Here is a 68,467-nt window from a genome sequence, read left to right as displayed (position 1 = left end):
GGGAATTGCCAATTACTGCTCAGGGTTTCTCCTGGGCAGGGCTTGGCAGGGAGAATTTAAAGATGCCCGTAGCGTTTTGAGGAGGTGGACAATGCCCAGTGTCCTACTTCTCTTTCTTCTGGCTCAGGGACTGCTGTCACATCTCTTTTTTTGTGCTTGAACATCACTGAACCGGCCTAACCTCAGTTCTAGGAGGTCTGGTGAGAGCCCTCAGATGCTCTGTCAAACTCCTGTTTCTAGCATAAAATCGGGAATGAATGGAAAATCTAAACCAAAAGCTTGGTTCAAGTGCTGAAGGCAGATTTGGTGAGATAATTCCTACATCTGCAGCAGTGGCAGATGATTGGCAGGAAGGTTACACAGCGTTTCCTGCCGAGAATGTCTGTGTCTGCCCTCAAAACCAGAATGTGGTAGGCCAGACCTCCGGAAAGTAGTAAAAAAAAAAGGAAGTGATGCCTTATGAAGGCTGACCAAGAGCAGAGACTGGACAGAGATAAAGAATAAAGGAGGAATTTATTAGAAGGCTTTAATGGATATGGCTTGGGCAGTACAAGAGCCCAGCCAGGACTACACCCAAGATAAACCCAAAATGGTCACAAAATGGACAACCGATCATGGGGTGTCACACTTCTATAAGTTCTGGTCTATTTGCATATTGGAGTTAATTGTCCAATTACAGCTTTAGATTATGAAGTCCCATCCTTCTTGTTTTTCTCTCTTTATTCTGCTGTTGTTTGTGCTCTTGGGCCTGAGATTTGGATCAGTTGTCCTTGGTCCCCAGCTAGAGCAGGAACTGTTTTGTCTCCCTACTCTGTGAAGAGAGCTCACCATCCCCTAATATGAAGCTCAGAATTACACACTAAAACAGCACAGAATCTGAAAAACATAAAAGCTAAAACCTGAGGCATCATAAGAAGAACAAAACCACCCCAAAATATGTGCAGAGCACTCCCCAACCAGGCAGATGGAAAGGTTTAGCAGTGGTGGTTGAGTTCAGAGCTTGTGAATCACCCAGAGCGAAGTGTGGGGTTTTGTGACTGAGTTCCTTTAAAAACAAAGCTAATTTTTGGAGGGAAACAAAGCCAAATGCTGGCTGAGTTCCTGCTGAGTCTGGGGCCAGTCTGTCACTTTGGAAAGGGCAAAAGCAACTAAAGGACACGTCCCTGTGGGCGCACTTTTGCCCGATAAGAAGTTGACAGTGAGAATGTGGAAGGACAGCAGAGGTCACACCATGAAACGAGAAGTTTCTGATAGGAAGGAAGGAAAAAGTCCCCAACTGTTGATCCTCTGCAGCTTTTTTTGCTTTTGTCACCTCTACAAGAAGTTGAATTTTCATGTGCAGAGTAGAGGAGATTCAAGGAGGTTTTAAGGAATTTTTGCAACAACTTTGAGTGATGTTGTTCTCGAGCTGCTGAAAATTCCAGGGAATGGGGGCAAAGCCAGTCGTGAAAACACCGTCAGAGGGTAATTCCCGAGGATTATTGGTCCAACCAACTGGAGCAATGAAGGAATTCTTCCCTGTGAGGGTGGTGAGGCCCTGGCACAGGTTTCTCAAAGAAGCTGTGGCTGCTCCATCCCTGGAAGTGTCCAAGGCCAGGTTGGATGGGGCTTGGAGCAACCTGGGCTAATGGAAGATTTCCCTGCCCATGGCAGGGGTTGGGATGAGATGATCTTAAATCTCCCTTTCAACCCAAACCATCCCTGTGATTTTAAGTGATTTTGACAGATGGATGCAATAAAAGAGTGAACAAGAAGATTGGATGCAGTTAAATCAAGATAAATAAATTACAGTAGATAAAACTTAGACACGTAAATGTAGGGTGACAAATAACTGGTTCAGTTACAATTCAGAACCACAGTGACAACAGCAGGAGTCCACAGTGTCACATTCCAGCCACGGAAACAGGCGTCACCCAAGGGGACACGGGCAGAAATGTCATGTGCAAGATACACAAAGTGGCCTTTCCACCCTGGCAAAGGCTCAGCTGAAGCCCTGGTGCCCAAATCTCTCTGCAGCGCTTCCAAAAATGCAGAGCGTTTGGAGAGGGACCAGAGGAGAGCGAGGAGAGAAGGTCAGAGATCCTGGAAATGTGACCTTCTCAGAAAGGTTGGAAGGGCTTTAGTTTGTTTGTTGAAAATGAGAATATGCTCAGGAAAGTCGCAGGAATCTTCTTCATGATGCAAGAAAAATGATGCAGCAAAGAAGAAAGTAATAAAATAATTTATGTGCCCTGTGATGGAAATATGGGAGAACAGAACAAAAACAGATGCTAAGAGATATTAAAATTAAATTCCTAAAGGGATCACAGTCTCTGAGCAATTCCAGGCTGAGGAATCTTCCTTGTTGGAAACTCTCAGGGACACCTTAAGCAAATATCTGCCTGGTCTTGTCCAGCATTGCAGCAAGGACTTAGAGGTCTTAGAGGTCTTTTCCACCCTTAATGTGATTCTGCAAAGAGGATCAAGACATTTTATGATTTTTGCTGGACACAAAACTCACAAAACAGTAAATTTATGGATTGAAAAGGCAAAAAACCCTCTTTGATCGGCTGAGAGATCAAGAGTTTTGACCAAAATTTGGTCATTAGGGTCTTGGATGAGATCCAGGGTACCCGAGAAGGATCAAATGCCAGTTTCCACATTTTCCTATGTCCCACTTTTAGGCCAGAAAGCTGAAATCTCTTATTCTGGGTCTAGGCTGGGCACAGAAATGTGCTGTCCTTAAATCCATTGGGAATCTGCTGCCAATATCAAATGTCAGTGGTGAGGAATCCCACCATGAACCTGTGATCCTGGATCTCTGTGAGCTTTCCAATTCATCCTGGGTCACACTGAGAACGTTGCCTTTGAAAATTCTACTCTTCTGCCCATGTTACTTTGCTTCAATCAGGAATTGTGGGCACTAAATCAAATTTTTTTTTCAAATAACGAATAGTCATTTTTCCACACCCAAAACCGGCCGAAGGTCCTGCTCTTCCAGGCACGCTGGAGAACCATTCCAAAGGATGTAGGAGTAGGGGGTTGATACATCAGTGATAATTTATTAATTAGATGCCTCTTTCTCAACCAGATTCGTATCGTGGTTTCTGGGAAACCATCATGTGTGGGGGAAATTTTGGCACTCTGGTCATCGTTCCCGCGTGCCAGGAGCGATGGAGCAACGCGTGTGTCTCACTCCCAGAAGGAGGACAACACTTGGGAGCAGGATGCCTTTAACATGAAAAGTTCTTTCACCTCTGCCGCTGATTTAATCTACAGAAATTCCCAGTGTTGCATTTTCTAGGAAGACACGTGGCAAACCACTACGAGGGAGGAAGAAGCAGGACAGAAAAGTCTCTAAAATACTCCAAAACTGAAATTATTAAGGGGAAAAAAAAAAGATTTTGTTATGCTTTCTATCACTTCCAACTTGCCTCCTTTTGGAAGATCCCAAGGACCACAGTGTGGATTTAATGGTTGGAGCACCACCAGAGCTCCAGCACTGGAAAAAAGAATCAATTAATCAGATTCTCATTTCTCAAATCATTGATTGAGGTGCAAAAGGACATTGGTGACACCATCACAACACTGCACAGATGGTGACAGCCCTCTAGAGTTCTGCCACGTGGAAAAATGTCACCACCTTCCCCCTAATCCTTGTCTTAAGTAGGAGCAGCAGGAGAGGCTCACCTTGTTCCACACAGAGCACAGCAGCCAGCAAGGTGACCAGAGGAGTCCTCATCTCCAGCAGATCCTCCCAGCAGCACTGGGAAGCTGCTTGGAGGGCAGGTTTTATACCCCAGCCCAACAGCAGCAGCAGTTTTACAGGTTCCAGGTGGACATGAAATCAACCCGAGGGTGTGGAATGTTCGTGTGTGGGAGTTTTCCACGCCAGGGCCCTTGGAAAAGGGCTGGCACCTTGGGGAAAAGCCCTCTCAGCCACACATTTCTTGCTCTTCTGGTCGTGTGAGTGATAAGAAGTCGGGATCTGCTCTCTCCTCCTCTGAATTTTTTCCTTTCCTCCCTTCCAGAGCCGCTGCTCTGATGAAAGCAGAGCCTGGAGGCACGGGGAGATTGTCCTAGGAATGAATTTTTCTGATCCCTTTGCATGGATAGCACGTGATGTTCCAGAGTTTGCACCGTTCATTGGCTTTAATTATTCAACAGCACCAGACTCAGCCTCTGAGCTGGTTTACCTCAAAATCAGTGTGTTTTACACTAAATTGAATTAGCTAATGGTTGGTTAAACAGAAGATTTTCCTCAAATTTTCACGTCAGTCTTCATTTCTTTATCAATTTTCCTCTGGTTAATCCCTCTGCTCGCTCTTTTTCCTGCTTGTAATCCTCCAATACCTTGTACAATTTTGATTTAATGAAGTTTTGCTGCTATCCAGGGATTCTGTAGAGGAGCTGCTTTTTTTCCACGCCCAACAGTTTCTCGAAATCAGGCTTCCAGTTCCAAGCCCACAAATTGGCACCCTGGAATTGCAGCTCTGCTCTGGAAAGAGCCATCCCTCAAAGTGTCATTTTTTCAAACTCTCCTCTTAAATCAACCCTTTTGCTTTTATTCCTCTGTGTTGTTCCTCTCCTCTGAATTCCTTAAAATGTGTTCATGACAGTCTGGGATAGAGACCCTCATTCAAGATGCATCTTACAAGAGCTCAAGCTGCAAAGTCCACAAAGCTTCTTCTACAACAAGATTAGTCCTGGACAGCAGAAAGAAAATATTGTCAAACCCCGCTTTTTCTGGCAATTATGGAATAACTTAACTGGCAATTCCCTGCACGTAGCCATCAGCAGGGCATTTTTGACTGTTTCTAACATGAATCATTCCAACCCTAGATGATTTACTGATCCATGTGATTTTCTGACACTTTTTCAGGCCCTCCTGATCCCGGAATGATGTCATTAGGTGGTGAATTCCAGAGTTGTCCAAGCCCTGTGTCCAAACAGACGTTCCCTGGGTTTTGGAGGTTGGTGAGGTCAGTGGTGATGATCAAATTGAGCCTTGTGCTTCACCCAGGACAGCTTGGTCCTTTGCCCCAGTGTTTTGTAAGCAGGTTTTTCTCCCTCATTAATGGGTGTGGCTCCTTGCTGGCATTTTGCAATGAGGCTGAAAGAACCATTTTTTTTCCCCTTATTTTTGGTCTTATTTATCCCATAAACTTGTTGTGTTTATTCCTTTCCCCTTCCATATCCCAGCTCCTGTTGTTTTCCAGAGAATCATAGACTGGGTTGGTAGGAAGGGACCTTAAAAACCACCTTGGACCTTAAAAATCACCTCATGCCATGGGCAGGGACACCTTCCACTATCCCAGGCTGCTCCAAGCCCCATCCAACCTGGCTTTGTTGACTTTTCCAACATCCATTTTATTCCCACATGAATCTTCTGGGAATAGGATCAGCACAAGTCAACTTTGACTTTGACACTTTGACTTTGACTTTGACTTTGACTTTGATTTTTACTTTGACTTTGACTTTGAAGGAGCAGTGAGACTGAAACATTCCCGGCACATCCAACAAATATGTACCAAGGAGAGAAATTTGGGTGGGAAATGGGAAAATTTGCTGAGTTTTCTGGGAGTTGTCTCCAGGACGTGAATGTCTTCCTTAGCACTGTGGTTCTGAGGTACCTCGGAATGCTGGAGCATTCCCTCTTCCCAGTGCACGGAGAGCATGGAAAAGAGATTTATTTCCCAACAGGGCAGATTACAAAACTCAAAAGCACTCAGAGGCTTCACTCAAGGATCCAGCATGGAGAGGGTGTCTCCTGCAGCCCAGGATCACAGCCTGGAGAAGGGCCTGGAGCAGGGACACCAAGTGAGGAGTAAATTGAGGAAGACTGGGGGGAAAAAATCCCCAAGGAAGCTGAGTCACCTCTCTGGAGTAATCTTATTATCCATAGAGGAAAATTAAAGTGGATCAAATTGGAGCCATGAGTTGGCAGTGGACTCAAATTGGAGCCATGGGTTGGCTCTGTGACAAGAAAGCAGCGGTCAGCTTTGGAAAAAGGGTTGGTTTTGTCCCTTTCCATGGCTTCCAGAAGATTTTTAGACCCACTGAGGGTGTTGCTTTGACCTCTTGCCTCCATCCTGTCTCATGCTTTGGCATTGAGGCACTGTGTTGGATCCGGGCAAATAAACAGGGAAAAGTGGGAGAAATTTCATGTTGTGGGGGAAGAGGCAGGGGAATTATTCAAGGAGAGCAGCAGGCAGCACAGATCCTTCAAAACCAATGGTGGGAAAGCCCCAAGGGAGGGAAAAGAAGGGCCAAAGTTAAAGCACCTTGTGCAGATGCCTCATTCAGGCAGGGAAAGGCCTCCTTGGCTGATCCAGGTCCTGGTGCAGTGACTCAGAGCTCTGAAAAATGACTTTTATATAATCCACAGGGAGAGAGAGGCAGTTACCTCCCAGGATCAATCCCAGCCACTGGAATGAGGCTCCCGTCTCCTTCCCAAAAGCCCTCCAGGCATCACAGATGTCTCTGCTCATGGGGCAGCTGAATGCTGCCATGTGAGGAGTGTGCAGCCATGGGAGGCACCAGAAACCCAGGGTGATGGGAAGATTTGGAATTAGGGAGCAGCGCCCGCGTGGGAGGTGCCAATCAGGATTTCTCGGGAAGGCTGGCAGAGTCTCCTCTTACACAACAATCCAAGGGGAGGGTTCACCACAGGAGCTCTCATGATTTTAGGTCCTCCCGTGCCTCAGGGAAGTTGCTGCTCCCGCCTCCAGATAAGGGCTTTGGGACATGGGTCAGCTTTGGAGCACGTGGATGCGTTTTGTTGGGCACCAGGGAAAAACCTGTGGGGTCAGGGGGAAATTAGGCAAGAAGGAGGCAGCCAGGATGGAGCTGCTCCCTTAGGGATGGCACTTCTGGATATATATATATATAACTTTTCCATGCAACAGCTCCAGGGGGTGTCCCACGTGCTTCCATCCCCTTTGCCATGCCAGGATCCTTCCCATCCCAAAACAGAGGCATCTGCCAAGTTCAGGCAGCTCAAGACATGACCTTAATTTTAAACCTGGCTGCCAAGGGCAGGTCTGCACTCCCAAGCTTAGCAGAACAAGACCCGAGGCCGTACCAGCCCCGTCTTGGCCTTTCCCTGTGCCAGCCATTGTCCCTAAGGAATCCTGAACTTGTGGATGGCACGGGATGAAGATTGTTCCAAATAGTTCAGTTGTCACCATGTTAGGAGCGGGGTATGGGGCAGAATATGGCCAGCCAAGGTCACAGAATTGGCTTGTTTGGGGTTTTTGGATCCCTAAGTTTGACAGGAAGGGACGCAAGGTGAGGAGAATAAATCGGGCAGATGGATGGAGCCAGCTAAGCTGGGAAAGGCAATAAAATCCTTATTGGATTTTATTGGGGAGAATGGGAAGACTCATGCCCAAAATCAAAGTATCCTTGGCCAATTTTCCATTTAGACCGAGGAGGAAACAATGTGTTGAGGCAAGGATATAGAGTTTTGATGGAAAAACCCAGAGTAAGACTGGAGGAAGAAGGCAATGAAGAAATCTGGGAGAGAAAACAACGAGGGAATGCAGAGCTGGGATTGGACGTGGATGGGAGGAAGGTGAAGAGGAAGGGATAAGGGAAGATTGGGATGAGCTGGAGCCATGAGCCCAGGTTTCCTCAGCACAGCTATTGTAAAGAACAAAGATGTGGCTGTTCTTGAGTGTTGTTCCTCTAATCCCAGAAAATGCCTGTCAAATGAAGCTGTGCAAGGAACTTAGGGAGAGAAAACCAGCTGGGTGAGCTGCACCCAACTGATATCCCTGGGAGATCTCCCTCAGGATGATCCTTGTGGAGAGCTCCTTGCTCCCAGGAGAAAGCAGATCAGCCTCCCTGGAAGGGTCGGAGGGAGCAAACCTCTCATTCCTAAGATTATCCACAGGGAAGGTCAGAGCAGGGTAATGAGTCCCTTCAATTTTACCTTGATGAGCAAACATAAAAGGTTTATTTGCAGTGTGAATATTTTTTCACAGATGAGTCTGAAAAATTCCAGGTTTCTTTCCAGAAACCATCTGTCTTTTCCTATGATTTTCCTTTAAGCATGGTACATTTCTCCCTTTTCTAAATAATCCTAATGCTTGTAAAGGAACTTCCACTGAGAGACCTTAAATCAGTTTAAAGTAAATGCTCCATATCCCTTCCCTGCCTTGTCCCCTCTGTTTCCAAGAGAACTCAAGCGCTGTTTCCTTCCAGGCAGCTGACCCAGGAGAGGAATTGAAAGGAAGTTAAATAGAATTCAGTTTATTCCGAAATGGAGTCACAAAAATGCCATTTCTGTCAGTGCAGAAAAAATAAAATCTGGGGAGAGGCTTCCTGAAGTGAATGCAGAGTAATTTTAATATATTTCAGCATTATTCCCATTCAACTTGCAGGCGAAAACGCCTCCGCTTTTATCCCAAAACATGGATACATCCAGCAGCTACACCCAGCGTGCCACACCACGCAGTCACACAATAGAATAAAATAACACTTTATTGTGCCCAGTTTCTGTTTAACAACTGGAATATTAAAGGCTTTCTCAGAGCAAAATGATACAGGGTGGAAAATGGGGGAAAAAAATATTGGCACAAGAGAATGGCGGGGATGGAATGAAAGGCAAAAAATGCACGGAGTTATAAATGCCAGGAGTAGGAGAGATGGTGGCCACATGGGGCCATTCTGCACGTGCAGGGCTTCATTTTACCCCTTTCTCTCACAAACATCATTTTATGTTGTCATCAGAGCGTGGAAAGAGCAAAAAAAGCCCCTCCTGATGGGAGGTGACCTTCCAGGTGGGAGGCACAGGGCAGCATTCCCACCTGATGGATCGCAGCTTGAACCATGCCATGCAAAGCCAAGCAGCTCATTTTTCCCCCCAAAAAACAACCCTCAAAAACCCATCCTGAGGATGCAGGCGAGACTGGCCAGGACGCCCAGGGTGAGGAGGGTGGAACTGGTTTTCACACTGTTGGCCCCACTCATGTTGCACAAGGAGCTCTCGCAGCAGCTGGTGGCGACTCCAGCTACGCCGATGTTCAGGTCAATTGTTGGGCAAAATGCAGAACATTTCTTGGTGATTCGCTGGCTCCGGTCACTGCCTGGAGTGGGAGGGAGAGAAAACAGCAGGAAAAGTTCAGTTTTTCATCTCAATTTTTTTTTTTTTTTTTTTTTTTAGGCAGGTTTCAGTCATAGCCTGGCCGTGCAATCCCGTGGGGAATTTGTTGTTCTGCCCTCGATGCCGTTGGGTTTTCCCTTGGGTTTCATCACATTCCATCATTATTTGTGTATGTGTGACCTATGGACACCCTCTCCAGGCCTTACAAGTCCTTTGCTGGTTTCGGGGCCAGCTGAGGGCAAGAATTTGGGACTTATTTGTACAATGTGAGATTGCAAGAGTTTGGCACCGTGCCTCGGGATTGCTTCTTCCATAGCACCCGGCACTTTCCATTTCCACCATCTCATGGGCATAAACTTGAGCTTGGAGTTGAGACAAGGAATTTGTGCAGGGATAATAAAAAATAATTACTTTTATTCCAGCATCTCTCTTTCCTCAAAATGTTTAATCAGCAGTATTTTAATTTTGAGTTTAATCAGAAGTATTTTTACAATATGTCGCAACAGGCGCGGGCCAAGTTCCCACCTTCCCAAGATTTGTTCTCTGCATGCTAAAATCCTCATTAATTCCTCCATTGTACTGCCTGGTGGGAGGAGGATGAGTGTCAGCCCCACCTGAGCCCCACCTTGTCCTCAGGGCCTTGGGAAATCTCCGCACTCACCAGTTCCTGAGGTGGAATAGGTTGTCAGACAATACTTCTCGTGATCCGAGCATTTGGTGGTGCTGAGACAGTGGATGTTGGAAGTAGCATCCTTGCAGGTGAAGCAGGTCAGGGAGAAAGCTGCAAAAGAAGCACAAGAACATCCATCAGGCACCTCTGGGAATGTCCTCAGGAGCACAAAACGGAGGGTGGATGGATGGAGGATCCATCAAGCCCAGTGGCCACAGGCAAAAAATTCCTGCATGGGTTAAACTTGGCTCCAAGGACTCTCCAGAAGCCAGATTAAGCTCAAATTGCTGCCACAGCTGTGGTTTGCTCATTTAGGAACCTTCAGGGATCTTCCCTTTGAATGTTTGGTTGACTCTCCCTTGAATCCATTAAAACATCTGGCATCTCCACTGTGTTTTTGGGAAGAGCAGCCCAGTCTCCCATCACTTGTAGTGTGAAGCTCTTGGGTTTTCTCTGCAACCTGGCCCCTCCAAGCCTCAGTTTCTGGCCACTGGTTCCTGTATGGAGACACTGGACCAGGGAATCTGTGGCTGGCCCATCCCTGGAAGTGTCCAAGGTCAGGCTGGATGAGGCTTGGAGCAACCTGGGATAGTGGAAGGTGTCCCTGCTATGGGCAGAGGTGGAACTGGATGATCTTTGAGGTCCCTTCCAACCCAAACCATTTCAGGATTCTATGATTTATTCTATGTGGGCATCAGAATGGTTCTTTCTCTCAGTCATCCAGCAAAACGCCGGAAAAATTTGAGTTAGGATTTCTGTCACTGTCTAAACTCTGTCTTAAATGGGGTGCAGACATGTGCCATGCAAAAAACAAAAAACAAAACAAAAACAAAAAACAAACAAACAAACAAAAAAGTACAAACATTCAAAGGCAGCAGCTGTCCAGGACTTGCCCTGAAGCTCTGAATATGAATACCAAACACTAAAATGAGACTTTTTTAAGATCCCCTCCAACCCAAACCTTTCTATGATTTGGGTTGATTTTCAGAGCTCTCCTGTGCCAGGAGGAAAATCTTGGATCTGCAGAAGTCCAGGCTCAGCAAATGCCTGCCTTGGCTGCAGCAGATTCCCTTTCCCAGCCATCCATGGGGAATAACTTCCTTGCTCCACAAAACGTGCACATCTGGAACACCCAGCATCTGCAAAGTGCTTTGCTGAAATCAGTGAATGAGAACAGCTGGCACTCGACGAGGCTGAAGCATCATTGAGAGCAAAGAGATCCTTGGGGAAGGATTCTTTGCATGATAAGGGGAATTTCCTCCTCATCTGTTTATCTGGCTGCAATGTCACCCTCCAGGGATTAAACTCATCCTCATTTCAAGAATATCCCTGGCTACTGGAAGTTAATGCCGCGCTAATTCTTGCGGCAGCTTTGTCCTTTAGCTTTGCCTTCCTTGCTCCTCATCTTCCTCACTCCTCACCCAAGTTTCTTTGTGCATTTGTCAGTGATGTCCCAACCTCACCACTGCCCTCATTTGACCTTGGACAAGTCCTTCTGGCCCAAACAGGCTCCTTGAGTGTCCTGCTAGCCCAGATCTGGCTCCTTGAGTGTCCTGCTGGTGCAGCTCTGGCTCCAGCTCAGCCATGACCACAGGATCACTGTTTTGCTTTTAGCTCTCTATTCTTCCTCTGCCTGTGTGGAAATTCTGCCTTCTTCTCCCACTCCTGCCAACATCCCCATGGCCTTTCCTCTTGTGGCCCACAGCCCTCACATTCCCTGCTCTTCCTCTGTTGTCCCTCACTGACTGGCCCTGAGCAGAGGCCACCAGATAACTCAGATCCCACCTCCCACCATTCCTGTGGTCATTCCAAAAGCCTCAGACTTGGCACCCGGCTCTCTTTGACTTCATATCCAGACTTTTTCAATTTGCTTCCTGTCGTGGTCGTACCCATCTCCAGAAGCTCCATTTGTCCTGCCTGGCTCTTGCCTTGTCCTGACCTTTCAGGCACAAATTTATTTTTATCAAGTCTGGGACCCTCCTTTAAATTGTCCAAAGTGTTTGGTTTCATTCTCTTTTCTCATGCAAAATTCTCTTATATGGAATATGATATGGGATATTTCACCTCCACCCCACTGGGAACCACCCTTTCCTCACAGAAACGCTCAGTTCCCAAACTGGATTTTCCAGACACAGAGCTCACTTTAATCCTTAATAAATGCAGCATCTTTAATCCAGGCCAATTCCCAGGAAAACTTCCTGAATCAGTGCAGGAAACGGTGGAGCTGGTTCCACGCCCAAATCCTAATTCCACCTCCCAAAACTCCCAATTTCAGACTCCAGTCGCCCTGGGAGCCTCCTTGGCAGGAGAAGGAGGAAGCACCACTCAAGGATGGATTTTTCCACCTCTCTCTGTGCTCCAGAGATTTCTGACTCACCAATTAATCCAGAACTCTGGGATTGGCTCCTAAACTGGCACACCCTGAAGTCAGGGAGGACAATTTTGGTCAAGCTAGAGAAAAACACTATAATTTTATTTCTTGAGGTATCTGTTGCAACAAGGGCTGAGAGGGGAAGGAAGTTTTATTTCTTCCAGATGCAAACCTTGAGTTAATCCAGGCTGCCTTGGGATGTCTCCACACTCACCAAGAGCTGTGCTCTAACTGAAGAGAAAATATTCCTCAAGGAATTTGCTGTCTCATTCCTTGATCTTTTAAAAAAATGGGAGTAAAGCTGCAGGAAAAGATCCTTTTATTTGCCTTAACATCCTGAGCTTGAGCACAATTCCAAGTTTCAAGTGAAATCCATCAATAGGAACATTTCCCTCCTCAAATTGAGTGGGAGCCAAAAAAATCTGTTAGTCCAGGACCAGAACGCCCAGGAATTTGCAGGTCAAATCCTATAGTGAAAAAATTCAGTTTGCAAAAAGGCAAAAGCCCCCCTAGCTGAGGAAATCAACCATTCCCCTAAAACAGAGGGATATTCCAGGCTGCACCTTCTGTTCCCTGCCTGTCCCAGAGCACGAGGTGTGGTCACTGGCAGAGTCCAGCCAGGAAAATTGAGGCGCAGCTTCCCAGTGCTCTCCCAAAAAATCCCCCAGGCAATTATCAGAGTGAGAATGGGACTCTGTGTCTCCATCCCAAACCTGGGATCAGCTGGGAATCCTGGAATCATTAAGGCTGGGAAAGATCTCCAATCCAGGTTCAGCACTAAACCCTGGCTCTGAGCACCACATCCTTGGATTTTCAGAACACTCCCATGGATGTGATCCCAACATTTCCCTGGGCAGCCTGGATGCTCTATCACTCTTTCCATGATGGAATTTTTTCCTAATAGATCAGATTCCATGATCTTAGTGATCTTTTAAAACCTTAGGGACTCTGTGATCAGCAAAGTTGCACCTGGAAGCAACAAGGAAGGGCTGGGAGCCAGAATTGCACCTTCGTGTGGCTCAACCATGTCATCACTTTAGGAAATGATGGTTTGAGGTGCAACCAATTAAAAAAAAAAAAAATTAAAAAATCAGGCTTTAGTGCCAAATCCAGAGATTTACTGCACATATTACCCTGGATATCCCTCATGGATATCCCTATTCCCATGGAGCCATCCCAGGGGCTGGGCTGGGTCTGTGGAATTGTCTGAGGTGGGAATCTCACCCCCCACTCCTCATCACACCTCCAACTCCAGGTGGGGTTAAACCCCCTGTCCCCTTCCTCCTGGAATAACTCCTTCCTGACCCTCCAGCTTCACCATCCACACTGCAAAAATCCTGGAATACCAAAGACATGCCCCAAAGTTTTGGGATGATTCCCCAATTCTTTCGGGACTCACCACTTTCCGTGCACAGGGCGACGCCAAGCACGACCAGGAGGAAAAGCTTCATCCTTTAGAGGTCTGGGAGCCTCCAAAATAAGCAGGGCTCAGGCAGGGCAGGTTTTATACCTCTGCAGTGCTCGCTTTGATCCAGAGATAATAACCAGAGGCTGCTGTGTCAGATGATGGATAATTGGGAGCAGCGTGTCCGGGCTTGTATGGAGAAGGGCGTTTTTTTGGAAATCGTGAGGGGGGTGTGTTTTCCACCACAACTTCTCCTTTTCCTGGTTGTTTCACAACGCAGCTGCTCCAGCTGACGTTGAACTCTGCAACAGTTTCTAATTCTGGAGAAGTGAGGGAAAAGCAAAACAGGAAAACAAAGCAATTTTCCCTGCAAAAGAATAAGGGTTTCATTTCCAGGTCTCGGAGCGGGCTGCATCCTCCAAGATCGTGTCCTTGCACATATGGAAATTGAGGGAATTTAAATTTAAAATTGAATTTGGGATGGGAACTTCTCCCAAATGTCTCACAGAATTGTCAAGACAGTGAGATCAGAAGAGCAGAATCCTTCCACTCCTTTTCATAGGGGGCCAGGCATCATTTTCTGTCTCCTTTTTAAGTTCAAAATCAGAAATATTTCTGAGATATTTTTTATGAGGAGAAAATGTTATCTTATTAAAAAATAAATTCTACAGAGCAAAGGAAAATGTCCATGTAAGTTAAAAAATAGAAATAACACCCACTCCCATGGCATGGAACAAGCTGGGAATTTTTTCACAAATTCATTTAAAAAAAAAAGTCAGTGAGAAAAACACAAACTAATTAAAGCATGGAGAAGGAGGGGCTGGCTGATCAATGATCTTAACTCATTAAGTCTTCAGAAGAAGAAAATGTGTGAAATGCCAAACAGGATTATTCCATTGGATTCCCAGATTGTGCTCTTTACTACTCCTTTTTTTTTCCCCCCTTTAAGTCGCGTTTCATCCAATCTCCATGAATAAAACCAGAACCTTTCCCACCTTCTTGGGGATTGTCGTTGTTTTTCCCTCCCACTGTTGCCTTTCTGCCATCGAGTCGCAGAACAGAGGCACAATCCCAGGAAAAGTCGAGCTGGATCCTCTCACGTGGCCCTCGGAGCTGCAGGAGCTGCCCCAAATCCTCTGCCAGCGCCCTTGCTGCTCTCCATCTGCTTTATCCCCTCTCTCCTTCTCTCCAACTCGCCCAGACCCCCATCTCCCATGGAATATTTTGGGATTCTGACATGCCCCACCTCCAGCCCTCCTCTCACCGGGAAAACACGCCAGGTTTCCTGAAGTGATGTCAGTTTTTCCAGCACCTCCAAGCTGGACTTATAAACACTGTCCCTCTGCAGCCCTGCACGAGTAAGGGAATTTTGGCTTTCCCAATAGGCAGAGCGCGAAACTAATTTGGAGCAGGGGTGGCAATTAGCCAGAAAAGCTCCAAGGAAAGGCGAGGTTTGGCTCTGTCGGCCTCCTCGTGGCAGCCAGCAGGAGGAAAACAAAGCTCCCTCCATGCCAGTGCAAAACATTGCAAAATATTTTATTTTCTCCAAGCCAGGATAGATTTAATGAGGTTTTACTGGTAAATCCATGTTTTCTGGGGCCTATCTGGAAGGCTCCAATCCCGAGGGGGTGCTGTTCCATCCCAGAGCCAGCCCACGTTGGGGTTTATCTCCAGCAGCATCCCCTGACAGGTTCAGAAATAGCAGCTCAGGCACTGCTTATTTTTTTTTTTTTCCCTTCCCTCAAAATCTCATCCATGCCAAACCCTAAAATATCTCCTGTCTCCTGCAAGCTGCTGAGATTTGGAGAGGGACAGAATGGATTTCTTCAAGGCTTTATTGCAGGATTCCTGACAGATTTTCCACGAGATGCTCCTGAAATCTTCCAGCTGGTCCATATGGCCCTCTGATATTTTGTCCCTACCGGGGCCAGGTGACAGAATGAGAGGAGCCCATGAGGGCAGGAAGGACAAAAATGACACGAGAAGAACTGAGAAAAAGGAGAAGTTAAAATCCCAGTTTACAAGAATTTGGAATTCATGAAATTCAGGATGATTTTGTTAAGAGCAACAGGGGAATTAACTGGAGGTGAAAGTGGAAGGTGAGGTGGAAAGATTTATTTCCCTTGGCGCAGTGGAGTGGAGAAGGAAAGGAGGAGAATGTTTTGTTTATATTGTTCTAAACCTGGTTGAAATTATCACATGAGAAGGGCAAACAATTGTTTATTTTGGGTGGAAAATGCAATTTTCATCAAACAAGTGCTGAAATGCAAAAGTAGCTGTGAAACTCAGATGTTGTTACTAAATGTAGAACTTTAAGTTGGCTGAAAGCTTCGAGAAGCATCTTAGAAACTATTGTGATTAACATAAAGTGATTTTTAAAAGTGCCAAATCCCCAGGTTTCTGAGGAAATAGTCCCCTCAGAAATTCTGCAACAATTCCCTTTCAGTTATCCCATTGATATAAATTCCAGAACATCTTTCCCAACCAGAAATTAAATCTTTATAGGATGACTAAGCCTAATCCCATTTTTACAACTTTCACCCAACACTGCCTTTTCTCCCCGTTGCACGGAAACACATGGAATTTGCAGTGCTGCTGGAGTAGGATTCCCCTCAAACCCAGCACAGGATTCCCATCAAATCCAGCCCAGGATTCCCATCAAATCCAGCACAGGATTCCTCTCAAATTTGGAGCAAGATTCCCCTCAAATCCAGCACCAGATTCCCCTTAAATACAGCACAGGATTCCTCTCAAATCCAGTGCGGGATTCCTCTCAAATCTGGAGCAAGATTCCCCTCAAATCCAGCACCAGATTACCCTGAAATTCAGCACAAGATTCTGCTCAAATCCAGCTCAAGATTCCCCTCAAATCCAGTACAGGATTCCTCTCAAATCTGGACCAAGATTCCCCTCAAATCCAGCACCAGATTCCCCTCAAATTAAACAGGGCTGGAGGCCTTTTTTCCAGGTACCATTATAAAGACCCTCCCAAAATTCAGTGCTGCACTTTTCCTCACTCTTCAGCACCAAGATTATTTTATTTGCCTATTTTAGCTGTAGTTCTGCTCCTCCAAGAGCTGAAGGGTATCTCCATCCCATTCCCAGCATTCCCAAGCCTGGAAATGCAGCAGAAACCCTGGAAAGGGACAGAGCAGAGACCTTCCCAGTCACCTCAGACACCATCACCTCTTCCAGGCTCTTCCTGCCCATTTCCCACAGGAAAATCAGGAGGAATCACTCAGCAGCTTCTCCAAGCAGGCACAGGGGTCTCCTTTCCAGATTCCAGCAGCATTTTCCTTACCTTGGGCATCTCCAGCATCTTGGGGTGGGACATTTACCTGTTTTAAAAGCTGGAGCAACCCACCTTGCAGAGATCCCAGGAGAACTTCCCAATGCAAATTCCTGCAGGACCAAATTCCTGGTTGTGTCTCAGCATCTAGAAGACAATTCCTACTGTTGTTTGCAATGGGAGCAACACAAACATCTCTGACCTTTCCTTATCTCAGAGGGATCTGGGAGACCATCCGGCTCTGTGGAGTGTCTGGAGCTGCTGGATGGAAGAAAGTTAGGAAAGGCAGCTTGGAGAAGGCTCCCAAGTGCTAAAAAGAGGAATTCTGATTTCTCAGGTTGGCCCTGGTGCGGATACAACAAACACACTCTAGAATAACACAAATCTTTATTTTGTCTGACAAGTATCACACACGTGCTATCAAAACAGCTTTTCCAGGGGAAAAATTAGTATAAAACAAGGGGCGGGGGGGAAATAGGTGTTGTGTTGGGATCTGAAGCAACGTCTTGGAATACAACAGGGTCGCTGCTGGAAACCTTCGGCTGAGGTTTCTCACTCGGGGAATTCCTCGTGGCTCCTCGGGTGGTCACAATCTCCTGCCAGGCCTGATCACAATCCCACCCTGAGCACGCAGACCAAGCTTCCCAGGATTCCCAGCAGGACCACGGCGTAGTTGATCCGGATGCTGTTGGCGCCGCTGAAGTTGCACAGGGAGGTGCCGCAGCACTTGGTGGAGTACGCGGCCATCCCGAAATTCACGTTGGTCTCGGGACAGTCCGCAGAGCATTTCTTGGTGATGCGGTGCCCCACGTCCTTGCCTGGGAGGAGAAGGGGTGAGAAAGGAGAGCTGGGATTTAGGATTCTGTTGGAAGAGGCGGCCAGAGGAGAGGGATTTGCAATTTCCTTAATTTTCCACTCAGTTAAAGCTCTCAGGGGGTTTGACAGGGCTGGGTGTGAATCCACAAGTCCTGGATCAAGTGTGGGACTCTGGGAACTCCTTGATTGAAACCCACACAGATTTGGTTGCCCAGGTGGTGGCCAGTCAAAGTTTGGCCTGAAGACCTTGGAGGTCTTTCCCAACCTAAATGATACTGTGGTTCCTGTAGGACAGCAATTCCAATGCATTCCCAAAGCATTTTTTCAATGCATTCCAATTCCAGTGCATTTTTTAAAACCAAGTTATTGGCACCCAACCCTTTTCTATTCTCCATCCCAAAACACAACAGAGGCTGCTCCCGAAATTTGGGTGCTCCAGCCAGCCCTTCCAAAAGGTGGTGAGGCCCTGGCACAGGTTTTCCAGGGAAACTGTGGGTCCTCCATCCCTGGAAGTGTCAAAAGCCAGGTTTGAGCAACCTGGTCTAGTGGGAGTTGTCCCTGGAACAAGATGATCCTGAAGGTCCCTTCTACCTCAAAATATTCCCACTCATCACATTGAGACACTTCAACCTCAAAATCATCACTTCTTTCCAACAAAACCATTGATTTCCATCAATTCCCTTTAAAAAAGTTGCCCACCAACTGCTAGAAGAAAAAAAAAAATCCCATTGTTAGGGCTCACCAATTCCAACAGTGCTGTACGTGGTTGTGCAGTATTTCTCATGGTCCTCACACTTGTAGGTTTTCATGCAGTTCCAGTTGGAATGTTCATTGTCACAGACGTAGCAAAACAGGGAGGAAGCTGGAAAAAAACACCCACAACACAGATTAGTGATTTCCAGCAATTCCCTCCTGGGGAAAAAAGTGTCAAAAGCCTTGGAAAGTACAAGGGGAAAAGTCTGGTGTGAACAACTTTTCCCAGCAAGTGAAATAAGTTTGGGTTTGATTAATGGAGCTGAGAAAACAAATGTAGAGAGCAAACCAAGTTTTCTTTCTGGACTGGAGATTTTAAGGGGTTAAATTTACATTTTTCAGCCTGAGCAGCATTTTCAGGTGATTTTTTTTTTCTTCTCCCCAGGATCCACGTTGGCCTTGTTGAAAAACCAACCTCCAAAAGCAAAGTCCTGGCAAGGAGAGGAGGAACTGGCCCAATTCTAGAGGTCAATTTTAAATATTTTCACCCTACATCTGCAAAACCCTGCCCAGACATGAATTAGTTAATGCCTGGTTAATGACACCCATGGGAGCCAAATTGAGGCACCACAGTAAAGGGAGTTCCCTGGCAGAGGCTGCCCTGGACAATGGATGGATTATTCCTATCAGCACCTGGAACGGGGTGTTGTCCATGATAATTTCTCCTCAGTGACAAGCCAGATCTATCCCAGAGCCAGAAAAGAAGTGAGATATTATTGGGCACAACTGAAGTAAATTGAATAAAACTTCCAGGCTGGCCATTGGAACACAGATGTGCCTTCTCGTTCCCCAGAGGTGGATCCACAATTGGTGGAAATTGTTTCCCTCCTGTCCAAAATTCCAAGAAATGCTCCTCATTTTGGGGCAGCTGAGCTGCTGCCAGGAATTCCTGCTCCATTGTCACCAGCGGTGAAGAGCTCTTGGTTGAAGGAGAACAAAAATTACAAACCAGCCAGGGGTCTCCACGAGGCTGAGATTTCCCTGGTTCTGTTTTTCCTGACTTTCTCAGCCCAGGAAGGCTAATTTTTTTTTTTTTTTTTCCCCCACAGAACACCCCTTCCAATCCAACTTGATCTTGTTTTTAGCAAGAAAACCCCTTCCAGCGGCCCTTCAATGTTTGTTCTCGATTCAAGCTGGCATCTGAGGTTGATTCTGCCCATGACCCTTGGTTAAACAGTTCCAGCAGCATTTTTAAAAGAGAACTGAAAGCCCTTTTGGTCTCTAACTATCCTGAGGAGGAGGAAAAAAGGCCTCCCCTCTGTGACCTGGGGAGCTCTGGGTGTCTCAGCACAGGACTGGCTTGCTCTGAAACCTTCCAGAAAGTTGGACACAGTTTGGAACAACCTGGGACAGTGGAAGGTGCCCCTGCCCATGGCAGGAGGTGGAACTGGATGATTTTTAAGGTCCTTTCCAATCCAAACCTTTAATCATTTTCTGATTCTCTGCTCTTTTCCAGTGCCAGGTGTTGCAAGCTCAGGGGCTCTCTGTAGCAGGAGGCAAAATCAGCCTTGTTGCAAACTGGATTTAAGTTCTCCCCTCCATCTCTCACTATTTCTCCATCACTTTGGAATTTTCAGCCTCCCTCCTCTCCTCTGGAGGCTCCCCAGCCCGACCTGGGGGCTCCTGCCCCTCTGCAGGCAAAGCAAAACCCAGACCCGGCGAGGATTATTGCCATTTACAGACCCTGGAGCTCTCCCTGATCTGCTTTTCTGCCAAATTTCCCCAACCACTTCCTCCTGCAGATGGAACCGAGTTCTCAACACGTGCCTGAGAGCAACTGAAAGTGCTGATGCTCCCTAAGTGATCCAAGGAAAATCCCTTCCAGCCAGGAAGCAATAACAGCTCAAACCATTAGAGCTGCTCTAAAGCCTTTCCTGCGTCTGCCCTCCACCCTCCATTAGCTGGAGTTTTGCAAATGCAGCCAGAAACAACCTTAAAGGTGCAAATTGTGCTCCTCGGGCTGGCAAATCCGTGCCCAGAGCCAAGATTTCCCAACTGGATATTCCCGCACAATTATCCAGGTACGGCTGGGCCTCCTTTTTTAAAGAGGACAAGAGCAGAGCGTTGTGCATCCCATTCCAAACACACTCCCAGGCACTTAACTGCTCTTCCAAATTATGAGCAAAGAGCTCTGAGGCTTTCAAATACCTGCCAGCAGCCTCATTACCTAATTGGAGTTGTGGGGAATAAAGTGAAATGCTGGCAGGAGATGTGGTGCCCGAGCTTTCGTCCACAACAGCTCCTTGAGTTTCATTCAGGAACAAAAATCAAAGCACAGGCAAAAAACCCTGAGCCCTGCTTGGTTCCTGTCAGCATTTTTCAGGTCGTGTCTTCAGCTGTGAGTGGTTGGAGCTGGATATCTGAGGGTGTGAGAAACCAGAATTCATCTCCTCTGGGTCACATAGAACCCACCCAAGAGCAAGGACTCGACCACACCAAATATTTCTGGCCACGGCTGACACCAAAAATTACCCGCCAAGACCTCGGCAGCTGCAACAAAAGCTGCCAAACCCTCTTTTCCCTCATTTATCTCCTTGCTTTTCCTCTCCTCTGGCTCTCCCAGCCTCCTTACCTTGCTGGGCACACAGGACTGCAGCCACCAGGGCCACCAGAAAAGCCTTCATGGTTGGTCCTCGTGCCCTCGGAGCTGGAGCAGTGTGGGAAGATGCGCCCCAGGAAGGTTTTATACCAGCCCTGCCTCATCCCTGGCTTCCTTTGATTGCAATAATTTGAGGTTTGGGCAGTGGCAGCACCCAAGGTGTGATCAGTGCTGGGTGTGTTTGTGCGTAGGGACCTATTATGAGGCTGCAGATAGCAATGTTTTTTTACCTCTCCTTCCCATCCAATCTTTTTTTCCGAGGCCTGCCCCTGTCTGCATTGCTAATTTGTGGAGTAATTGAGCTGATCCAAACACGGGAGTCCCTTTTTTGGGCTGAGCCACAAAACCTGGAGTGAGTCAGGGCATTTGCTGGCACCCTCCATCCTTTCTCTCTGCCATGGAATGGGAGCTTTAATATCTCTGGGAAGTGGGAGAGGAGGCAAGGAAAGATTTTTGGGTTGTCCAGAGCCATTCAGAATTATCTCCCTTGTACAAAATGCCTTAAGCAGGAAGCAGCAGCATTCCTTCAATCATGGAATCATAGAAAGGTTTGGGCTGAAAGGGACCGTAAAGTTCCTCCTGTTCCACCCCTGATCCCACTATTTCTCCCTGGAAATGTCACTCAGAGGCTCCAACAGCCCAGGCAGGGATCAGGGATGGGGGTTTGATGCTTTTGTTTTGTTCTCCTGTCCTCCAGAACCATCCAGGGTTTCCAGGTGACAATGTTTGTTGCTCCCTGGAGACCAGCTCCGGACTCTGTCAGGTTTTTCCAGTCCCCCATGACCTTTCCAGTCTTTCTGGGCTCCCTCCTTCTGCTCCCACACCACCTCTTGACTCAGGGTGCAGAGGAGCCAAATGACTCAGGCTGCAGGAGAGGGACAAAGTGCATGGAGGAGTTAAAAATCTACAAATGGCAGTGAAAATGGCTGAGAAATAAAAGAAATCGTGGTCAAAAAGTCTTGGCAGGACCCTTTGGAGAGAGAAATTAGCAAGGGGAGCTCAGGGTCAAGGTTTGTAAGGTCACAAATGGTGTGGAAACAGAAGAAATAACATCCAGGTGCTCTTTGTTTTCCCCAAATTAATCACAGAATCACGGGATGCCTTGAGTTGGGAGGGACCTAAAAGGAGCAGCAAGGCCAATTCCTTCCCTGCTCAGGCAGAATCCTGGGAAGCTGGACCCATTCCCAACCCCTGTTAGGAGTTTTTTTGCTTTTAATAATTTTTTCTTTGCCCAATTCCTCCCTTTTTTCTGCAGCAGCTTCAACCCACAGTGATTCTGTCTCAGTGTCCAGAGGGTGGAGGCGGATGAGCCCCCAGTTTTCCAAGTTTTCTATTCTGTTCTCTGGTCTGACCTTGAGCAGGAATTTTGAACTATTTCATCTTTTAGCGAGGATGTGAAAGGCCCACGTGACAGATAATGCAGCAACAATATTTCAGAAATAATCTGGGGAAAAAAAACATTCTCTTTGAGCAAGATTCTTTATAAATGCAGGCATGAAAAACATCAGGCAGGAAACGGGATCTGCTGGAGCAGGGAGGGGAAAAAACAGGTATTAATCCACATGTTTGTTTAAAGTATAACACCAGAATTGTCTCAGTCAGCTGGAAAAATGGAAAATGAGACTTCCTTCCCTTTCATCCCATCAAAAATCCCAAAATGAAAATGAATTATCACCCCAAATCCAGCTCATCTCGGAGCCAATCGAGCAGAAAAATGCAGCTTCTCAGCGGGAAGAGGGAACAAGGTTTGAACACAGCCCACAAACAAGAAAGAAGAAAAGCTTTGGAATTAAAACAAATAAATGAGCAGTAAATAAATGAGGCTGTTAAAACAAAGTGCAGCTGAATAGAAAAAATGTCAAGTGAGAAATGGGCTGTGGGAAGTGGGAATGTGAGAAAGCTTTTAAATAGATTGGAGAGAGGAGAGGTTAATAATAATAATAATAATAAACAAGATTAATATTTCAGACAGAAGTGGAAAGAGAGAAGCAGGGAGCGTAGAAATATTGGTGCAGAGCAAAATAATTCAAGGCAAGCACACAAAGCTTGGGGGGAAATAATTAAGGACAGGCAGAGTGAGGGAAAGGAATAAGATGGGATGGGAGGGAAGTCCCTGCTGTGTGGAAAATGTACATTTTTCTTATGTGCAGACCCTGTTCAGGTGCTAAAAACAGCCCTTCAAGGGGCTGAGAAGGTGCAGAATTCCCCAAATCCCAACTACTGGGGGCTCCTGTGCGACCTGGATGGGGAAAGCATGACCTGACCCCTATCTCTGTGTCCCCAGGGGAGGCTGCCAAGGCTCTGGGAGGCATCCCAGGCTCTGGCCAGGTCCCAAATCCCTGCTATTCTTGGGCCCTCTTGGCATTGCAGTCACGCCCAGGGCCACTGCAAGGGCTCTGGGCTCCGAGCAGCACCATGACACTGGAGGGAACGGTGCCTTTGGAAGCAAAATCCAGTTTTTTTCCAAGCAAGGGATGAAGAGATCTGGAAGAAAATCCAGGACAAAGACAACTGAGGGAGTGGGAGTGTAAATGGTGCCAGGAGAACGCGGCAGGGAGGTGTTAAAACCATTTCCCAGGGACATGAAAAAAGCAGGGTTGAGGGGAGGGCAGCAGGGTGAGGCTCGAAGCAGAAACTGGGCCAGGTGGGTGTCACCTGCTTGGTGTCACCCAGTGGGTGTCACAAGGGGAATTAAACAGTTAACAGGGCCTGGAAGTTTCAGGAAAAAGAAACCTTCACCCACTTGGGGCTTGGCAGGCACAGAGGGTGTTTGTGCCAGACTTTGGGAATGCCTTGTGCAAGGCCAGGCCCTTTTGTGTAAATGGAGCCAGACAAAGCGTGGTTTCAACCCGGGATGGAGGGGATGGGATGGACGCAGATCCAGGGATGTTTCAATGTCAACACTTCCCCCCTTTTTTCTCTCTGGAGGGTGGCTCCAGTCTCAGCTCCCCTCAATGGTGCAGGGAGGAATCTCTGTTTCAGCTCAGGCTTGTGAAGTGCAGCCAAGAGGGAAGGAGAAGGGCCATGGATAAGGTGGGAGGGTGGAGGACAGGGATGGTGCTCCCTGTGTCCCTGAGTCATGCAGATGGTGCAAGAGGTCCAGCCTGACTCCAGACAGCACCAGGCTGCTCTGGTTGTTTCCTCTCCTCCTTCCTTAGAGGGTCAGGGAAGGCTGGGTTGCTTCATCTGGGCCTGCAGTGGCAGCAGGGTTTGGTAAAGAAGCAGAAGTGGGAGATTGTGGGGTTCAGAAACACGTAGAAAAGAAGGAAAAGCTGAGCGAGACATTTTGCCTTTTCCACTCAGGCCTGTTGCAAGCAGCCTGCTCTATTCCTCCCTTTCCCAAAGCACATCTGGCACAGCTGTTCTGGCAGGCTCCAAACAGCAGGACACAGCTCCTCAGGTCATTCCCATGGCAGATTGTGGGAAACAGATTTGTAGAGAATTTTGGGGGTTTAATAGAAGGTTTATACAGTATGTATTCGTATGTAAACTTTAAATTAAAAAATGTTGATTTAGAAATGTTATGGAATAAGATAGGTATTGTTGAGAGAGAAATGGAGTTAGAAAAAAGTTTTAAAAGATGTTTTTGTAAATAAGACTAGATATTTTAGAGAAACAGAACTATGAAAGATGTATTGCAACAAGACTTATGAGGAGCAGTTTTAGATGATTGACATCAGATGACAGAGGGTACCAAATTTACAGCTGGGATGGAGGGGAGTAGCCCAAATCCACCATGGGGGGATGAAACACCAGGTGATCAAGGCTGGCTTCAAGGCCAGGTTGGAGGGAGCTTGGAGCACCACGAGGCACTGGGAGACATCCCTGCCCACAGCTGGGGTTGGAATGAGATGTTCTTTAAGATCCCTTCCAAACCAAACCATTCCATGATTCTGTGATGACTCAGCAGCTGTGATCTGCACCAGGATCAACCTCCTTGTTGATCTCAAGACTTGAGGAACTTGAGTCCCTTGGTGTTGGAACCCTGGTTGCTGAGAATTTTAGACTTTCTGTCTAAAACCTTCAACTTAGAGTTTAAGATTTTAGAATATAGTAATATCTATAAAGCAAGAAGAAGGACCAGCCTCCACCATAAAACCTCCATCTTGCTTTATATCTATTACTATATTCTAAAACCTTAAACTCTTAAGTTTTCCACCCTGTGATGTTACACACTCCCATTCAAACTACACACCCATAATCCCATCAATATTTCTATAATGAATCTATAATTCAGTTTTGGAATCCTTCTCCATGCCCTCAGGTCAAATGCAGCATTCTCTCGGGGATCAATGCCTGTCATCACAGAAAGTCTAAAATTCTTGGAATCAGGGTTCCAACACTTTGGGTCTGCAGCCAACAGGGAGGAACCAAAGCCATTCTGTCACATTCCCTCATCCTCCAAGATCTAAGGGATTTTTCAGCCCCATCAGCTTGGAGTGACATCAAACAGCTCCATCATGCTCAGAGTCACCCTCCATGACTCACACCCCCAGCAAAATGCTGATGGAAAGGCCAAATCCAGATTCTGTCATCAAGCAGGGCCCTGGCGCCACCCAAGCCATCGGGCCACCAGGCATGGCTTGGGCACACCCCAGCCTGGATGGTCCCCTGGCATGGGGCTGGTGCTTGGAAGCCACTTGGATGTAACCACCCTGTTTGCGGAGTTATGGATGTGAATCATCCTCCTCGGAGCCAGGTTTGTTGTTTGGTGGTGGCATCTCCACAGCCAGGAATGGGAATGCTGGAGACCTGCAGGGTCTGAGGGGAAAAGGGCAGTGAAGAGGGTGGTGGGGAATAGGAGCAAAAGAAGAAAAGAGAGGGAAAAAAATCCAGCATCTTCTTGGAATTCCCCAGAAATAATTAATTCCAGTCCTCCTCAAGGAGGGGACCACTGGCTGCAACAGCATTTGGGAAGAAATAACCCCTCTCCCTGACAAATCCCATGTTTGCCATTGTTTCTTTCACTGAAAGTTGGAATTTCCCCTTGTCCTGCTCCAACCCTCCTGATCCTGTTTCATAACACGAGGAGTCAACATGCAGGAGGTAAAATGGGATTGTCCCCTGCACCACATGATCCCACAGGCCCTGACAAGCTCTGATCCCTCTTTGTTAATCTTGGCCTCTGATAGATCTCAACCATGCCAGGACAAATATTTACAAAAAAACGCCCGAAATCTTTGCCACTGAATGTTTTGTCTGAGGTTTGAGGAAGACAGGCTGGTGGCACCTGCTGTGTTTTTCTTCACAACACCTCTGTGAGCACTGTGGGGGTTCTGTGTTTATTTTGTGCGTGGTTTTAAATTGATCCTTAAGATCCAGGGTGTCGCTCAAACCTGCCAGGCTGGTGTGACACGGCTCTGGTGGCATTTTGAGGGCATCCCCACGTGTCTGCAGGGCCTCCAAGAAAGTTTCAGTCTCCTGCATTTTGGGTCATCTTCAACAAGAACCAACATTTTCCATGTCTGCCCATTTTCATGTGCTTTGAGTTCTTGACTCATCTCTTCCATGATGGTTGTTACAAGCATGGAAGTGATCCTCTGCACTGGAGACAAGAGCTGGAATTTCCAAGGTTGGGTAAAAGCTGGGAATCAAATGAGATAAATAATTTCATTTTTATCTGTGGGATAAAATGTGGGATGAGCTCCACAGAAAATCTGTCTGTTCTTCATGGGATCACAGAATTGTTTGGATTGGAAGGGAACTTAAAGAGCATTAAATTTCAGCTCCCTGCCATGGGCAGAGACACTTTCCACTGTCCCAGGTTGCTCCAAGCCCCTTCCAATCTGGCCTTGGGACATCCACAGCTTCTCTGGGAAACCTCTGCAGGGCCTCACCACCCTCCCAGGGAAGAATTCCTTCCCAATATCCCATCTAAATCCACCCTTTCCCACTTTTAATCCATTCCCCCTCTCCCTATCACTATTCCAAATTTATTCCAACTTCTCTGAGTCAGGAGAAGTTGGAATAAATTAAGAGAAAGATCCCAACTGAGAGCAGAAAAACTCAACCAGATTGGAAAAACTCAGCCCACGTGTGGGAAGATCCGGACGCTCCGGTTTCTCTCCTACGCCACTCCCACTGCCACAGCATCAAAAGCCCAGTTGGGTGGTGAGAACCAGAGCTTGGGCTGGTCCTTGTTACGTCCAGAAACTTGTCACACCTTGTGTAATGGCCCTGCTGAAACCTCCCCAGCCATGGCCAGGGACAGCAGGGATGTCTCCATGGAGAGCCCACGCTGGCGGAGGAGCTCCAGAGCCAGGAAAAGATCTTGGATGAAACCATCCCAACCCCAAGGGTGTGGCCACCAGGGCACAGAAACAAACAGTCCTATCTGAGAGCTCAATCGTGTCCTCCAGTGGAAGAGATGATGGGCATTTTCCCAGGAGGGTTGGCCAAAAATTCGAGGCTGGGTTGTTTGGGTTTGGGGGTTTTTTTAATTATTATTATTTTGGGAAGGCAGGGAATGGTTTTGTGAGGGTGGAACAGAAGGAGGGGAAGGGATTAGTCCAGCTCAGGTGCATCCCTGCACATTTCAGTTGGGTTTGGTGAGGGCAGCTCAAGTGCCAAAATCAAATCCATCTATTGGCAGATGATCCCCTCTGAGCCCAGAGGAGAAACAAGGGCTTGGAAACCTCATGGATGGCAGCCTGGGAGGGGCATGGGAATCAAAATCCACCCACACGATCCAGGGAACAACAGAAGGGTTCCAAATCCACCCTGGCTTTGCAGGCACCACCTGCATGCCAAGGAAAGGGCACGGTAGGAACAACTCGCCCTGTGCTGATTGTGTTTGACTCATTCCCAAATTATTAAACTGTCAGGGAAAGCACAACCAGGTCTTGAGGGGACTTGAAAATGTTTCAGCAAAGAATTTCCAAAGCCTTAAAGCTGAGTTTGAGCTGGGAGAGGCATTCCCAAAGTCACAGGCATGGGACAGTGGTGGTTTTGGTTCCTCCAGCTTTGCTTTGCAGCCCAGTTACTGCTCAAGGAGCAGGGGAGGAGGAAGGAAAGAGGATCTCCAGTGGAAATAAAGGTCCATAAAAATTTCCAGAAACTTATCCTTCCATTTCTGGAACAACATTCTGGAATGCCATTTCTTGGCATTGGGCCCAGGTTTTGCTCCCTGACTCCCCACGTGGAAGAAAATCCATTTTCCTTCAAGCTGAAAGGGAGATGAGATGAAGGAAGTGCCAACAGAAACAAATTTGGGATTGGCTGAGCACCTGGAGGCCAAAAGCTCTGCCCCAGTTCCCTGGGAATGGCTTTCACTGCGACATCCTGGGAATCTCCTCTCCTCCACTGCACCAAGTGCCACTGGTGGCACTTCCAGAGCCAAAATCCAGCCATGGCATCCCCTCTGTCCTCACTGCCACCTGGTCCTGATGGTGGGATGGCTCCTGCCCACCCCCTCTGGTCCATCTCATTCCCCTGGGGAAGAGGAGGATGCACCACACTGTCCAAGCAATCCTCAGGAATTGCTTCCTTTGGGATTCTCAGCCACTGGGCAGGTTCACAAAGTACTCTGATAATGAAGAAGAGCTGTGAATCAACTTCTGCACCAGTAAATCAGTCAAAAACTTGGCATTTTCCCACTGTCAACACTCCCCGTGCCAAGAAACTCCCCCCAGTCCGTGCCCAGGAGACAGATTTGGATGTTTTGGGGAGGGAAGGGTGCCACCAGCACGCTGTGACACGTGTCCTCACAGCTGGGGGACACCCCCTGCCCTGTGCTGTTTATCTGCCTGTTTGGAGCCTCTCCCTGTAGGATTTAACCTCAGGACCTTTCTCACGTTTTTGCCTCTTCCCGTTCCTGCAGTGCCAAATTTAGGGTGGAGGATTTGGGGTGGGAGGTGACACGATCTGTGGGGACACTGATGGGACAGCCTCCAACCCGGCTCCCTCTTGCTGCAGAGGAGAGGAAGGAACATTTTGGGAATGCTTGGGAGTTGTGGAACACCACTGCTGCTGGTTTCCTTGGAAGCAAGGCTGCATCCAGCGGAAGCTCTGTGTTTCTGCCACCAAACCTTGGGGGGTTAGGGGTATTTTAGGGAATGAAATGTGGTTAAATGTAGAAAACCACCAAGCTCTGCTTCCTCTGAACTTCTCTGAACCCCAGAGCACGCAGCAAACCTTGGGAAGAGCATCTGTCTGCAGATAATCCAACCCTGCAGCAAGGACCACGTGTCCAGGAAAAGCTTTGAATTGTAAGCACAGGAGCAAGAGAAACATTTTTTAACTAAAAGTGGAGAGATTTAGATGAGATATTGGGAAGCAATTCTTCCCTATGAGGGTGGTGGGGCCCTGGAATGGAATTCCCAGAGAAGCTGTGTCTTCCCCATCCATTGAAGTGTTCAAGGACGGTTTGGATGGGGTCTGGAGCAGCCTGGGATAGTGGAAGGTGTCCCTGCCCATGGCAGGGAGTGGAATGGGATGAGTTTTAAGGTCCCTTTCAATCCAAACCCTTCTGGGATTCTCTGGGGTTTTTCTGCTGTGGCAAGAGGGTAAAGCACCAGCTGCTCCCTTTCTCCCTGCTGTCATCCCACTGGGAGCTGGCTGAGGAGCAGACAAGCAAGTTTCCCAATTTTCCAGGGCGGAGCTGATTCCTGAGCTCCTCCTTGCTGTGTGGCAAACCTGTGACAGGGCTGGGCATGGGCAGCTGCTGGAGGGGGAAGCAGATCAATGCAGCTTTGCAAGGTTTTCTGAGGACACAGGGCTCAGCATCCCATCCTGGAACCCACCTCACTCCAGGGACCAAGCCCTGGTCTCAGAGCTCCTCTGTTTCCACCATCAGGACACAACACATTCCAGGGACCAAATCCTGGTCTCAGAGCTCCTCCGTTTCCACCATCAGGACACAACACATTCCAGGGACCAAATCCTGGTCTCAGAGCTCCTCTGCTTCCACCATCAGGACCCTCCAATTGGAACAAAGGGTCCTTTAACCCACCAGACCTGCTGGGCAACCTCACCCTGTCACCCTGGTGACACCAAACCAAGCAGTGGCCAAGTGACAGAGGCCCTGAGCAATGGCCCCACCCTCATCTTCACCTCTGGGCCTACACCGAGCTCCTTTGTGATAAGGAGGAGGGCTGGGATGTCTTTCTGCAGGCCTGGCTCCGAAGAGAACTCCTAAAAAAAGCTTTCCAGTGAGTCAAGGAACAGCATTTCTGGAGGAGGGAGCGATGTGGGAGCGTTGCCAGGACAGGTTGTGGGAAGGAGGAGCGTTCCCAGCAGTTGGAGCAGCATGGAGCTGCAGAGGCCTGGGAGAGGCCCAGGCACTGTGGGTGGGCACCTGACCCTCCTGATCCTGTTCTAAGGTCATTCCTGGATGAAACATTCCCAAGGGACAGAGATCCAAAGAATCCTAAGGTCACCTGGAGCTGTTATCTCCATTTTTATCATATGAATCAGACACTGAGTGACTCTCCTGAGGTCAGACAGAGGGAAGTGGTGGGAAAGCTTGAAGTGCCACTTGGACCACCCTCTCCCAAAAAAACTTGGGAGAACTTCTTCCCTGCTCCACTTCCCTGGAATTGCTGAAGGAATCAGGTTGAAGACAGGGTGAAAACTCAGAGAAAAGGAGGGGAAACGTGGAATTTCCATTATTAGGCCAAGTGCTTGCCCTGTGTTTTGGCTGTGACCATTCCTGGAGGGAGCCAGTGGAATTTGGAGGGGCAGGAAGCTGCACAAGGAGTCACTGCAAAGAGAGAATGCATAGAAAAATCAGGAAAAGTCACCCAGAATGGGACTTAAAGGCACAACCCCATCCAATGTGATCCCCTCTTCACTCCCCTAAACTTCATGGGTGCTAAGAAAATAAAATTCCCTTCATGCTGCCTGGTCCATCCCGACAATTTTGGGCGTTCCCAAGAGTGGGACAGAGGGTCACACCCCTTTCCAAGCTGCCCAAACTCTGGATTAAAACCTTGCAGGGCTTTGGGATTCGGATGGCAATTCCCCCTGCTCTAGCACAGAATTACCCCAGAGTCCAAAGCAAGGCACATCCCAGGTTGCTGGGAGCAAGCAGACGCTGGAGAATGGCCAGGACCTGCTGTCGGCTCGGGTGGGATCAGCAGGATGGGGACACAGCCTGGACGGATCCTTGCCTGGTTGCTTCCAGCCCAGCTGGCTCATCCCTCGCACTGCTGCTCGCTTTTATTCCCTGGAAATTGCTCCAGGATCAGCGGCTCTCCATGGGCTGGAGCATCCCATGGACAGAGGCAGCAGCTCCCTCTCGTGGGCTTTGTCTGGCTCTTCGTGCTGGAAAGCAGCCAGAATTTCCTTTAAAAGTGATTTTTTTTATTGTTATGTGTCCTCCCCCCGCCCTCCCGCAATTCAGAATATTCATTAGTGCCCCAGGCATGGAAATTTGCCAATTTTCATCAAATCCCACCTTGTAGGTGGGTGAGCTTGTTATAGTTTTGCCACCTTTTTTTTTTTTTAATTGGTTTTATTTTTCTCACTCAATCTGGGATTCAAAACAACTCATTTAGGCATGGAAGGGGTTGATCCTTCGGATTCACTTCTGGAAAGATTTGGGGGTCTCCATGGAGCCATTCAGGTGTCCTCGCAGGGGGGATTAATCCCAAAATCTACAGTTTGTGGGGCAGACACAGCCTGAGGCATCCAGCATTGAAATAAGGCCAGGACATGAATCCCCAAAAGTTATTTCAGTTTGGAATACTGGAAATCCAAAAGTTAACAAAAAAGGAGAATGAGAATTTTTAGAAACATATTTTTGGGGGTTTTTTTGTTTGTTTGGTTTGGTTTGTTTTTTGTTGTTTTGTGGGTTTTTTTGGGTTTTTTTTTTTGGGGAGGGTGTTTTGTTTGGGGTTTTTTGTTTGTTTTTTTGTTTTGTTTTGCTTGAGTTTGGTTTGGTTTTTTTGTTTCATTCCATCTTGACCGCAAACAGCTCCAGAGGTTCCAGCTTCCAGCTTTTGGTTTGGAAAACTCCTGGTTTCCCCAAAAAGCTGGAATTTTCCCCCAAAGCTGAATTTCCTGCACTTTTTCCACCCAAACTCCCAGCAGAAAAGTGTCACAAGCTCAGAGATGTGTTTATCCATCCCTGGCTGGGAACAGCCAGGTCACTTCTCCCCTCTCCATATTCCCTGCTTTCTGTGATCCATCCAGTCACTCTGTAATCCCAAAACCAAATGAGGACCTCACCCCCTTCCCTGAACCCCACAAAGAGTTAGGAAACAGCTCTTGGGTTGCTGTACCTCAGAGAGGAGGTTTGGGGTTTTCCTGCCTTGGCCAACGCTCATCTCATGGTGGGGGTGGCAGGGGGACAGTGGGGTGTCACATGCCACTATCTGATGACCCCTCATCATGAATCCCTGCTTTGGGAATTCCTCTCCCTCTTTTTTAAAGGTTTTATGTCTCCATCTCATTCCCTCTTTCCTCCCAGCACTCCTCAGCCTCTCCCACACACATGGATCAGCACAGGGATCAATTTTTCCATGGGATTTGGCTGTTGGTGGCTCTGATAGCAGAGATGAAGGGTGACAACCATCCTGGACATGAAGGAACCACGTCACAACTCCATCCAACACGTCTCTGAGGTATTTACACTGATGATTATCCACAGCCAGGCATTTATCATTCCATTTGGAAGTGTTGCTCCATCTCAGTTCCACGTGATCCTGCCGGCTCCAGACGCTGAAAGGGCTCTGTGTTTGCTTTGTGCTGCCTCTCTCAGTGCCATGCTCTGGGAATTCTTCCTCCAGGGAGCTTTTGCCATGCCTTGGAGGACAATATCTCCTCCTCTCCTTTGTCCCCATGTGTATCAGTTTGGGTATTCCCTCCCCAGATTCCTGCAATAACAGCAGGATGAGCCTCTGGAGCACCTTCACCCCTGTCCAAGTCTTTGGATGGGGTCAGAGAAGCTCAGAGCAGTCTGGAGCAAGGATAAAACATTTTTTTACAACCCTTTTTTGTTTAGGATCCTCCAAACACCTTCCCAGTCCAAGGGGTGGATGTTGCCTTGCAGGACACAGCTCGGGGTAATTTTCTGGGCAGCCTCATCCGTGTGTTAATGACTCCCATCTCTCCATGCACTGGCCCTAATTCCTGGCCAAAATTAGTGGCTGGGAATCACTCCCTCCTCTCCTTCCTGCACATCTGAGATGTCTTGGAGAGGAGTAATTGCCACCAGGGTTGATTGGCATCACGGGAGGAGGGATTTCCATATCCTTGAGCTGCACTGAGAATTATAGGATCAGGGAATGGTTTGGGTTGGAAAGGACCTTGAGGATCATCCAGTGCCACCCCCTGCCATGGGAACACCTCATACTATCCCAGATTGCTCCAACTCCTCTCCTGCCTGGCCTTGGACCCTTCCAGGGATGGAGCAGCCACAGCTTCCCTGGGAAATCCATTCCAGGCCCTCACTCCCTTCCCAATAAAATTTTATTTCCAATATCCCATCTAAACCTCCTCTCTTTTACTTTATTTTTAATGCTGTAAAAAAAAAATTACCCTTTATTCTTCAACCATGCCCAGGATGATTTATTTTCCCTTTCTATTATCCATGGATACAGGGAAGTTTTTCTGCAGCAAAGGCACAGCAAATCAAGGAAAAAAAACCAGCCAGTTTTGCTTTAAAGCAGCAAAAAAATTTCTCAACTGTGTTTTCCTGCAGGCTGGGGGAGCCTCTGTCTCCACGACTGCGGGAAGAATAAATCCAACCCAATCAAATATTAATTATTAGAGTCTGTCCAACTGGGATTCCTCAGTGCTTTCAGAGAGTGGAAAAATTCTGGCACACAGGAGAAGAACCACACAAATCCCTTTTTGTTGTTGTTTTGTTTTGTTTTTGTGAGGAAATATTGTGTGATGAGTAAATTAAGAGCTTTGGGTTGAGGGAAGGGAGGGGGCTTGAATTGATTTAGGGTGGGAAATAAAAATTCCCAATGTGGGTTGGGAAGAGATCATGCTGTAAATAAGAGGGAAAGGTTCCTTCACATGGCAGGAGGGGGTGAAGGAAAGAACAAATTGATTAATAAAAGAGAAACACACCCCTGAAAATTCCCTATTCTGGAGTATTTGGAAAGAAATCCTCCAATGTGAGCAGCCCCAGGCTCCAGCCTGAGGCAGGCCAGCTAAGCACAGCTCAAAGCTCCTTTTGTCCCCGTTGTTTACCAGGCTGGGGTTGGAAGCACAACATAGTGTGTCATCCCTTGGCTGAGCAATGTTTTGCAGATCTGGGAGCTTTGACTCGAGCTAAAGCATTCCCATGATTTTTCCAGTGTGAAATTCCTCCAAAAAAGTGTTGTTTAGCAGAAAGGAGAGGCACTCAGACCACATCTACCAAAGAAAAACCTCTGTTGTCTTGTCATTGTTTATTTTTCCACCTCCTTTTTACCCTTGTTTCTCTGCAGCCTCTGGAAACATCTCTATCAAATATTTGACCTCTCTGGAATCTCTTTTCCTTGTAAACCTCTCCAAGTTTTCTCAGCAGCTCAACCCAAGCAAATGCTTTTCATGAGGGGAAGCAAAGGAGGAGGCACCAATTTCTTCTCTCTGGTGCCCAGGACCTGAGGGAGCAACTGGAGATGTGCCAGGGAAGGCTGGATTTTAGGAAAAGGTTCTTCATCCAGAGCGGGTTTGAGCACTGGAATTCCCTGGGGAAGTGATGCCAGCACCAAGCCTGACAGAGTTCCAGAAGTGCCTGGAAAAAGCTCTCAGGCACAGGGTGGGATTGTTGGGTTTGTCCTGTGCAGGACCAGGAGTTGGACTTTGATGATATTTGTGGATCCCTTCCAACTCAGGATATTCCATGATTACCCTGCTGTTGCCTTGGAGGATGTCTGAGGAAAAGGTGAATTAATGTTTTGCTGGGAGACACAATTCCAAGAGGTAGGAATTGTGAATCCAGGGAGCTGCTGGCCCTGGGTGAGGCCGTGTGGCTCCAACAACAGCAAAGCAACGTGAAGGAAGGGATTCCCAAGGATGCTGGAAGTGGAGGTGGAAACAGATGTACACATAAGAGGGGTTATTTTTACCCAGAAATTTCCACTCTGTAGTTCCAACTGCACCCAAAATAAGAAAAAATTCTAGGAGAAACCCCTCTGGAGATGCAGGAAGTGCAGGAGCATCTCCTTCCCAAAGCTGGAGACCAGAGAATGACAAGAGAGACATTGAGGGGCTGGAACATGTCCAGAGAAGGGAATGGAGATGGGGGAGGACTTGGAACACCAGGAGCAGCTGAGGGAGCTGGGAAAGGGGCTCAGCCTGGAGAAAAGGAGGCTCAGGGAGAACCTTCTGACTCTCCAAAACTCCCTGACAGGAGGAGACAGCCAGGGGTGGGTCAGGCTGTGCTCCCAGGGAACAAGGGACAGGATGAGGGGGAAAGGCCACAAGTTGCTCCAGGGAAGGTTCAGGACGGAGATCAGGAAGAATTTTTTCACAGAAAGGATGGTCAGGCATTGGAAGGGGCTGCCCAGGGAGGTGGTGGAGCCACCATTCCTGGAGGTGTGCCAGGAACTCCTGGATGTGGCACTCAGAGCTCTGGTGGGGAAGCTGGAGCTGCAGAGCTCAGGGATGAGAAGAAAACAAGAAGAAAGTTGGGAGGCACCACAGGACAAGACAATGACCACAATACTTTATCTATTCCTCATGTTTGATGTCCACACCCTCTTGGGGGAATCTGGCCAAGCTCTTCAGTCCTTCAGGGTCCATTTTCTCCCAGCAGGTGAAGAAGGACACGGAGTGGAACTCCCTGGCACCTCATGGGCGAGCCAGCCGGGGCCCTGGGCACGCACTGAGGTTGCACAGGAAGCTCTGGCAGCAGTAGGAGGTGTAGGTGGCCAGGCCCAGGAGGAAGTTGTGGTGTGGGCAGGTGCTGGAGCACTTCTTGGTGATCCTCTTCCAAATGGACAAAAAGCCTGGCCCAGAGAAGGGAGAGAGTGGGATTAGCAATGGGGTTTGTTGAGGGATCCTTGTGCAGGATGGAGTTGGGATGATGAGTCCCACAGTCCCCCCCACAGCCCCAGAGATCAGCATGAGACCCATCCTGGTCCCACCACAGCCTAGGAATTGTTGGTGACCTCCTACACAAGGAATTCCATATCCATGCTGGGCATCCAGCACTTCCCATCAAGACTTTTTTAGGTGTACAATGACAACGTTCATTCCTGGATTTAAATCACATTATCAGCCTTCCCTGCTGGAAGAAATAATTCAATTTCTCTCTATATCTGGCTTAGATCAGAAATGGTGGCAGGACCAGGGAAGTGGTTTTTCGCCTTTCTTATCACTGGTGAGACCACACCTCAAATCTTGGTATCAGTTTTTGGGCCCTCATAACAACAAAGAACCTGAGGAGCTGGAGCATGTCCAGAGAAGGGAATGGAGCTGGGGAAGGGTCTGGAGCAGCAGGAGTAGCTGAGGGAGCTTGAGGGGGCTCAGCCTGGAGAAAAGGAGGATCAGAGGGGACCTTTTCACTCTCCACAACTCCCTGAGGGTGCAGCCAGGTTTGGTTAAGGCTCTGCTCACAGGGAACAAGGAATCAATGTTGAAATTTATTTATTCTTCCTCTGAAGGATCCTTCTTCTTTTCTCAATATCCCCTGATTTTCAGTGCAGGAATAAAACAACAGCTGAAGAGAAAAATCTCCATGTGTGATGGGGAGGAGAATTTCAAACCATCAGCACCGCCATGCTGGGTTAGGAAGGCCTCCACCTCCAACTTGTTCTTCCCAGCGACTCCTCAGCCCATCACAAATCCAGCCCAGATCTCACATCCCATTCCTGAGTGCCCAGGAGGGGATCCAGAGGCAGCACCTACCGATTCCTACAGAGGCCACGTTGGTGACACAGTACTCGTCCTTGTCCGAACACTTCTCGGCCTTCAGGCAGCTCCAGTTGCTTTGCTCCCAATTGCAGGTGTAGCAGTACAGGGAATTTGCTGCAGGAAGAGACACAAAAAAAGGCAAGAGGGAGATGGAATCATCCTGGCTTGTGCTGAGGCCTGGGAGGAGCAGGGCAGGGATTGTTCCTCTGTGCTGAGGCCGTGCCTCAAATCCTGTGTCTGGTTTTGTCCCCTCATGACAAGAAAGACTCTGAGGGGCTGGAGTGTGTCCAGGGAAGGGAATGAAGCTGGGGAAGGGTCTGGAGCACCAGGAGCAGCTGAGGGAGCTGGGAAAGGGGCTCAGCCTGCAGAAAAGGAGGCTCAGGGAGGATCTTTTGGCTCTCCATAACTCTCTGACAGGAGGGTGCAGCGAGGGATGGGTCAGGCTCCCAGGGAACAAGGGACAGGAAAGGAGGAAAAGGCCTCAAACTACATTAGGTTGGACATCAGGAAGAATTTCTTCATGGAAAGGGCGGTCAGGCACTGGAAGGGGCTGCCCAGGGAGGTGCTGGAGTCCCCATCCCTGGAGGTGTCCAAGGAACGCCTGGACGTGGCACTCAGAGCTCCAGTGGTGATCAAAGGTTGGACTTGAGGATCTTGGAGATCTTTTCTAGCCTAAATGATTCTAGATTCTGTGAAATGCAGCAAAAATCATCCCCTACTTTTCATGGAATATTAAATACACAAGGTTCAGGTCTGATAAAAGCCATGGGGCTGAAAGACCCAGTCCACTCTTCCAATGCCACATCCAGCCTGGCCTTGGACACTTCCAGGGATGGGGCAGCCACAGCTTCACTGGGAATCCTGTGCCAGGGCCTCACCATCCTCACAGGGAAGAATTTTTTCCATATATCCAACCTAAATTTCCCCTCCTTCAATTTGACAGGCCGAGGGCACCAAGTTTGGTGTGATGCTTGGAGCAGGGAAGGGCAGGGACTCCTGGAGGAGTTTCCAAGGATGTCCCAAGCCCTGGAGTCACTTTTTCTACTTGCTGGGGACTATTAAACTGCAGCCTAATTAGGCAGAATGCACTGGCAGATGAAGAGGGTTAATTGGGACCTCCACAGTTTAGATAAGCCAGACTCCCACGCCTTTGTCTTTGGGTGGGACATCAATGCCCCCAAAAATAAATCCAGAACCTTGATTAAAGGACAGAGAAGACGAGGAGAAAGATTTCTTACTCTTTGCTGTGAGAATTCAGCCCGAAAACACACGCAGTGAATGCTTAATTTTTACTGCCTGGATAATCCAACGTGGATTAGACCAGGCTTCATTTTGGCACTGAGGACAACCTCCCTGTCTCCCGGGCCTTGTTAACAGTTGGAAATCTGTCAGGATCACTGTTATGGTGAGTGAACAAAGCTAAATAGCAGAAAGGTATTCTTAGGCCACAATGAGCCAGAAATAACTATTCCAAGGAATTCTTTTTCTGCACCAGACGTGTGGCACAATTCCAAGCACTGGCAAAGCCTGTCCTGCTCTCCAAAATGAGGGAAAGGTTTATTGTCTCTGCTGTATAGAGGATATGGGATCATATTCCTTAAAGAAGGCTCTGATTTAATTTACCATCTCTCCATGAAATAAAATGCACCATCTACAACACAAATACTATGCAAATACCCACCACCATTAACCCATTCAGCCCACATCCCAACTTCTCCCTAATTCCCCAATTTTGTCCCAAAATCTCTGAAGTCAGCAAGCTGTGGGCTCTTGGAGATGGGTATAAACAGCTGCACAGGGCCAGATGTTGGAGGTGTGGCCCTCATGGACCAGGAACACAGAGCATTGTGCTGTCTTCATCAAGATTTAGGAATAACCACAGCCTTCCACCACCCCGACAGGACAACACCCTGGAAAGTCTCTCAAAGGCAGACCAGTGGGAACTGCCTCCTTTTTTCTGTCTTGTTTCCATAAAAAATCCAACAGGACAAGGAAAATTCCAACTAAAAATTAAACTTTTCACACACCCGGATTGAGATTCTAGATAAACAACCCCAAGACGAGCACTGTATCCTTCACCTGCACCGTTCCAAGAGCTGAGGAGCTCTCTTCCATGATTTCTCCCCCTGGATATGAGGCATTCCTACCTTTAAAACACCCAGCTATACTTTATCTAGGAGCAAACCTCACCTTGAGCTGCAAATAGGACCAAAGCCAGCACCGCAAGGAGGGAGAACTTCATCTTCTCCTGGTCGTCTCCACAGCCCAGGAAAAACACCCTCACCTGGGGACAGGATATAAATCTCCCCTGCCTTTGGACGGGGTGATGAGGAAGCCAATGATTTGGAAAGAGTGGGCAGGGATCATGGATTAGATGAGAGGCCAGGAATGCTTGTGGGTTGTTTTCTCACCTCGGCATTGCCTTCAGGCTGGGCTGGCGATTCCAGGGAGCAGTGAAAGCACTCTGGGAATTCACACCATGTATTGGGATTAATCCTTTAATTTATCTCTGGTCAGGCCAGCAGTGCTGTTGATGTCTGGGTGGGGGTTTTGTTCTGATCATTGCATCTGTGGCCAGGTTATTTCCTTTTTTCCAAGGAAAATGGGAACAAGTGGTATAAATTAATGGAATTATCTGGGTGGATTATGCCAAGTCCATTTCCAGGGTTAGACCTGGAGAACTCCCAACATCTACAGGCAGGGTAAACCAAGGTGGATATTCACGGGAACAGGAAATGCATCACTTGGTTACCTACAAAGTCTTAAATCATAAAATCATCAAATGGTTTAGGTTGGAATGGACTTTAAAGACAATTTCATTCCAACCCCCTGCCAGGGACAGGGACACTTTGCAGTGTGTCCATCCAACCTGGCTCTGAACACTTCCAGCAAGGGTTAAAAACATCTTTGTCCCATTTTTCATGGAGCATCCAAATCAAAGTCCTGTTTAATACCAGTCAGACAAAAACATCCCCAGCCTTTACAATTTCTCAGCATGAAAGGGGAGGAGATGGAGCTGATAACTTCATCCCTTCTGGGGCTTCAATCCGACTGCCTGTCCCACTTGTGCTTCCAAGGAAGGAGTTATCAGGATGTCTAGTGCTGGACATCAGCTGACACCTCCATGAATCACCAAGCCACCAAGGAGCAGAGACGGTGAAGCAAGAGGAGCCCCTTGGAGTGAAGCCACTTGGGCCATCAGGTGTCTGCTTATCCCTTCCTTCTCCAGCCTGCAGGCAAAGAGAGCAGAGACTGACACAGCCTGGGACTTAGGAGATGGAAAAGCAGAAGAGGCAGAGGGTCCAAAAACACATGGAAGAAAGATGGATGAGGCAAGGGTTAAAATGATTGGGGGTCAACATGATTTTCTTGTCAGGAGCCAAGTGAGGTGAACAAAATTCCCTGAAACAGAGGAGATGCTCATCCAAGACATTCAGAACATCCGTCACTGGATCAATCACTGACCACAGTGAAGGCATGGCCATAGGACATTCAAAGAGACACCAAAACCCACCACATCTTCCTTTTCAAGAAAAAAAACGTTGGGGGAAATCTTGCAGAGAGCTTTTTTTGCTTGATTCACAGATATTTTGGAGGTTTCTCACACCACCAGCTCTGGTGACGTAAAACTGGATCAACAGGATGGGGAAGTCATGCCTGATAACCTCAGGAGCACTGGCCAATCCTCACCCATGGATCTACACCTGGGTGTGGGGAGGATAAACCACATCTCTTGCCCAAGAGATGAAGCCATGCCAGGTTCGGGGACGGTGTGCCCCAGGAATGCCGGAGGTGTGTCCGTGTGTCCGTGCCGCCAGGTGTCACAAGGCAGTGACCAAAGAGCAGGACCTGTTCCAGGGAATAAGGATTGGCCAGCCTGATTCATCGTGGCATCAGGGGTGACTCTTTGGGGGAGTCTGGAAGTCAGCCTGGGAAGGCAAGGCTCTGCGTCCTGCAGCAGTGGGAGCAGCCTGGAAAAGCTCTATCCTTTTGTTTTCACCAGTTCTGGCTATTTTTTTGAGGAAAAAAATGGGAAAATAATTGTGTTACTCTTCAGTTTGATCAGGACTTTGGACTCTCCACCCCTAGAAGTGTTCAAAGCCAGGTTGGACAGGGATAGTGGAAATTGTCCCTGCCCATGGCAAGGGGTTGAAACAAGGGTCTTTGAGGTCCCTTTTAACCCAAACCATTCCATGATTAACGATGTTTATTCCCTCAGTTCCAAGGAGCGATGACACAAATAATCTCCTGCCTGACACAGATCCAGAGAGAAATCACCAAATCCAGATTAAAATCTGCTCCTCACTGACAGCCAGAAGAGGCTCTTCAAGGCCATGGGAAGTGGTCCACCACAGCTCCACTGGCAGGAATGGCCTGAGGGACAAGTGGGGTGATGGACAAAAGTGCACGATGGGTCAATTCCCATTTTGGGGGTTGCCAGTGGCCCACTGAACCAGATTTTTGGGAAGTCACCATCCCAGCCTTGGGGATGTGTGATGCAGGTGTGAGGTGTGGCGCTGCCATGGCTGGCATTTCCTCAGGATGGTGGTGTCACCCTGGATGGCCAGCACATGGAAGCAGCATGACTGGAGCATGGAAGGCTTGGCTGGGTCAGGGCAAAGATCTGGAAAAAAGGTGTCCCAGTATCCACAGGCTACAGCTGTGGCAGTAAATTCAGCTCTTCCAGGACCATTTCCAGCACAGAGGCCAAGAGGTGGATATCAGCCTCTTGGGAATAATCATTCCTTTGTGCCACCTCTTCTGTTTAATTTCAGGTATTCCATGGAGTAATGATGGTTGATCCATCCTAGAACCTTGCCAGGGAATGTGCCAACAATTAAACCAACTAATTAAATGCTGTGGATGATGTTCTAGAGCAGGGATGTTCCTAGCAACTGTTTATTTCCCTAGTTCAGGTTCATCCTTGGAAATCAGGCCCTTGCAGGCATTTGAATCACGTCCTTCAGGATGAGAACTCGATCCTGGATTTTACTCTTGGCTCTGGAACACTGTGTTGTTGGAGCCATGGAAATGTGGCTTTGTTTGCCTGACTCTCTGGAATGTTCTGGCTGTTGAATCTTCCTGGATGTAGATCAAAGTTTGGAAGTCAAGGAAGAGGGATATGCTCATTTTTTGGGAGCCTTATATCAGGTTCTTCTCAAAAATGGCCCCAGAAAAGTTTTTTTTCCTCCATGTAGGAAACCCAGGGATGAGGAAGGACAGAAACATCGTGGGACCTTTTCCTGTTGTATGTCCTGAAGTTTTTACCCACTCAGCTCCCCTGTGGTCAGAGGGTGACACACCTGCCTCATCCCTTCTCAGGTGGATTCCCAGATAATTCCATCTGTCCCTCTGTTTTGCCATTCCCCACCCAGTCCTAGCGCATCAGATGTCGCAGGATGGAATTGATTCTCAGCTCCAGGGATATTCCAGCCCTAAACAAAACCCATTGAAGCAATTGCAGAGTCTTGCTCCCCATCCTTTATTTTTTTTTGGAGTTTTTGAGGGAGGAAGAGGCCAAATATGGCACCACTCTTTGCCAGGAATTGCAGCACTTTGAAGGACATGTGGCCCTGGCAGAAGAGGAACTGTGTGTGTTGAGCATCTCCCGGATGAGTGAGAGCTCCAGCTCTTCCCCTCCTCAACCCAACAACAGTGAAAAGTGATTTTCCCACCCTCTTTTTTCCCATCCCTTCTCCACAGGGATTTCTCTGTGCTGATCCTGCAAGGCTCATTCTTTTCATCCTGCCTGGTTGTGACCTTGTCAAAATCAGGACACCGAGGTGAGCTGCCACCACCATGCCCCCAACACAGACCTGGCCTCACCTCAGACCCTCACAGGTGTTCAGATCCCAGGGAAACCAAGAGGAGCTTGGAGTTCATCCCACACAAGCTTAAGTCCTTTGCTTAAGTCCTAAATCATGGAAGGACTTGATCCTTGTGGCTGCTCCTGCCAATCCCCCACACTTCTCCCCATTCCTGGATGCTCTCCATGTCTATTTCCATGGGGAAGAGACACTCAGGATCAGGAACCAAGCGTGGGCAGCCCAGGGCTGGGATACACCAAGGTGTTGAAATCCTGAGACTTTGCCCTTTGGCTTCCTCTCTTGCAAGCAGGGCAGGAAAATGGTACCCCGGGGCCATCCCAAATCCCTGGTGATGGATATTGCGTGATTTTATGGTGCCTTTGGGGCTCCTGTATTGCCCAAATCCTAATCCAGCTGGATCTGGATTAGGTCACCTGGGGATTAATGGGGGGATCCAACAGCCCTTCGCGCTTCCCTGGGGCTGGAATCACTGCAGGAGAGCTGTCATGGAATCTGTACTAATAATACATGGAAAATCCATGCACAGTTTCAAGGGCCATTGAACAGCTGTCCACAGTTTTTAATTGTTAATGTGTTCCTCAGCATGGCTTTGACCTGACCAAGTAGGACCATCCCTGAAAATCTCAAATCCAAAATCCCAGACCTTCTCCAGAGAGGACACAGGAACAATACCACTGGAGCTGTAAATCCATTATTTTTCAAGACTTTTTTCCCGTAAACCTCCTGAAATTTCCATCTGGCTGAGACACGCAGAGAGCTGGAGCTGTGCTGATCTGGATTGCATCTTCCTCCTACTCACTTCCATTTGTTTTATTCCCTGTGTAATTCCATGAACAACCTGTTCCCAGCCACCAGCCCTGCTATGAGTCAGCTCTCCACAAAAAGAGAATAAACAATAAACATCTTGGAATTGGTTTTTTTTGGGTTTTTTTTTTTTAATGGTAGATGTAGAGGGAATGTTTATATGAGATTTTGGGAAAAAATTCTTCCCTGTGAGGGTGGTGAGGCCCTGGCACAGATTGTCCATATAAATTGGAATCCCTGGAAGTGCCCAAGGCCAGGTTGGATGGGGCTTGGAGCAACCTGGAACAGTGGAAGTTGCCCCCACCCACAGAGGATGGAACCAGATGAGCTTTTCCAACCCAAACCATTCCATGATTCTGAGGAATCAGGATGGGACAAGAAACTTCCAAGGGCACTCCAAGTTTTTTTGAGAGCTGTGACAGCAAGGAGAAGGAAAATCAATCTCCAGCCCAGCTCTTAACATATTCCTCTCTACTGACTTCCTAAACACCCCAGGATGGGAATTCCTGGATTTCCATGGTGCTGCATCCAGCCAGGAGAAACCACTCTGTGAGGACCAGGACCCCAGTTTTGATTTTCCAGTTGGAGTCAATCCTGGAGCCTTGGGAAGGGCTTGTTCCCACTGTGCCCATGTGGATTTCTCTCCTGTGACTCCACAGAATATCCTAAGGTGGAAATGCATCTCAAGGATCGTCCAAGTGCTGCCCACTCCAGGAAAATAAAGACTAATCCTATGCAGAACAACAGAGAAAATCCGGATGGAGGCTTTTCCATGAATGTTAATTCCTGTTTTGAAGACAACTCATAGAATCGTGGAATGGTTTGTGTTGTTGAAGGTCATCTCAATCCAGCCTCTTGCCATGGACAAGGACACCTTCCACTGTCCCAGGTTACTCAGATCCTCATCCAGCCTGGCCCTGGACACTTCCAGGGATGGGGCAGCCACAGCTGCTCTGTGCCAGGGCCTCACCCCATCCAATCGCTCCATACCTGCCCTTCTCTCCCATCCCACATTTCCCCTCCTCCAGGCCTCCAAGCCAGAATTTCCCTATTCTGTGTCCTTGAATCAGAGGCACAAATCCTTCATCCTGCACTGAGTTATGGCTTGGTGCTTCTATTTATACAAATCTACAGCTGCTCCATGCAAAGCTAAACAAAAGCAGAGCTAATTAGCCAGAACCACTTGGTCAATTAGGAAAATTGCTCTCCCCACTCAGCCAAGATTAAAAAAAAAAAAAAAAAAAAAAAAAAAAAAAAAAAAAGCTGCAGGCAGGTCAAGACAAACTCAGTCTGAGCAAATCTAGGAAGCCTCAATCCCGAGGTTTTACAAACTCAAAGCTGATGACCTGGTAGTAAAATCAGGGAATGGTTTGTGTGGGTTTGTGTGGAAGGGGCTTTAAAGATCATCCAGTTTCACCTCTGCCATGGGCAGGGGCACCTTCCACTGTCCCAGGTTGCTCCAAGCCCCACCCAGCCTGGCCTTGGACACCTCCAGGGATCCAGTAACACCCACCGCTTCTCTGGGAATTCCATTCCAGCCCCTCACCACCCTCACAGCCAATAATTCCTTCCCAAAATCCCATCTATCCTTTCCCTCTGGCAGTGGGAAGCCATTCCCTGTGTCCTGTCCCTCCATCCCTTGTCCCAAGTCCCTCTCCAGCTCTCCTGGAGCCCCTTCAGACATTGAATGGGGTTCTGAGGTCTCTCTGGATCCTTCTCTTCTCCAGTCTGGACATTCCCAGCTCTCCCAGCCTGGCTCCAGCCTTTGGAGCATTTCCAGGGCCTCCTCTGGACTTGCTCCATCAGCTCCACATCCTTCTGATCCCATATCTGGACACTGTGCTCCAGATATGTGGGTCTCACCTGAGCGGGGCAGAGGAGTATCCATAGAAAATAAAATTTGTTATCCCAAATTAAAGGGATAACGAGCAACCTTGTCTTGGACTCAAACAGGAAGGCTTGGCTTGAACAATTCTCTGTTCTATTTCTGGAATTTTATCTCCTGCTTTTGTCGTTTTTGTGGTGTTATTTTATTTTTCCCAGCACACAGGAGGGCCCTGCGAGGATGACCCAGCACAGCCCCTTGGAGGAGCTCTGTCAAATGTGAGAACATAGAGGAAAATCAAACAAATAAAATAAATAAAAAATACATAGAGCTTTTTCTTTAATAACAAAAGGGAGTCAGGGGTTGTGCAGCCTCAGTTCAGCCAGGTTTTTGCTGAAAGGGCCACACTCCAAAGCCTGCCCTAGTGGCTGGAGGAAAAATGGAATGAAATTGTGGCTGTAGCCATCCAGTGGAGGGTCCCACAGGCAAAGGAAGAGAAGCCAAATTTTAAAAAAAAGGGATTGTGCCGAGTTCCTGGGCTTGGAAGAGCAGCCAGACCTTCTGGGTCCAGTTTATCTCCCCTCACCACCTTCAACTCCCAGCCCCAGCAGCAGCAGAATTTGCTTTGAGGGCATTTGAGTTCATTTCATGCCTGGTTTTGTCAGAAATCCAATATTGGACCCAGGGATGCTCAGGAGAGGGGTGGAAATGGAGATTTGAGCCCTCCAGGTGCTTCCTCCAACTGAAGTGCTGCTTCCTGCACCAGGAATGAACTGTGGGAAAGTCAGAATTTGTTTCTGCCTGGGGGAGAGTCCAGACTGGAACAGGAGCCCAAATTAAGGCTGGTTGAGTTAATTGCCACCCCATTCTCCTCCACCTTGTCAAATCCAGCCTACGGAAGTAGAGAAAATCCCAACAAAACCTTGAGAGAGAGATGGGAGAGATTCCACGGAATGAGCTCGCTCAACTCCAAGTGACCCTGGGAAGGGATTGGAGACTTCCTTGTTGCCCCATCCTGCCAGGAAAATCTGCCTTGTCTCCAAGAGGAGGGGCAGCCTGGATGCCACCCACCCACCTGGAAATTTTTTGGGAACTAATCAGCCGTCTGCCTCCTGCAACACAGGGCAATCCCAGGGAACCTGTGGAAGTTCCTACAGTCTAGAGAGACATCACGTCACTTGGAAGAGGCACCTTTTACACTAGGACGGGTGGAATGGCTTCCCACTCCCACAGGGCAGGGTCAGATGGGATATTGGAAAATAATTCTTCCCTGTGAAGGTGGTGAGGCCCTGGAATGGAATTCCCAAAGAAACTGTGGCTGCCCTCATCCCTGGAAGTACTGGATGGGGCTTGGAGCAAGGCCCTTCATGGCAGGGGGATGGCATTCCATGATTTTAAAGGTCCTTTCCAACACAAACCAATCCATGATTTCACAATCCCTCTTCCTTCCAGGCTCACAGCAGCAGAAGGAATTTAGGAGCCTCCCTGCAGCTGGGACAGCCTTTATCCCAAAGCTTATTCCTGAGCCAAGCCAATCAAATCACAATTGCAGCTTAATCCCAGGTTGGATTAAGAATATTAACAAAGTGATTTATTGGGATTTCTCCTGTCCCAGCCTGCAATGGCTCAGGAATAAAGTCTGGAAAAGCCAATCTCAGGGCTTGGGACAACTCAGCTGAGCTTTTCCTGATTCTTTATTTTGTTTTGAGTAACAGAGGTGTCCACTGGCCAAAAATAGGGATAGGAAGAGCCAGGCTGGATGTTATCCACTCATTCCTAGTGGGAGACCCAGGATGTGCAGCCACCCTCACCCCACAGCCAGTGTCAGCTCTTTCAAAGGGTAAAAACCTGAGATCCTGGAGTTTCAATCCTTCCTTGGAAGCCTTTCCTCTGCCCTTCAATTTAACCCAGGGATCCGATTTCTCCCAAGGCTGCTTTCCTTGCAGCCACTTTCCTTGGCATCAGCGCTTCCCAACACGTGGCCTGGGATAATGGCTCTGCACTTGGGGCTGATTTTCCATCCATCTGAGCCTGGCTGACTGTGAAGAGACAGAGATCCAGGGAGCTCTTTCAGCACATGTTTTATTTATGCCAAACCACAGCCACGCTCTCTTGTCTCCCACTTAAAAAAGGTTGGAAAAGGAAACGTCTCCATTCACTGAGCTCAGAGACAGCATCTGAATCACAGCAGCCACAGCCTCAAATGTCCTTCCCTTTCCTCTCAAACTGACAAAACATTCCCTTCAAAGTTTCTGTTCTGTATTTCCCTTTTTTTTTTTCCTCCTCATTTTTACAACATCAGACCTCGTGGGGAGAAGGGCAGGGAGGAAAAACCCTCTGGAAATCCTTCACCTTTTTCTTCCTCAAAACCCCACCGGGGTTTCCCATATTTTATGAGTCTGGCAGGATTCAGGTGGGTGGTTTTCCCTTCATCCCATCACTCCAGGGACTGCAGCAGCTGAGCAGCAACTGCTCCATCACCTCCCCTCCCCTCTCAGCACTAATTAAGATAAATCAGCCGAAATTACACTTTTCCTCAAGTCTGAAGGCCCCATCATTAAGCAGATGAGAGAGCAGCCAAGCAGAGCTGATGAGTTCCCTTCCCCAAAGTGGCTGAGTCACCATTCCTGGAGGGATGTAAAAGACAGAAATGTGGCACTTGGGGACACTGTCTTGTGGTGAACACAGCAATTAAACGGCCGCACTTGATGAACTTGAAGGGCTTTTCCAACCTAAAGGATTCCATTATTTAGATCATCTGATGGGCCAGGGGAGGGGGGGAGCCCTGCCAAACTGAAGCTATAGAATGTGGCTCTGGAAAACAGGAGGCTGATGAGTTTTTTTCATCCATGAGGACCAATAATCAGCTGGACAGGGAGCAAGATTCTGACTCATCCCTCTGAGAGAGACGTGGGAAGGTTTGTGATGTGCACAGCTCAGGCCAATGGATTTGTGTTCCTGAAGCTCCAGGATGCTGGATACAGAAGCAATGAGCAGGGATGGATCCCACTGGAGCTTCCAGCTGCTCAAACAGCTTCGGTGGGAAGAGGAATTGCTTGTAAAGCCATCCTCAGATTGGGGGCACCAGAGCTGAAGCACTGAATCCAATTTTGGGATCATCAGCACAAGGATATGGAGCTGCTGGAGCAGATCCAGAGGAGGCCATGGAGATGCTCCAAGGGCTGGAACCCAGCTGGGAAAGCTGGGAATGTCCAGCCTGTAGAAGGCTCCAGGGAGACCTCAGAGCCCCTTCTAGTGCCTGACGGGGCTCCAGGAGAGCTGGGACAAGGGATGGAGGGACAGGACACAGGGAATGGCTTCCCACTGTCACAGGGCAGGGATAGATGGGATAGTGGGAAGGAATTCTTCCCTGGGAGAGTGGGGAGGCCCTGGCACAGGTTTCCCAGAAAAGCTTTGGCTGCTCCATTCCTGGAAGTGTCCAAGGCCAGGTTGGACAGGGCTTGGAGCCACCTGGGGTAGTGGAAGGTGCCCTTGCCCATGGCAGTGGGTTGAATTCCATGATTTTTAAGATCTCTTCCAACCCAAACCCTTCCGCGATTCTTTAAGTTCCAAGTCCCAGAATTTGGGGCTGAGTGATCCCATGCAACAGGACAGGCTGAGGGAGGATGGAGTTGCTGCCTTTAACAGGGACAATTACGGAGCTGATGTCCAAGGATAATCTGGCTCTGGCTCTGCACAAAGGACAAGCAGCCGCTTCTAAGATGCATCAAGGGAAACTCCAACCAGACACAGGGAAGGAAAAGCTTTGCCAGGGCAGTGATTCATTTCCAAAACAGTCAGAGACGGTGGAGGAATCTCCCTGCACAGAAACATTGAAATTCAGTTTGAGAAAACACAGAACAACCCAGCCAGATTTGACTCTCCTTTGAGGAGAAGGTTGAACTTGAGCCCTCCAGAGATTCTCCCAACACGGGATTTTCTGGGAAGAGCCTGGGCAGGGGCAGCAGCTACCAAAACGAAACAAGAGGAACTTCTCATCACCTCCTCCCACCCCTAAATTTATCTTCTCCAACAGCTCCTCTATCAACACTGCCCAGAGCCATCAGTGTAGGACATCCCCAGGCTGCAGGAAGGGTACAAGCTTCCCAACCCTCACATGGTTTTCGGGAATTTTTTCATTTGTTTGGGGTTTTTTTGTGGGTTTTCTGTTGTTTTTTTTTTGTTTTTGTTTTTTATTAAAGCTCCATTATGCACCTAGAACAGCCCTAAATTCCAGTACCAGCCTGAGCAGTCACCTTCATCCCTGGTAGATTTTGGGTGAGGTCCCCTCCCACCCACACTGAAAAAGAAGGCTTTTATGAAAAGCAAATTAGGCAACCAGAAATCACATGGGAAGGTGTCATTTCTGGTTTTGTCACAAACCACAACCTCCCCTTTTTAAATAAAAAGAGGAAGTAATCACAACGGAAAAAATGCTAAACTTTGGACTTTGAATTTCACCAAATGCTGTCACGATCTTGGGCTACCAAAAATACACAGGTTTTCCTCTGCCTGCAACACCACAGAAAGCTGGAAAAGACCTTTAGGATCACCAAGTCCAACCATCATGTTCACCACTAAACCATATCCTCAAGTGCCATTTCCAGAGGTTTTTAATGAGCACTTCCAGGGATGGAGTGCAATGTTTCAGGAAAACATTGGAAAAATAGAGCTGAAACCATGCCTGGAAGGGACAAAGTGAGGAGGGGTCATCTGAGCACATCAGCATTGCCTGGAGCTGCCAAATAACCCCAAATTATTGGAGTGGGAGAGGGATCCTCCTCTCTGGGATGGGAGCATGATCCTGCTCCACAGGATTCTGAGCAGTAGGAAAAGCTCCTGGGCATTAGGCCATGGGAAAGGTCCATGGAATATTGCCAGAAACACTTGGAGGACTCCAGGAAAAACAGGGTGAGGATGGACAGGACCATTTGGGACAGCAACAGCTCAGCCTTTCTGTAATTACTCCTTTATTTTATAGAATTCCAGAATGGTTGGGATTGAAAGGAACCTTAAAGCTCCTGCCATGGGCAGGGACACCTATCCAAGGTTGCTCCAAGGCACATCCAACCTGGCTTTGGACACTTCCGGGGATGGAACACCCACAACCACATGTGGAATGAGTTGCAAAAAAACCTCCAAAATCACTCCTGGTTTTAATGAGAATGCATTCCAAGACCTCAATTTCCAACCAAAACAGCAAGAAATTCAACACAAGAATGAGTGGAAATAAACACACAGGAAGCACCAGGAGCTTTGGAATACGGAGCCCTGGACATCAGCCCTGAGGTGCAGGAAGGTTTTGCTGCCAATGCCACATTTGTTCACACCTGGGATTCACTGGGACATGGGAATTCTGCCAGGAATGTGCTGATACTGCCTTTTTTGGGGATGTGGAAAACAGCCCATTAAGCAGCAAACAGAACCGTTTACGCTGTTGATCCCTGCCTGCTCCATTCCCAGCTGGAGTGGAAAGGATGATGCCAAAGGCATCATCCCAACACAGGAGCAGCTCCAGCAATATTGATCCCACTCCCCACCACACATCCCACACAGCCTGGCCCAGCATTATCCTATTTCCTAGGAAATTCCCCATTTCCTAAGCCTCTGTCTGGACAGAGCAATCCTGCTCTGGATACAGGAGCTGAGCCAGAGCCAAGTGAAGAAAATAAGGAAATTACCATGGCCTCAAGTGAGATGTGTTCACCCAGACAACATTTTACCACATGGGGGTGCTTAAAATGCTCTTTGTTCATGGCCAAGAATTTTAACTCCCTGCAATGTGAAACTGATTTTAAATCCAACATCTTCCTTTCTACCTTCTCCTGACATGACACAAATTCCCTCCCATGTTTTTTTTCCATTTAATATCCCTGCAATTGCACAACTTTCTCCTCTCCTGGAGGTGAAAGAGCACAAAGTCCCTGGAAATGTAAAACCTTGAGATTTTTTCCTTTGCCCCCAGTGCATCCCTAACCCAATCCTGGGTTATCTATTGCAGTTCCTGTTTTCCTGCTGTCATCACCTCGTGTTTCCCCATCCATCCCACTCAGTCTGGAAAGGGCAGCACAGCTCCACTACACCAATGAGACAGCATTACACGTGATTTTGCTTATCAGCACAGTTAAGGCTCTTTTTTAATCTCCTTCCAGGACTCCAGGGGAAGGCCAAGTACATGGAAACTCTGAAGAGGAATTAAGAGTTCCCAAAGTCCAACATCCCAATCAGCAATACCTGCTTCAACTGGAAATCCAGGTGCTTGCTTTTCCATCCAAAAAAAAAAGGGCACCAAACTCAGACAACCCTCAGAGCCACCAGCAGCAGCAAATTAAAAAAACAAAACAGCTTCCCAACAGCACCAAATGAGCAGGATTTGGGATTTAACATGGGAGGCACCAGCTCAGAACTCAAAGTCCTCTCCAGCCATGTCGATGGCCCAGGCAAACTTCTCCCTCTGGGTCTTGTTGTAGACCTTCTCGATGGGAATCCCGAACTTCTTGCACCTGTGCAGAGCACAAGACACCAGTGGAGACCAGTTACCCAGCAGGGTCCTCTCCACTGCATCCCTGGAAGTCTCCAAGGCCAGGTTGGATGGAGCTTGGAGCAACCTGGAACAGTGGGAGGTGTCTCTGCCCATTGAACATCACAAATTTTAAGGTCCTTTCCAACCCAAACAATTCCATGGTTTCACACCCCAGACTTACCAAGCCACAGTTATCCTGGGATCCAGGTAATTCAGCTTGGATGTGCCCAGAGCTATTTGCTTGTTCTCCTCCTTGTCTGTGGCCTGGATGTTCATCCTGGCCAGTTGCTCCTCCAGCCTCTTCAACAGCTTCTTCTTCTTCTCCACGTTCCTGAGGACAGAGAAGGAACAACAAAGACTGTCCCAAAGTCCAGAAATTCTCTGGAATGGCAGAGTCAAAGGTGCCATTCAGCACTAACCTATTTCTCAGGGGTTTGGATCTGGTGAGATGCTTTTTTAATATTAAAAATTAACAATAAAAAATGAATTTCCACCATTGAAGGTGGGCAAATAAAATCCAGCATCCTGGAATGGGTTGCCCAGAGAAACTGGGGCTGCTCCATCCTTGAAGTGTCCAAGGCCAGGTTGGACAGAGTTTGGAGCAACCTGGGAGAGTGGGAGGTGTCCCTCAAGGGAACCATCCACAAGATTTTAACCATCTTCCAAATTTCCATGGGACAAGAAGGACCCAATCCCAAACATGGGCATTTCTGTTCTGATGGGGACACATCAGCCCCATCCACGGGCCCTCTGGATCCCTCTAAAAGGGAGGATTCCAAGGAAAAGTCACTCACACTTCTGCTTTGGCTTCTTTTGTGTCCTTAAACTCATCTTCAGCTTTTTTCACTTCTTCCTGGGCTTCCTCCACTTGTTTCTTCTTGGCGTCAATCTGTGAAGGTGGAAAAGTCAGACAACACTTCCAACCTCCCTGAAGGTTTCGGCTTCCTCCCTCTTCACACACCATTCCTCAGTTTGTTACCAACCCTACTTCCCAATTTGTCCCTGCAGCATTTTCTGGGCTCTAGCATTTTTTAGCATCTTCTAAAATATCATCCCAGCCCAGGTGCCAAAAATACTTGGAGCTCTTAAATCTGTTCCATCTTCTGCACCTGCCTGAGACTGAGGGATTTGTGACAGCACCAGAGCCCTCAAAAAAGTCCCAGCCCTTCAGTGGGGTGTGAGCAAAAACTGAGGACAATTAAAAGTGGTAATTAAAGGTATTTTCAAGCTACTCCTCCTGCAAAAAAGACAGAAAAAACAATTTCCCTGATCTTGATCCAACTGGGCCAGAGCTGCCATCACAAAAAGCCCCCAGCTTAGTTTGAAGACAGAGTGATGAAAAATGCCCCAAACTCATAAAAACTCACCCAAATTCTGTGCTAAGTTGCTTCCCCCAGTATTTGAGGTCACCCCATCCCTCTCCACCTCTGGGTTGCAATCCACTACTCCCAGGACAATCCCTGATGTTCGTGACCAAGGTGATTCTTTCAGGTATCACCCCAGCCCAAAAATAAAATATAGAGGATGTATTAGGTCTGGAATCGCTCAGCTGGGTCCGTCTCACCTTTTCCTGGAGGACTTGCATGGACCTGGCAAAGGTTTTTGGTATAGACCTCTGATGGTTGCACAGGATGGCCACGGCCCTGTTGGCTCGGTTGTAGGACAGGAGCTTTCCTGCAACGTTGTCTTCAGCTGGAAAGAAATGAAAACATCACTCCGACTCCATTCCAGGAGCTGGGAAAAGCGGGGAATACAGCAGAAGGAAAGGCAAACAAGTTGCTGTCGCATTCTCTCTCCAGGGAGAACAATAATGATTTTGGGAATTGGGGAAGGACAATTGAGCATCACAATCTGGTGCTGTGACTCATCCCTCACATACCCAAGGAGGCAGAAACAGTGCAACCAACCAGCAACACAAGGAAAAGAGGGAAAATATCCCTGTCCTGGCCCTCAGTTAGTCAGAGTATCCCCAAGTTCACAATTTCTCACTTACCAACATCCCTGACTTGCTGCTCACCCCCATATGTCACTCCCACCCCACTATGTGGAGCATCACCTGCCCAGGTGGGACATGGGCAGTTTTAGGGATCCCACAGCAATGGATGGACATTCCTGAGCCCTTTGGTCCCAACCATGCTCTGGAGACACCACAGCCACTGGAACTCACGGTTGGTGAGGACCTTGAGCTGCTCCTGCAGGGTGATGGAAGCGTTGTAGGTCCTGAAGACTTTGGCCGTCAAACCATCCATGAGGTCCTGGAGGTGTTTGTTCAGGAAGGTTGTCTGGAGGAGGGAAAAACAGGGAAAGGTGTAGGGAAACTCACCATTAGGAATTCTAGTGGTAGGACAAGGAGGAATGGCTTCAAGATGACAAAGGGTTTGACAGGTTATTGGGAAGGAATTTTTCCCTGTGAGGCTGGTGAGGCCCTGGAATGGAATTCCCATAGAAGCTCTGGCTGCTCCATCCCTGGAATTGTTCAAGGCCAGGCTGGATGAAGCTTGGAGCAACCTGGGATAGTGGAAGGTGTCCCTGTCCATGGTGGGGATTTGGAACTTGACAGTCTTTAGGGTCCCTTCCTACCCAAACCACTCCATGATTCCACGAAGGAATAGGACAAGCAGAAGCTGGGACAAATCTCTTTTTAGACCATCTCCGGCCTAAGCAACCAAAATTAGGCATTAACAAAAAATTAAATCCTGCAGTTTCTAGAGCTACTTGTGGGGTAAGGTCATCAGCTACCCAAAACTGGCCAAAAAATTTTACCTAAATCCACAAAAAGATCTCAGGAAATTAAAAATTTCTGCCCATCTATGTGCAAGAGGACACACGTTGGCACTTGGAGACGTGGTTTAGTGTTGGACCTGGCAGTGCTGGGTTAATGCCTAGATTTGTTAATCTTAGAGGTCTTTTCCAATCAATCATTCCTGACCTCACATCCAATATCACATCCCTGTTCTACAGAGAACATGGAGCTGCTCATCGATCCCATATCCCATCCCGAGGAAGAAGAGGGAGGTTTTTCCAGGAGGGAAGGCAGCATATTCCTCTCCCACTTCTGTGGAGCCCTAATGAGGTGCAAAAGCAACAAAAAGCTGAGGTCTGGCACCTCCAGTAATTCCCCAAAATGTGGGCAGACCTTCCTAGGCTAAAAAAAAGCCCAAGTGGGTGAGTTGGAGGAGGGAAGGAGCGGGAATCCAGCTCCTCAACAAGGACACATGGAAGCAGTGCAAAAAGAGGCTGGAAAAACCTCAAAAGATGTTCAAACAGTGACAATGATGTCCCTGGAGAGCAGAGAGGTAAAATAAGGCAGAGACGACCACCAAAGGTGGCCAAGGGTGTCATGGCTTGGCTTCTCCTCCTTCAGGGCCACCAGTACTGTTTGAAAAGCTCTGAGGTGACAACTCACATTGAGGTGCTCAAAGAGGTCATCACTGGGGTCCTTGTTCTTCATGAACAGCTGCAGGTTCTTGAAGACCTGAGGAGGGGGAAAGGACAGCCCTGGTCATGGCCAAGGAATGAATTGCTCCCAGACATCTCCCTCATCTCTCTCCTCCTCCAGATGGACTCTGATTCACCCTCGTGTTGGCACATCCCACCAACCCTCTCAACTTCAAGGTGCCTCTGGGTGTCCCCCCCCATCTTTCACATCTCTGACATTCCAGTTTCTCCACAAACACCATTAAAATCTAAAGGAAAACTATTTAATATAAATGGAGACATTTCAAGTCCTGAAGCGCGTGAGCCATCTGAGGGTGCTCCAGCAAGAGGTGGAACTTCTCCCTCATGAAGTAGAACAACCTTGGAAGTTCTATCCCAAAATTTCTCCCGTTCTCCAGGGTTAAAGCACATCTTGGTAACAGGTTTTGGCTGGAAATTTGGGACTGATAAACACTGAGGGAACCCAGACAACCAAGCACTTCCTCTGCTCCTGCCCCACGCACCGGCTTCTCCACGGACACTTTGTTGTAGTAACGGATGGAGTCTTTTCCGAGGAAGTCAAACTCCACCACGTGCTCCTGCCCATCCAGCTGGGGGTGCAGCTGGATGTGCTCCACGCGCAGGGAGCAGCAGCCGACCGTGTCCGCAGTCTCCCCTTCCTCCTTCTCATTCCCAGCTCGCAGGGCCAGCTGGAAAGAAAGTAAGGATTCATCCATCTTGTGCTACTCCACCTCAATTCCCCTTTGCCAGGTTGTTAAAGTGGATCGGGACTAGAGGAGATGGATCATCTCCATCTATAGAGTCATAGAATGATTTGGAAGGTACCTTCAGGATCATCAAATTACAACCTCCTGCCATGGGCAGGGACACCTTCAACTAGGGACAATTTTCATTTTCCACACCTCTGGAAATTTTTGAATCCAGGCTGGATGGGGCTTGGAGCCACCTGGTCAAGTGGAAGGTGTCCCTTTCCATGGCAGGGGGGTGGAATGATATGATCTTGAAAGTCCAACCTTCAAATGATCAAAATCAAAATGATCTTGAAAGTCCCAGACCACCAAACCATTCCAGGATTCCATAATCATCCCCAGATTCCTTATGTGGAGCTACCCTGGGTGGCAGAACCAGCAAACACAAAACTACACAGTGGGGTGGATCGGGGAAGTGAATTCCCAATTTCCACATGGATTGAGGGACCTGGGGTGAGGCTGTGGATACCTTATCAATGAAGTAGAGGGCCACTGCTCTTTGCCTCTTCTTTATCTCCTTGGATTTCCAGTCTTTCCTGTACTGAGCCCGGATTGTGTGGACAACATCCTTCAGGCGCCGAGCGACCTCGTATTTCTGCCAATCCTTCTCCCCCTGCAATGGAAACCAGGATATTTTCCACTCAGTGCCCCATCTTTATTCCACCCTACCAGTCAAGTCCTGCTCTAGAAACACCTCCAGCATCTAAATCCTGCTGAAACCCTATTGCTGGCTTGGGGTCTATGTACAAATCACAAACGGGATGGGACTGCTAGGAACGTGCCTTGAGCTGTTTTATTTTTCAGCATCAGTCTCATTATATGGTTATGACAATGGGAAGATGCCAGCAGCTCACATCCCAGGCAGCAGACCAAGAACTTAATGTTAAAACTCACTTGAAAAGTTTTTTGACCAATCACACAAAGCAAAAGCACATTGACAGTAGTTCTATCCAACCACTATAAGCACACGTACCTTTGGTTAAAACAATGTCTGCTTATTTTGAATACAATACCTGCTTGTAAGCCTTAAAACACAATGCACAGAGCTCCATTTTTAAGCTTCAAACTTCCCAATATCTCGCTAGATAAACTTTTTGTAGCTTAGGGAGTTATTCTAAACAAGCATTAATACACAGACCATTGTTCTACTTGTCCTTGCTTTTCTGCTGACCTATCTCAGGGCTGCTGCTTGGCTCTAATCACAGTTCTGCTGTCTCCGAGGCCTGCCTTTTTCAGCTTTCCCAAAACCCTCTGATTTTGTAGATTCCCACAAAATCCCACTGTTTTCTTGGGAAAAAAACCCATGAAGGGAATAAACTGGAAAAGAAACAGCTCATCCAGGGTTTCTGTGCCCTCTGCTGGCCGTGCTGGATCTGAATCCTGGCCAAGTCAGGGTGTTCTCCACAGTCAGAGCATGGCAAAGACCAAGTAGTCAAAACATGGCCAAAGGTGGCTCCTTGGACACCAGAGTGGACTGACACAGCACTTGCTCAGTTGTGTCCACCTGGGCAGCATTCCCACTTTTCCTGAGCCCTTGGAAACAGCCTTAAATCCCCTTTCTCTTCCCACAGAGTTCAATCCCATCTCTTCCTACCCTCCATTTCCTGGTATAAATTAACCCTACTCTGGTCCCTGTGGATCCTTTCAGCCCCCATCCAGCTTCCAACAGCCTTCCCTGGACACACATGAGCAACATGGCACCAGGATCACTCTGCCAGGAACAACCCATTCCTTGGAATAAGTTTGATGCTTCACAATCATCTCTGTCCTTTCCCTCATTTTGTTTATCCACTTTTAAGAGAGCCAGAAAAAAAAAATAATTTTTGATTCTCCACATCCTAGCTTCCCCAGATTTTTTTCACCTAACAAAGGGCATTATTCCAACCTTCAGCTTGGAGCTGGGGTTCAGCATGATGTACTTCAAGGTGTTCTGTATGTTCTCTGTCCACGAGGCCAGCCAGGTGACCGTGTTGTCAAAGCGCACCTCCTTCCACTTGTGGCCTTCTGGGGGCTCGGGAATCTTGGAATCCCTGTGGGAAGAGCAGGATTAGAGCCCTCAGACCGTGAAGAATGAAGTTTTCAGTGAGTCAGAGATTGAGAAAACACAGAATCCACCAAGAATTACTCCACCAACATGGAATCATTAAAGTTGGAAAACCCCTCCAAGATCAAGTCCAATCATGAACCAGCACGGCCAGGAGCACCAAACCACGTCCCCAAGTGCCACATCTACACAGCTTTCACACCCCTGCAGGGCTGGTCACTCCACCACTGCCCTGGGCAGCCTCTTCCAGTGCCCGACAACCCTTTCTGTGGAGATGTTTTCCCTAATATCCAACCTAAACTTCCTCTCCCACAATTTGAGAACATTTCCCCTTCTCCTATCATTTTTTTTCTGGAAGAAGAAGCCAAGCCCTATGTGGCTCCACCTTCCTGTCCAGGGAGTTTTAGAAGGTTCCCCCCCAACCTCTTTTTCTCCAGTCTGAGCCCTTCCAGCTCCCTCAGCCGCTCCTGATGCTCCAGACCCTTCCCACAATCAGGTGTTTATCATTTGGATGCTGGGAACAACAGGAAAACTTGCTGGACTGGTGGAGAATGTTTTGAATCAAGGTCTTCAAATGGGTGGCTAAGACCACTCCAGCTCACAAAATTCAGAGGGAAAAACACTCTCAGGACGTGGAAAACAGGGATTTTAGAAGATGGAAAGACCCCAGCTCTGGGTAGAGGAAATTCCCAGTTCCCCCCAATCCCAAGGGAAGCCCCAGGAGCTCAGCACTTCCAAGGAAAACTCACTTGCTGCAGTTGATGATGACATCTTCAGGCATGATCCTCTTCTTCAGCATGCCCATTTTGGGGTGCTCCCCACGGCCACGGAAGAGCCCTGGAGGTTCAGTTTTGAAGTTGCCAATCTTCTCCCGGTGCCCATCCAGGATGCAGTACCCATATTCCTCCTGGATCTTATCCGCCTCCTCCTTCAGCTTCTGAAACCAGGACACCACCAAAAAAATAAATCAGAATGGTTTGGATGGGAAAGGAGCTTTAACATTCCAACCAAGAAGTCTAAGTGCCATCATTCCCTTGGCAAAATCCTCTGGACGGGGAAGGACTCCAAAACATGATCCAAGGATGACTGGCACCCTGAAAAGCCATGGAATGTGCAGATCTGCTGATAAAATTCAGGAAGAGAGGGGAAATGGCCATGGAGACAGAGCTGAGTTAAAGAAGTCCAAGCTCAGAGCACAACACCAGGAAGACAAAATTCCCAAAACGTGTCACAGGAACCAGTCCTCACCTGCTTCTCCTCCTTGGGAAGTGCTTTACGAGCCTCATTTTTGTCCACAAAATATTTGTGGATCTCCCCAAAGTCACATTTGTCCAGGTCTTTGATTATCTCTTGCTCCTCTGAGGTCATTTCCTGGGAAAGAGATGAGAGGGGCTGGGAAAAGCCAGGAGGGAAAACTAATTCCACATGGAGCTGCTGCTTGTGCCTGTCCTTGGAAAAGGGAATAGAGACCCATTCTTTGAAAAAAGACAACCAATTCTGGGGTGGAAGAACCTAATATGGAAAAAACTCCCCAAACACAACTGCAGGGACAGCACTAAATATATTTGGGAGGTGTAAACATTCCCTGGAAAGAGTCTGGGGTTGTTTTGGGATCAAAGGTTATTCCTTTAATCTTTGGTATACCAAACTGGTTTTGGAGCTGTTTGCAAGATCCACCACCTGTACCCATCACTAAAACTCAGAGGGAGCACAGAAAGAAAATCCCAGCCCAAACCCACCAAAAAAAACAGAATGGAAATATTTAGAACCTCATAATTATAAATGACTATAAATAAGGAACAAATTCCCCCATCCCACAGCACAGCCTGGGGCTGATGGGTTTGATGGATATCAAGGAGGCCTCCCAGGGAAGGTACCTTCCTCCAGTCATGGAAGAAGTTGTTCTGGAAGATCTCCTTGGTGGTGTACTCGTGATCCAACATTTTGGCATAAAACGTGGCGATTTCCTCCGTGGCCAGGCTCAGCTTCAAGGGTTTTCCTGGGAAAACAGAGGCAGGGACAAATTCCACTACACCAGGCTGCTCCAAGCCCTGTCCAACCTGGAACACTTCCAGGGATTGGGCAGCCACACCTTCTCTGGGCAGAATTTTGGATTATTTCTTAGATTTTCTAAGGATCTCGAATCATTTCTTGGAGGCAAAACCACTATCCCCTTTTGAGCTCTTTGGCTGGAGAAATACAACAAAACCAAGGAATATCTTAGATCATCCTAAGAATAACTTGGAAATAACTTTTTTTAGGAAAAAGTCCTCTGGAGATGTCCAGGGAATGGCTGATTCCTACTTGAATCACTGGTTTTTGGGATTTTTGGACTGAAGGGAATGGGGCTCTGGAGCAGCTCCATGACAATCCCCAAACACCAGCTCATCCATGGGCCCTTCCTACTTGGCGTTGTTGCCTGTCCACAAACACTTTTCCATCCAGGAACAGTGATATTTTTGAGGAAAAAAAGTCAACATCAAAGATCCCAAATTCCAAAGCCACCAGCCCAGATCCACAACACCTCAAAGATCACAGAGCAGGTCCAAACCCTGCTCAAGGCTCCTCCTCATGGAGCCAAAATCCCTGACAGCCCCATGGATGTCCCAGCAGTGCCCACTGGTGCTGCCAGGCACCTCCTTTTCCCAAAGTGGCCTTTTTCCTACAGTAAAAAAAGTATGGGAAGCCCCAGGGAACTGAGGAACACCAAGGGAATGTGATCCCTTTCCATCTCCAGCATCCCTGGGCTGACCACCAATATCCTTATTTCCCCCTCGCATTGATCCATCAGAAATGAGCTCAGGGATGAACTGAGAGCAGGGAATGGCAGGAATCCCAGTGGGAATGTCAGGAAAACTTGGAGGCAGCAAAAGCCTGGGTCTGTCCTGCCAGTGATACCCTGAGTGTGATGCGAGGTGACCCTGGGGACATCAGGAGCTTGGAGCAGCCCAGCCAAATCCTTGGATGTGTCAGTCCCTGAGGCCATGGATCAGTAAAATCCCATTTTTCCAGCTCGTTGGAAAACATGGATGAGCTGACCAAACTCAAACCCAAAATGCAGCTTAATGAGAAAAAACAGCAATTAGGATCAGCTCCCCAAAAACCTCCGTAATTCCAACCACGTGTAAGATCCTCCAGCTGGAACCCATGGCTTTTCCAATGGGATATTCATCTTCCCTAAGGAGAGGGCACCACCCCAAGGCCCAGGTCCCACCACAGCTGTACCATCGTAATAAAACTGCACATCCTTGGGCAGGGGCTCGTAGGGGGGCACAAAGTAGGGCCCTCGGTGCTCCAGCTGCATCCATTTGATTCCGTCTTCCTTCTTCTCCTCTTCCCACCTGGAAAAGACACACAGGAGTCCATGAGAATATCCCAAATCTGGCATCTGGCACCTCCTCCCAAGGTCACATTGGAAGAATGCTCAGAGCAGAGACAGCTGATAAAAATTCCAGGTGAAATCCCATCTTCTCTGCTGCTGCCTCAGTTTCCCTGTTCTTTAAAACAAGGAAAACTGGAATGGAATCCATGAAATTGAAGTGTGGTGACATGGAGGAACTCAGGGTGGGAGTGAAGAGATCCTAAAAGCCACCTCATTCCAACCCCTTTCCATGGGCAGGGACACCTTCCACTAATCCAGGTTGCTCCAAACCCCATCCAATCCAAGGAATACTTCCAAGGATGGGGCAGCCAGGGCTTCTCTGGGAAAGCTATGCCTCATAAATATTGAAAACTTTCATTTTAACACAAATAAGATCTTAAGGAATCTTTCTCCCCGCAGGAGCAAATGGGATTTTAAAGCCACTACAAGTTTTGACTGTGAGGATTTAAAAAACAGCAACAAAAATTCCAGTAAAATTAAATTTAAAAATTACAAAAATAATGTCAAAAAATCCAAGTGGAAAATCAGGAGCAGGACTCTAAAAAGAGGGATAAAACCACAGGTTAGGGTCAGAGGAAGAGCACTGGTGACAGCAGGGGACAGGCAAGGATCTGTGTCCCACAGCCAGGCTGGCACTGTCCCTTAATCCCAGCATCTCCAGGGAAAAAAAAAGCCAAGGATTTCTGGGGAAACACAGCAAGATTCCACACAGAGAAAGCAAAATTCCTGTTTCTCGCTCAACAATGCCGCAAAGGTTATTTGTGATTTTTTTTTTCTTCCCCATGGGAAGCAGAGTGGAATAAATTCATGGTACCCAAAGGTGCATTTTACCGTAAAAACAGAGGAAATTAAATAGTCAAGGAAAACCAACAAACTTCTGGAATTTGGGCTGAAAGCCTCAGAGAAAGGCAGTGTCAGGATCATTTCTGTGATCTGTGATCATCTCTTTTCCCAAAATTCTGGGATCACAAATCCCTGCAGAGCATCCCCCACACTCACCTTGCACAGCCCCCCGAGCCCAATGAGGGTAACACATGGGAATCTCCTCATGGGAAATGTAGTTGTGGATAATTATTTAGGATTGAATTCCTACATACCAGCCAGGATCCAGCCATTCCAAACAAGGCATTGATTAGGAAAAAAATATATAAAATCTTATTTTTCACGTCACCCTGGATCCTTCAAGAGCCACCTCAAAGCTCCAGGGATATCCCTGTCTGGGATAACGGCTCCTCCCAGATCAGGGTTTGCCACAGGCTCCCAAAAAGCATCCCAAAAATCCTCCTGCTCTCTCCCAGATCTTGGGGAGATCTGGGAGAGAGTGACACCAAGTGGCTGAAGTCACATTTTCAAAAAATAATCCAGCATCCCGCAGCCACATTCAACATCCTTTCCTACAAAATACCTTCCTGGATCATCCCAAATCTGCTGGAGAAGGAAGTGCGGAAGGAATTCAGATCCTCTACAGCTCCCTGATAGAGTTGCTGCGGTGTTGGAATTATTATTATTATTATTATTATTATTATTTCTTTCCAATAATTATGAGCTTGTCCCTTCCCAGGATAGGCACCAAGAAAATCATTGGAGGAGAAATAAATATTACAAAAAAATTTTAAAGTAAAAATAATTATGATACAAATCCTGCTGTGCATCCAGACCTTCCATGATCTCTCACCCATTTCCAAGAGTGGCAAGTTCAAGGCTCAAAGGAATATAGGAAAATTAAATAGCTAAAAATTGGAATTTTCACTGTTTTACCCCACAAAATAAAATTAAAATCCCAGTCCAGGGTTAGACCTGCCAAAGACACGCTGAAATTTACCATTTCCATTTGTTTTCCGCCTCTTTTTCTTCTTCCTTCTGTTTTTTAGTCTTTTTATTGTTCTTTTCTTCCTCTTTCTTTTCATCTCCTTCCTTAGATTTCCTTTTTCCGGTTTTCCCTGGGGTTTCCTCCTCTTCACTCCTTCTCTCTGTCTCTTCTGTTTCCCCCTCTGGCTTTTTCTTCTTTTTCTTCTTCTTTTTCTCTTCCACTTGAATATCTCCCTTCCCTTCATCCTTTTCCTCCTTCACCTCCTGCCCCATCCCTCCACTCCTGCCCTCTCCCAATCCTTCCTCCCCTTTCTCATCCACCTCTTCCTCCTTCTCAATTCCTTTTCCATTTCCACTTCCCTTTGCCACCCTCTGCTCCTCACCTCCCACTCCTTTCTCTCTCTCCTCATCTTTCTCCACCTCTTGTTCCTCTTTCAGCAATTTTTCCTTCTTCCTCTTCCCCACCTTTTCCACTCTCTTCACTTTCCCCCTGCTGGGATTCTTTGCTTTCCCCTTCTCCCGCTTTCTTTTCCCTTCATCCCATCCTTGGCTGCTGTTGCTTCTCTGTTTTTTGGCTCTTCCCCATCCCCCTTCCCAATTCCTGCCTTCACCCCCCTCCTCCTCCTCAATGCCATCCATCAAATCCTCAAATTTATCCTTCCTCCCTCCTTTTCTCTTCAATCCCCTTTCCTGCTTGTTTTCCTCTTGTTTCTTCCCTCTTTTTCTTTCTGGGGCTTGGGAATCCTCTTCCTGCTGGGGGATAGGGGGATCCAGCTGCTTCTCCTCACTCTCCCTCACAGCTGTGAGCCCCACATCCCTCTCCAAAGGATCTCCAGAGGGGGATGCAACCCCACCAGCAGCACCTTCACTTGGGACCTGTGGGAAGCGGGAATAAAGGGAAGAGATGTTGGGAAAACAGAGAGGTTATCCCAAATCCCAAGTGAACGGTGGGGATGCAGGATGAGGTCCAAGGGGTGACATTCCCCCCAGTTTTCCTACCCCAATTCCATTCTGGGTCTCCAGGTGCTGCTCTCCCACTGCCGGTCCTGTTCCCTGGGATTGGTCCTGGGACCTACAACGACATCACAGCCAGTTCTCACCACCAGCATTCCCCTTTTCCATCCCAAATTAGGGAATTGCTCCCTCAACTCCCTCCAACCATGGCAGCACCACGGATGGAGATATCCCGAGGCAGCAGGGAATGACCCCAGTCTGGATTTTATGGGATGAGGAAGCTCAAAGGAGCGGAACCACAAGGTCTCCAGACAAAAAAGGGGAAGTCCTAAGGAAATATTGCCAGAAAAACCTCAGGAGAAAAGGTTTGGCAGCACCAATAGCACAAAGGAAGGGATCGGGCCAACCATGGACACACTGGAAAAGGAGACAGATGGGACACAATTCCTGGGGCTGTGGGGATGATTCCAGTGCAGAATGGGCAGGGAAGGAGCCTCATCAATACAACAGGACAAAGATTGTCCAGATCCATGATCCCCACCATCCATATAGGTGAGGAACCCAGGAGCATTTCCCTGCTCAGCTCAGAGAGAGCTCAGGTGAATCTTTGGGAATTCTGTGGGATTTGCAACCCTTATAAAGCACCAACCTGCCCCTAGAATTTCTCCCAAGGCAGGGAGTTGTGAGTCTTCCAGGTGTTCATATTCCAGAAAAATCAAGCAAAATCAGAATGAGGAAACAGCAGCAGAGTCTAAACCAAGTTTATGTCTCCTAGGCTGAGCCTTAAACTCCAAAGGGTGGATTTAGGTGAGGTATTAGGAAAAAATTCCTCACTGAAAGGGTGGTCAAGCACTGGAAGAGGCTGTCCAGGTGGGATCACCATCCCTGGAAATGTTCCAAAACCCTGTAAATGTGGTGCTTTGGGACATGGTTTAATGGTGATCTTGGATATTTTTTCCATCCCCAAGAACTCCATGAGTTTAATGTTGAGGTGATGGTGTCCCTTTCCCTTCTGGGTCATTGTCACCTCCAAGACAAATCCTCTGGTGCATCCTAGCTAAGCCTGGAGCTAAACTCAAGCCACAGATCAGATCCATTCCCTGCTTTTCCCAGCTCCTGGATCCTGCTGCAGGATCCCTTAGGAAGCACAGCCAGCTGCCCTGATCCTTCCCAAAAAATGAGTTGAAAATCCAGTTTCCTCCTCCCAAGCAGGATAATGATTTCTCTTCCTGGACTTCCAAATAGAGAAGAGTCACAATTCCTGCTTTTAACCAAAATTTCTGCAACAGAAAGCACGAATTTTGGCCCCTTTCCATAAATTAATCTAGGGAGATAATTAATTACCAGGCTGTGGGATATCAAAGCAAGGAAAAGCTTCAAGCTGGCTTGGGATGGAAACAAGTTCCCAAAAAAAAAAAAAAAAGCAAAATAAAAAAACAGGAGCCAGATGCTTTTTGGTCACTGTTACACAATCCCACTAAACTCCTTGGGGAAAAGCATCCTGCAAAACACGCTCAGCCCCTCCAATCCCATTGGCAGGGAGCAGATCCATGACTCAGAAGGCAAAATTCCAGCACCTTTTGGGATCAGCTCCTTCCTCCCCAGGTTTTATTAGAGGCCTCTCAACTGGGAATTTTTATGAGGCAGAGAGGATTAATCAGCTTTAGAAATTCTGTTTCCTATCTCTGCCAGGATCTAGAGGGAAAGAACAGCCTTTCCCCAGGATTTGGGAGGGTGGCTGTTCCCACCAGGACTTCCCCAAATTTATGTAGGAATGTGCACCTGAGCGATCACACCCTGCTGGACTGGGGAGGGTGGATGGGGCTGGAACTTCCCTCTCCACCCTCAAATCCCAGAACTGAGCCTCAAATTCCACTTGGGATTGGTTTTGGAAAGCTCTAAAGTCATTGAAAACACCAGGATGTGGAGAAGATGCTCCGGGAAAGCACCAGCGATCCAGGAGGGAAAACCAGGATTGTGCAGCTCCACAGGGAGGAGAAGAAAAAGAACAAAATTCCAGTTCTCTGGAAGAAAATTAATCCAAAAAAAGACCCAACTCACCTGGAAGGGCCTTCCAGCCCCGCTGCTGGCCCTTGAGGGGAGGTTGCTTTGGTCTCCTCCTGGAAAATATCAAGGATTTGGGAAAGGTCCCCTGGCACAGGTATCCCAAAGCAGCATCACCCCCAAACCAGCACTTTTACCTCCCTCAGCCCCCTTGGTTGGAATCCAGGAATCCAAAATACCAGGTTTTCCCAAGTTTTGAGGTTTTATGTGGTTAGGAAATCCCTGGTTTCCTTCCAACAGCACAATAAAAGAATTTTATGGATAAATAAAGGAAAACTCCCTCGTCAACCACCTGCTCATTGGAAGCACTGCTGGGAGAGCAATCCAGGGAACAGAAGGGATGGGAGGGCTCCAAAATAAAGATGGATCAAATTCCAGGTGCTTGGAAGATGAAATCACCCTTGCAGCAGATGGCAAGAGGGAAAGAGAGGTGGGGAGCAAAGCCACGGGGTGGGAAATACAATAAGGATGAGCAGAAAGCAAGGAAAAAGAAAAAAAATTAGAGACAATGAGGATAGGAGCTAAAAGAAAATGAGCTCGGAGGGGGCACAAACAGATCCTTAAAATCTGACTCCTGGAGGACACTAAAAATCCTAAAGAAAGGGAAAAAAATCAAAATGTATGGAAAATGGGGTTAGGAGCTAAAAGAAAATGAGCTCAGAGTAGACACAAAGAGATCCCTAAAATCTGACCCATGGATGCCACCAGAAATCCTGGAGAAAAGAAAGAAACTTCATAATATAGGGAAAATGGGGACCTATAAGGAAATTTTTAAAAACTAAAAAAGCTCAGAGGGGACACAGAGCCCTAAAATGTGACCCATGGAGGCCACCAGAAATCCTGGAGAAAGGAAAAAAAACCATCAAAATATAAATGGGAACCTAAAAGAAACCGAGCTTGTAGGGGACACAGAGCCCTAAATTCTGTCCTTTGGAAATCCCATCCCACTGGTTTTACACTTGTTTTCCAAGCTGGAACCATCTTTTCCTGCTCCTGACCACACAAGGCATCCCAAAACTCATCCCAGCCTCATCCAGGGCTTGCCAAGCTCCGAGGTTCTCACTCTAAATCCCGACTTCCCCAAATTTCTCTTCCCAAGGCTTTCAAGGGAAGCCAAAACCACACAGGGATTTCTCGTGAAAGCTGCTGGGCGAACTCATTAAGGGGAAAATAAAACCCTGAGTTAATTACAGGTTGGTTAGGTCCACATAAACTTTCATTCCCTGGGAACACGCCTGCTCTTGGATTCACAATCCTTCAGAAAACCTGTTGGGAAATTCAGGAAGAGCCATGGCCTTCCAAAGTCATTCCGGCCTGAAAATGCCTGATGGTTGTACTGGGAATGCCGGGACCACAGGGGGTTTCAAAGCTTCTCCATGAATTTGATCCATCCAGGAAATTGGGGACATTTGGGATCCTGTTTGTGAGAAGGATGGAAAGAGGGAAAAAGGAAAAGAATCTCTGCTGGGTTTATACAACAGGACAAGGAGTGTCCAGATCCATGATCTCCACCAAGAGGACAAATTAACACAGGAAAAAGCAAAATATAGCGGGGATTTCCTGGGATTTGTGTTCTCCAGCACTAGGAAAGGATCATGGAATGATTTGGGTTGGAAAGGATCTTAAGGATCATCTCATTTCACTCCCACTTCCCACTATCCCAGGTTGCTCCAAGCCCTATTCAACCAGGCCTTGGACACTTCCAGAGGGGATATGAACAAGGAAAGCAGTGAAAACCAAATTCCTGAGGAAGAGATTCCCAATCTCAACCTCCTGCTTAGGACGTGAGAGTCACCCATATCCTGATGCTCCCCACAGGTGCCACCAAAATGTGACGTATTCCACCCCAAACTCAGGAAATTTATTACTTAATTTAATTCCAGATGCTCAAAAGCTCCTTCCAGGAGCTGGAAGGAGACCACAAGACAGAACCCTCCCAATTCCCTTGGGAACAAACCCCAGGAATGCTCCCCAATCCTTCAGCACAGCGACCACCACCACGTACCGAGGGTGCAGCTCCCTCCTCAGCTTGGATCCCATTCCAGAGGCTCGAGCCAAGGCCGTTCCCATCCACAGCCTCCTGCTCCAGGGAGCTTCTTGGCCACAAAGGGGACACAGAAGGGACACACACATATTTTAGGATCATGGTTTGGGTTGGAAGGGATCATGTTGTTCCAAGCTGCTTCCACAGGGAGGGACACCTTCTGCTATTCCAGGTTTTTCCATGCTTCATCCAACCTGGTCTTGGACACTTTCAGGGA

General features: G+C 47.8%; 5 protein-coding genes across 6 annotated transcripts in view; all 5 read right to left on the bottom strand.

Annotated features, from left to right (window-relative positions):
- The window catches only part of LOC128934237 (lymphocyte antigen 6E-like), a 6,368-nt gene extending 2,647 nt beyond the window's left edge, over positions 1-3,721 (bottom strand). The window contains exon 1 of the mRNA XM_054272102.1: positions 3,670-3,721. Coding sequence (XP_054128077.1) covers positions 3,670-3,721 — 52 coding nt within the window. The remainder of the gene's footprint in view (positions 1-3,669) is intronic.
- Positions 3,722-8,448: 4,727 nt separating this feature from the next.
- Positions 8,449-14,878, bottom strand: LOC128947104 (lymphocyte antigen 6E-like). 2 transcript variants are annotated; one of them, XM_054291353.1, is made up of 4 exons: positions 14,799-14,878; positions 13,529-13,854; positions 9,750-9,869; positions 8,449-9,071 (listed from the first exon to the last, which is right to left on the bottom strand). In XM_054291353.1, the coding sequence occupies exons 2-4, from the start codon at positions 13,578-13,580 to the stop codon at positions 8,863-8,865; spliced, it is 381 nt and encodes a 126-aa protein (XP_054147328.1). In that variant the 5' UTR covers positions 13,581-13,854; positions 14,799-14,878; the 3' UTR covers positions 8,449-8,862. The 2 variants fall into 2 exon arrangements, with proteins under 2 accessions (XP_054147328.1, XP_054147244.1); XM_054291269.1 differs by lacking the exon at positions 14,799-14,878 and adding an exon at positions 14,530-14,738.
- A 2,554-nt stretch (positions 14,879-17,432) lies between these two features.
- Positions 17,433-21,016, bottom strand: LOC128932852 (lymphocyte antigen 6E-like). Its single transcript, XM_054269593.1, has 3 exons — positions 20,965-21,016; positions 18,382-18,501; positions 17,433-17,641 (listed from the first exon to the last, which is right to left on the bottom strand). Exons 1-3 carry the CDS (start codon positions 21,014-21,016, stop codon positions 17,433-17,435), a joined length of 381 nt encoding a protein of 126 aa, XP_054125568.1.
- Positions 21,017-35,721: 14,705 nt separating this feature from the next.
- LOC128935428 (lymphocyte antigen 6E-like) lies at positions 35,722-39,028 on the bottom strand. Its single transcript, XM_054274201.1, has 3 exons — positions 38,977-39,028; positions 36,781-36,900; positions 35,722-35,879 (listed from the first exon to the last, which is right to left on the bottom strand). Exons 1-3 carry the CDS (start codon positions 39,026-39,028, stop codon positions 35,722-35,724), a joined length of 330 nt encoding a protein of 109 aa, XP_054130176.1.
- A 12,615-nt stretch (positions 39,029-51,643) lies between these two features.
- On the bottom strand, positions 51,644-61,282 carry TOP1MT (DNA topoisomerase I mitochondrial). The gene is made up of 13 exons (XM_054282890.1): positions 61,223-61,282; positions 59,875-59,996; positions 59,246-59,368; positions 58,747-58,934; positions 57,839-57,983; positions 56,423-56,566; positions 55,708-55,893; positions 55,173-55,241; positions 53,934-54,048; positions 53,331-53,458; positions 52,561-52,655; positions 51,948-52,097; positions 51,644-51,746 (listed from the first exon to the last, which is right to left on the bottom strand). The coding sequence occupies exons 2-13, from the start codon at positions 59,938-59,940 to the stop codon at positions 51,644-51,646; spliced, it is 1,512 nt and encodes a 503-aa protein (XP_054138865.1). The 5' UTR covers positions 59,941-59,996; positions 61,223-61,282.
- Between the last annotated feature and the right edge of the window lie 7,185 nt (positions 61,283-68,467).

This window comes from Melozone crissalis, unplaced genomic scaffold, assembly GCF_028551555.1.
Source record: "Melozone crissalis strain CALT ecotype California unplaced genomic scaffold, PUWL_Pcris_2 ptg000002l_1, whole genome shotgun sequence".
In the NCBI taxonomy this organism is placed as follows: domain Eukaryota; kingdom Metazoa; phylum Chordata; class Aves; order Passeriformes; family Passerellidae; genus Melozone; species Melozone crissalis.
This window is presented reverse-complemented; position numbering and strand designations above follow the sequence as displayed.

What these genes read in the sequence shown, in the direction of transcription:
- LOC128947104 (XM_054291353.1), bottom strand. Translation starts at nt 13,580, where the DNA reads ATGAAGCTTTTCCTCCTGGTCGTGCTTGGCGTCGCCCTGTGCACGGAA. An exon ending in CGCCCTGTGCACGGAAAGTG is followed by an intron (nt 9,870 to 13,528) that starts GTGAGTCCCGAA and finishes CTTCTTTTGCAG; the next exon opens with CTTTCTCCCTGACCTGCTTC. An exon ending in CTATTCCACCTCAGGAACTG is followed by an intron (nt 9,072 to 9,749) that starts GTGAGTGCGGAG and finishes CTCCCACTCCAG; the next exon opens with GCAGTGACCGGAGCCAGCGA.
- LOC128932852 (XM_054269593.1), bottom strand. Translation starts at nt 21,016, where the DNA reads ATGAAGGCTTTTCTGGTGGCCCTGGTGGCTGCAGTCCTGTGTGCCCAG. An exon ending in AGTCCTGTGTGCCCAGCAAG is followed by an intron (nt 18,502 to 20,964) that starts GTAAGGAGGCTG and finishes GTTTTTTTCCAG; the next exon opens with CTTCCTCCCTGTTTTGCTAC. An exon ending in GTACAGCACTGTTGGAATTG is followed by an intron (nt 17,642 to 18,381) that starts GTGAGCCCTAAC and finishes TTCTCCTCCCAG; the next exon opens with GCAAGGACGTGGGGCACCGC.
- LOC128935428 (XM_054274201.1), bottom strand. Translation starts at nt 39,028, where the DNA reads ATGAAGTTCTCCCTCCTTGCGGTGCTGGCTTTGGTCCTATTTGCAGCT. An exon ending in GGTCCTATTTGCAGCTCAAG is followed by an intron (nt 36,901 to 38,976) that starts GTGAGGTTTGCT and finishes CTCTTCCTGCAG; the next exon opens with CAAATTCCCTGTACTGCTAC. An exon ending in CGTGGCCTCTGTAGGAATCG is followed by an intron (nt 35,880 to 36,780) that starts GTAGGTGCTGCC and finishes TCTCTGGGCCAG; the next exon opens with GCTTTTTGTCCATTTGGAAG.
- TOP1MT (XM_054282890.1), bottom strand. Translation starts at nt 59,940, where the DNA reads ATGTTGGATCACGAGTACACCACCAAGGAGATCTTCCAGAACAACTTC. An exon ending in TCTTCCATGACTGGAGGAAG is followed by an intron (nt 59,369 to 59,874) that starts GTACCTTCCCTG and finishes TCTCTTTCCCAG; the next exon opens with GAAATGACCTCAGAGGAGCA. An exon ending in CCCAGGATAACTGTGGCTTG is followed by an intron (nt 51,747 to 51,947) that starts GTAAGTCTGGGG and finishes TGCTCTGCACAG; the next exon opens with GTGCAAGAAGTTCGGGATTC.